This window comes from Cervus canadensis, chromosome 16 (assembly GCF_019320065.1).
Source record: "Cervus canadensis isolate Bull #8, Minnesota chromosome 16, ASM1932006v1, whole genome shotgun sequence".
NCBI lineage: Eukaryota > Metazoa > Chordata > Mammalia > Artiodactyla > Cervidae > Cervus > Cervus canadensis.
Genome location: NC_057401.1, coordinates 60,483,622 through 60,555,710, shown reverse-complemented (window position 1 = coordinate 60,555,710; position 72,089 = coordinate 60,483,622). Strand labels below are relative to the sequence as shown.

General features: G+C 46.2%; 1 protein-coding gene across 1 annotated transcript; it reads right to left on the bottom strand.

Annotated features, from left to right (window-relative positions):
• Window positions 1–41,668: 41,668 nt before the first annotated feature.
• On the bottom strand, window positions 41,669–44,338 carry LOC122454520 (WW domain-binding protein 11-like). The gene has a single exon (XM_043489072.1). It carries the CDS (start codon window positions 44,164–44,166, stop codon window positions 42,262–42,264), a length of 1,905 nt encoding a protein of 634 aa, XP_043345007.1. The 5' UTR covers window positions 44,167–44,338; the 3' UTR covers window positions 41,669–42,261.
• Window positions 44,339–72,089: the final 27,751 nt, after the last annotated feature.

The following is a 72,089-nucleotide window of genomic DNA, read 5'->3' as shown; positions in this document are numbered from 1 at the left end:
CTCCCAGTGATATCGACTTGACCGAAACCCCTTCAAACTGAACTTGACTTTCACCAAAAGGCCATGCAAAAGCAACCTCTAACAGCACCCTCTGAATTTCCCATGAAACTGTTAGATATGAGAACCGCTACAATGCTCAGCAATCCCATGAGTGCCCCCCAACCCCTTCAGAGCATGAGGTCAAGAAACTGAGAGTCCGTTCCTAGGCAGGTTGACAAGAAGTTGGAAGGTCCTGGAGGAGAGAGGGGTCTGGGGTTCTTTAGGAGGAAAGGACAAGCATTTTATTTTTTTTTTCTCTACATTCCTTAGTCCTAGTTACATAAAATTTTTTTTTTTTTCTTTAAACCAGGAACTGATGTTTTTGCAACAAACAAATCAGTTTAAACTCTGTACTAAGGATTATATAACAACAATGTATCCAGCTTGAGGACAGTTTCTCCTTCCTGAAAAGCTTCTGACTAATCCTGATATTTTTAGAATGCATATTGTGGGAGTGGGTCTAATAAGACCTTTACAACCTTGAGACATCCTTTTGACTTATTGTAACAACTAATTTAAAAAGTATCTAACTCCCTTGCTAACACTAGAGGGGGGCACTCTCCGCCCCCCTTCTGATGTCTGTGTCAGAAGCTTCCCCTGCCCCTTTCATACTTTAATAAAACTCTGCTACACAAAAGCTCTTGAGCGATCAAGCCTGGTCCCCGGTCCCGAAGCTAAATCTTCTTCGGAAATCGTGAATCTGACATCTGACATCATTCACCACAAGCTATCAAAGCTTTAAAAAAAATTTTTTTTAGGTAAACTGGCTTCTTCCTGAGATATTCAGGGCTGATCCTGCCCCGCTGTCTTCAACATGCATCAAATGTCCCCTGTGCCTGTTGATTTGCTGATGTTGGTACTATCTCCATCACTGTTGGACTTCTCTGGTGGCTCAGAAGGTAAAGAACCCACCAGCCAGGACATGTGTATTCCGATGACTGATACATATTGATGTTTGACAGAAAACAACAAAATTCTCTAAAGCAACTATCCTTCAATTAAAAAAAAAAAGAATAGATTTTTAAAAAATCAATTGGAAATATATACACAATCTAACAATTTGAGAATCATTTTAAAGAAGCTAGGTGCAAACACATTTTTGCATGATGTTACTATTTTGTGTATTATGAACCACATATTATTTTGTGTGTGATTTTAAAAATTAGCTGTATTTTTAAATAAATAATAACTTTTATTTTTGGATTTCCCAGGTGGCTCAGTGGGTAAAGAATCTGCCTGCAATGCAGGAGACACAAGAGATGAAGGTTGGATCCCTGGGTCAGGAAGATCCCCTGGAGAAAGACATGGCAACCTACTCTAGTGTTCTTGGCATGGACAAAGGAGCCTGGCAGGCTACAGTCCATAGGGTTGCAAAGAGTTGGACATGACGGAAACAACTGAGCACAACTTTTATTGTTAAAAAAAAAAAAAAGAACCCATCTGCCACTGCAGGACACCTAGTCTCGATACTGGAGAAGGAAATGGCAACCCTCTCCAGTATTCTTGCCTGGAGAATTCCATGAACAGAGGGGCATGTTGGGCTACAGTTAATGGGTCACAAGGAATCAGACATGACTGAAGCGACTAACACTCACTTTTCCGTTGCTGTGGGATTTGTGCTACCTTCACTTTGTATTGATTAACTTTTATCTAATTCTCAATGCAAGTGCCACTATGTTACTTTTTAATATTTAATCTTTTCAAATAGACAAAGTGCTTTGGAAAATATGCCTTAATGGAAGCCAGTTCCAGACTCTGTATAGTTCAGAAAGAATATAATTGAGGAAATATTTAGGGCCACACGGTAGGGAGAGCTGGAGCAGTGCTGGACCTGCTTCTGGATGCTGATGAGAAGAAAGGACCAGAGCTATAATAAATGTCCCCGCTCTGACTTAATACAGAGATTCGGGATTTAAGGATATCGATCCTGGGCTACCACCTGAGACTCAGCAGAAAATAACATCTGATAGATTAAGCTTCTGCCTCTCTACGTGGCTAAGTAGCAGGTGGCAGCTTTGGGTCAATAGCCCGTGCTCCCACTGGAAACTTAGGACAGGAGTGGCTGGAGGTCTTACGTGAGAAGCAGCAACCTTTTGTAATCCCATTCCTCATCTTCACCTGGGCTGCCACTGGTGAACTTGATCCCAGAATGATGCCATGATTCACAGTCTGTTAATACAGATTTAAAAACATAAGTCAATAGAGCACATGGTCATGTCTCTTGGGGTTGGAGCAGAGCATGATTCCTACAAAGATGGATTTTATGTTAAGAATGTTTTTTGGTGGGGGAAGAGGGAGAGAAATCACAAAATATTTGTAAAGGATTTGGCTGGAAATGCAGACAGTAGAAACATGCTTTTCTTAAGTGTGATATTAATCTGGAAAATTACCAGCATTGTGGACAATGGACTTCCAGGTAGTGCAGTGGTAAAGAATCCACCTGCCAATGGAGGAGAGGCAGGGGACTTGGGTTCACTTCCTGGGTCAGGAAGATGCCCTGGAGTAGGAAATGGCCGCCCACTCCAGTATTCTTGCCTGGAAACTTTCATAGACAGAGGAGCCTGGTAGGCTACAGTCCATGGAGTCGCAAAGAGTCAGTGACTGAGTGACTGAGCAGGCATGCACACAGATAGTAGAAACATATTTTTCTTAAGTGTGATATTAATCTGGAGAATTATCAAGGTTACAGAGAACAGAAGAGCTCAACCCACCTGCCGCCCTCCAGGTCAGGCTGGAAAAACAGTGAACAAGGCATCATGGACCGACAAAGCCACAGGGTTTCCAAAAAATAAAGTGAGGGAGTGTTCACCTCAACCCCCTCAGGCTTAGACGGCTCACTCCTGGCCATTTGCAAGACTGGAGAAATGAAAAAGCATATTAATATTTATAAACAGACATTTTTTAGTCAAAAGTCAAGAAAGTAGACTGTGAGGAGGATCCAGGACATGACTATTTTCAAAACACATGAAAGGGACCACTTTAGGTATAAACTTTACTCCCTCCACCAGACAAAACATGATGTGTTCAGGTCACCGCCCTCATCCCTGGAGTGTGAGAGTGTTAGTAGCTCAGTCGGGCCTGACTCTCTGCGACCCCGTGAACTGTAACCCTCCAGCATCTCTGGACATGGGATTCTCCAGGTAAGAATACTGGAGGGGGCAGCCATTCCCTTCTTCAAGGGACCGTCCCAACCCAGGGATCAAACCCGGGTCTCCTGCATTGCAGGTGGATTCTTTACCACCTGAGCCCCCAGGAAAGATCTCCTTGGAGCACGTTGACTCATCATTTCAGTATGGCACAGAGAGAATTTCCAACTGCTGGAATGGCACTCAGGCTGTGGGGGGACCTAAGAACAATATCCAAGATGCCCTTCTCATAATTGCTGTACATGCAAAAGTGCAAAATGGCCCTGGGGGATTATAGAAAGAACAAGAGGCCTCTATTTTTCACATGAAGTGAAAGTCGCTCTGCTGTGTCCGACTCGTTGCAACCCCATGGACCATACAGTCCGTGGAATCCTCCAGGCCAGAATACTGGAGCGGGTAGCCTTTTCCTTCTCCAGGGGATCTTCCCAACCCAGGGGTTGAACCCAGGTCTCCTGCATTGCAGGCAGATTCTATACTGTCTGAGCCCCCAGGGAATATGGAGACTCTGTATAACATGGATAACTATTGAGAACATACTGTATAGCTAAGGGAACTCCACTTAATGCCCCGTGGTATTCTAAATGGGAGGGAATCCAAAATGGAAGCAACATATGTATACCTGTGGCTGATTCACTTCACTTTGCAGCAGAAACTAACACAACATTCAGTCCAGTCACTCAGTCGTGTCTGACTCTTTTCGACCCCATGAACCGCAGCACGCCAGGCCTCCCTGTCCATCACCAACTCCCGGAGTCCACCCAGACCCATGTCCATGGAGTCGGTGATGCCAACCATCTCATCCTCTGTTGTCCCCTACTCCTCCTGCCCTCAATCTTTCCCAGCATCAGGGTCTTTTCAAATGAGTCAGCTCTTTGTATCAGGTGGCCAAAGTACTGGAGTTTCAGCTTCAACATCAGTCCTTCCAATGAACACCCAGGACTGATCTCTTTTAGGATTGACTAGTTGGATCTCCTTGCAGTCCAGGGGACTCTCCAGAGTCTTCTCCAACACCACAGTTCAAAAGCATCAATTCTTCGGCACTCAGCTTTCTTTATAGTCCAATTCTCACATCCACACATGACCACTGGAAAAACCATAGTCTTGACTAGATAGACCTTTGCTGACAAAGTAATGTTTCTGCTTTTCAACATGCTGTCTAGGTTGGTCATAACTTTCCTTCCAAGGAGTAAGCATCTTTTAATTTCATGGCTGTAGTCACCATCTGCAGTGATTTTGGAGCCCAGAAAGATAAAGTCAGCCACTGTGTCCACTGTTTCCCCATCTATTTGCCGTGAAGTGATGGGACCAGATGCCATGATCTTAGTTTTCTCAATGTTGCGCTTTAAGCCAACTTTTTCACTCTCCTCTTTCACTTTCATCAAGAGGCTCTTTAGTTCCTCTTCACTTTCTGCCATAAGGGTAGTGTCATCTGCATATCTGAGGTTATTGATATTTCTCCTGCCAATCTTGATTCCAGCTTGTGCTTCCTCCAGCCCAGCGTTTCTCATGATGTACTCTGCATACAAGTTAAATAAGCAGGGTGACAATATACAGCTTTGGCGTACTCCTTTTCCTGTTTGGAACCAGTCTGTTGCTCCATGCCCAGTTCTAACTGTTGCTTCCTGATCTGCATACAGATTTCTCAAGAGGCAGGTCAGGTGGTCTGGTATTCCCATCTCTTTAAGAATTTCCCACAATTTATTGTGATTCACACAGTCAAAGGCTTTGGCATAGTCAATAAAGCAGAAATAGATGTTTTTCGTGAATTCTCTTGCTTTTTTGATATGTTGGATGTTGGTAATTTGATCTCTGGTTACTCTGCCTTTTCTAAAACCAGCTTGAACATCTGGAAGTTCATAGTTCACGTATTGCTGAAGCCTGGTTTGGAGAATTTTAAGCATTACTTTACTAGCATGTGAGATGAGTGCAATTGTGCAGTAGTTTGAGCATTCTTTGGCATTGCCTTTCTTTGGGATTGGAATGAAAACTCACCTTTTCCAGTCCTGTGGCCACTGCTGAGTTTTCCAAATTTGCTGGCATATGGAATACAGCACTTTCACAGCATTATCTTTCAGAATTTCAAATAGCTCAACTGGAATTCTATCACCTCCCCTAGCTTTGTTTGTAGTGATGCTTCCTAAGGCCCACTTGACTTCACATTCCAGGATATCTGGCTCTAGGTGAGTGATCACGCTATCGTGATTATCTGGGTCATGAAGTACTTTTTTGTACAGACATTGCAAAGCAACTATACTCCAGTAAAATTGATTTAAGAAAATGTTTGGGCATAAAGGGAAGCCAAAATATGGGACAACAGTTGAAAACAGGTATAAGATCCAGGGGGAAGATAGAAGAGAGAAAATAATACAGTGCAACAAGAATGATTAGGGGAGAACTGATGATACGGAAGGGGTGGGGTTCACTGGAGAAGCAAAGACTTTCTTTGAGAATTCAAAGTGAAGTGGGCAAGTGAAGAGATTTGCCTTTAAAAAGAGGGTTGACAAGATGGACCAAATGCAGGTAGAGCAGTGTGGCAGGGAAATCAGAAAAGTTTGAACATAAAGCTATCAATTTTCAGTGAAGCTTGCTCTAAGAAACCTACAGGTTCATGCCCATCTCAGAGTCTGTTTCCCAGGGAACCAAACTGTCAAGAGCCACCTCGAAGCTCTAGTCAACACATCCAGGGCTCCAGCATGTGCCTGCACGTCCCCCTTAAGTTCCAGGCTCTGCATCTCTCCTCTCAGCACCCTTTCTAGAATGCGATTACATCTCAAACATAAATGTGATATTTTCCTTGTGGAACTCTGGATTTCCTCATCCCTACAACTCAGTCCTTGCCAAACTACTTCATCTCAGTGAACAGAATCACCATTTACCAGACACTGAAGCCAAAAGTCTAGAGCTAACCTGCTCCTCTCTCCCAGGGTCCCCCTCTGACCCCCTTCCAGCTCCATTGGCCCCACCTTCCAAACAGACCTCAGGGAAGCTCACTCTGCCCTCTGCCATGCTCTGTGCTTAGTCGCTCAGTCGTGTCCGACTCTTTGCGACCCCATGGACTGTAGCCCACCAGGCTCCTCTCCCTGGGATTCCCAGGCAAGAATACTGGAGTGGGTTGCCATGCTCTCTTCCAGGGCATCTTCCCAACCCAGGCATCGAACAGGTCTCCTGCGTTGCAGGCAGATTCTTTACCGTCTGAGCCACCAGGGAAGCCGACTGAGTTCCAGCTGTCTTGGATTCCCACCTAGACTCCACAGCCCCGTAACTCCCCCCTCCTGCTAGTGTTCCTACATCCTGTTCTCCGCGCAGCATCCCAACGCTAGCTGTAAAATATGGTTCCACTGCTGCAAACCACTCAGTAGCCTCCTGCTTATCCCCCCAGGTCTGAGGGTCTAAGAGAACCGGCTGCCCTTGAACTCCCGGCATCTCTCCCCATCCCCGCTTCCCTCAGCTCCAGCCACACTGGCTTGTGACTGCGCTTGAACACACTCTCTCTGCTTCTCACAGCCTCGGGGACACTGCAGGTGCTGTTTCATCTTCTGAGATGCTTTTCTGTCCAGTCTCTGCATGACCCTCTAGCTTTCTGGATCTTCGCCACCGTCCCCCGCTCCCCAGTCACTCTGCACAGAAGCTACCCTAGAGCATCCGCCTAAAACAGCCTCGGTGATCTGCCACTTGCTTCCTTGCTTCTTTCTTCGTTATAGTCATATGGTGACCATTGCAATTTTCTTTTAAATTGCTTTTTTAAAAAATTGTATTTATTTATTTTTGGCCACGTGGCACGTCAGATGTTAGTTTCCTGACCTGAGATCAAACCCATACCCTCTGCATCGGGAACACAGAGTCTTCACCACTGGACTGCCACGGAAGGTCCTGCTCACTGCTTTAAATTGTGTTGTTTCCTTCTTACCTGTCTTTCCCACCAGACCCTGAGCACCATGAGGATAGATGGGACAGATGTCTTGTCTCTGGTGTTTATTGCTGTGTCCTCTGCATCTAGAATAATTCCTAGCACTATTTTGCCCAATGCTTTGCAACCCCCAGACTAGCCCGCCAAACTCCTCTGTCCATGGGATTCTCCAGGCAAGAATATTGGGGTAGGTAGCCTTTCCCTTCTCCAGGGGATCTTCCCAACCCAGGGATTGGACCCAGCATTGCAGGCAGATTCTTTATCAGCTGAGCTACCAGGGAAAGCCCCTAGTACTAAAGAGATATTAATTAATATTTACCAAACAAATGCATGAATAAACAACAGAATAGTTCCCATATTAAAATACTTCTAGAGTAGAGGTAAGAATTTGTGAAACCCAACCTTGAAATTATCCCAGGCCATGTTGTAGAACTTGGAGCAATGAATCTGTTCCACATTTAAATGTCTGAACAGATTTGAAGTTCCCTTTTGGAAAAAAAAATAATAAAACTTACAAATGGTGACCTTGTAAACTGCAGTGGTGAAGCGTGGCGCTGCCAGATTAAAAAACAATGTCCTGTTAAATTTGAATTTCAGATAAACAGAGTTTTTTAATATAAGTATGTACCAAGTGGTATTTGGAACATACCTATACTTTAAAATCCGTTGTTTATTTGAATTTAACTGAGGATCCTTTATTTTTATTTGCTAAATATAGACACCTAGTGAAATAGCCTCCCATCAAATAAACCATCATCTGCAACCCTGACATTTGTTGTTGTGGAATGTGTGTGTGTGGGTGTGCGCCCAGTTAGTAAGTCATATCTGACTCTCTGCGACCCCATAGACTGTAGCCCGACACACTCCTCTGTCCACGGGATTTCCCAGCAAGAATACTGCAGTGGGTTGCCATTTCCTTCCCCAGGGGATCTTTCCAACCCAGGGATCAACCCCATGTCTCCTGCATTGGCAGATGATTCCTTACCACGGAGCCACCTGGGAAGCCCCTTTGATGTGGAAGACCTGTTATTTAAGTTCTTGCTCTAAACTTCAGTTGTGAAGTGTCAGGGAGGGAAATTCTATCAAAACCACACTCAGGCAACTAGTATCATGAAGAATGATTTAGAGGAAATGTTAACGATTTATTTTCCCAGGACAATTTTAGCTCTCTCTCCCTATGGAGTGAGTCACTAGAACATGTTACACACGAGAATTCCATTTACTTCAGATCCCAGCAGGATCACCTTCAAAGGATGAATCACGCATCACGTGACCCTGGGCTTCCTCCCCACCCGCTCCAGGCTGCTCTTACTGTTCCATCCTGTTCCCTGGTCCAGGAGGTGGACCACGCTGAGGGCGCCCTGTTCTCAGACGTCCTGTTGGGCCGCCAGCAAGGAGCCGGTGGGGGGAGGTCTGTGGGTGGAGGAGAGGAAGGCGCTGCTCCCCTTGGCGTTCCTCCCGGGAGGAGGCTTGTGCTGGCTGCATGTCCCCACCGAGGGACGCAGCACCCTCAAGGTGGCCCTTCGGTAGGACTCTCTGCTCTGGCTTCCGTAAGCCTGGTCTCCCGGCTCCCCTTCTTGCCTGCAGAGGGTAACAGGCCACCCAGCCATCACAGTGGCCCTGAATCTCTGCATCCCGTGGCTTCAGCCTGCCCACATCCCTTTTGAGGGATGCAGTGCAGGCAGGAAGAGGTGAGTCACCGTGAATGGGCCATCTGTGTCCCGCTGGGTTCCTGACCCGTACGCTCACCAAGGACCAGACAGACGAGGACACCTCTTTATTATCTCTGTATCTATTTACTGGGGACATCATTCATCACATTCTCCCTCAGAGTGGAATAGAGACACCACTGTTATTTTCCTGTGTGCTTCCTTTCTCTTCTTGGTCAGCCCTTAAAAGGAACTGCATCTGTTGGTCCGTCTGTATGATGGAGGAGGACAGAGGAGCAGAAACAAATGACAACATTATTATTCCTGAAGCACTTTTAAAGAGCAAAACAGTGAAACGGTTTAAAATAGCTTCGAAAGTGAACGCTGCTCCGTCGTGTCTGACTCTTTGAGATCCCATGCACTGTAGCTGCCAGGCTCCTCTGTCCATGGGATTCTCCAGGCCAGAATACTGGAGTGGGTAGCCTTTCCCTTCTCCAGGAGATCTTCCCAACCCAAAGACTGAACCCAGGTCTCCTGCATTGCAGGCAGATTCTTCACCATCTGAGCCACCAGGGAAGCCCTAAGATAGCTTCATACATGTTAGTCGCTCAGTCATGTCTTTCCCTTTGAAACCCATAGACTGTAGCCCACGGGGCATGGAATTTTCCAGGCAAGAGTACTGGAGTGGGTTGCCATTTCCTCCTCTAGGAAAATAGCTTTGAAACGTGTTAAATAGTTAAATATTAAACACTTACTTTTATAGTTTACGTGCTTTAAACATTTGGAATTACAAATAATTGTACACTGTGATATCATCTATAGTTGTATAAAACAACCTGAATCGTATTACGAGACCTCTGTTAACTGTGTTTGTTTTTACCCAAGTAGGAGAAATAAATTGGCTGACTTCCAGGGGCGCATCTCGGTGTTGACTTTATTCTGTATCTTCGGGCACTACAATTCCACTGGGAGTTGCTGCCTCTGCAAAGCATCGCTTGTTAATATCTGGTCAGTAGCCCATTCACAGACCAAGATAAATCCAGCAAATTAAAGAAAAAGATTCCGCAGTAGGCTTGTTTACCTACTGTGGGTCTTGCTGAACCAAAGTTCTAAGAAAGTTTAAACTTCCGATTTTAAAAAGTTATAAGGGTTTTACATAAGTCTCCGATATTTTGAACATATTTCCTAAATGTTATCTTATCTTGCCCCTTGTACATAAAATTTATTTATATGTACGTTTAAGTACCTTCTCTTATAAAGTGTCATTTGTTAAATTAAAAAGTGACTACAGAAAGGTAAAGTGGCTTTGTTTAAAATTAAATTCTGACTTTCACATAGGGTTACTAAAAAGGTATTAAGGTCTTAATGAGTGTATTTTTGGTCTACCATTTGATACTATTTTATAATTCACGAACTGTAGTCAAACATAACAGATATGATTTCCTTTTTTAATTTTGATTTTCTTTGAGTTTATGAAAGAAGTAAGTCTGTAAGTCATCTATTAATTTCTGGAAAATATGGTTTGAAGAAACTCCTCTGATGATTATGGATTTGTTAGTTTCTTTTTTATTTTTTCCCATCAGATTGTGCCTTATGCACATGAAAGTATTAATAAATTAGTTAGCTGCAAAAACTCAGAGATTTGTCATTCACTTGGGATAATTGACAAGCATGCAATCAAAATGCAGGTATTGGTCCCTTGTTCTGTGGAAACACCATTCTAAGGGATTGCCTTAGAGTTATTTATTCTTTATGCAGCATCATACGGAAGGTGGTTTTATCATCTCCAATTTTTACCTGAGGAAATCAAGGCAGGAAAGCTTAACTGGCTTATTCTTGATGTCATAGACAGTGAGGACCCTGAACTATCTCTTGCTGCTAACATTTAATCATTAATAACTGTCCTTGATAACTGCACCCATATAATTTTTATGTAAAACATCTTACTTGGCCATACGTTTCTCTGATGCTACAGCCAGCTCAAGTGAGAAACACTCACTTATGTAAATTAATTCTGGTACTGTCCAATACACACACACACAAGATTTGACCACAGTACTATTTTATATATATTTTGATATGTGTATCATAGCACATGCATGCATAAATATGTGTGTATGCCAATGTAGGAGATGCAAGAGATGTGAGTTCAATCCCCAGGTTGAGAAGATTCCCTGGAGAAGGAAATGGCAACCCACTCCAGTATTCTTGAGTGAGAAATCCCATGGATATTGGAGCCTGACGGGCTACAGTCCATGGGGTCACAAAGAGTCAGACACGACTGAGCAACTGAACACACATATATCAATATAAAGACCCTGGGCAGGGAGCCATGGGACATTCCTGTGACTCTCTGCCAGGACCATTATTTTTCCTAGAGGAAGGTCTGTACCCGCAAAAGGGAGAGCAGATGTGACAATGTAGGGCCGTCACAAAACATAAAAAACATGCCTCCCCAGCCACATCAGGTCTTCACGTGCCATGTAATTAAGGAACATTTGCATCTTCGTTCACATACTCTCTTTCACACCTTTGATGGGCAGGTTGTCTGCCAAGCCTCGGAAGTGGGGATGGGGAGGTGAGCATGCCAGACGCACCTGCCGGGGGGATGGAGCCTCACGCAGCAGGTGCATCAGACACGAGCCGTGCGGAAGCAGAGAGGGGGCATCTAACTTAGGGAGGGGAAGGATTTCCGAGTGGCCTCCTAAAGAGTGGAGAGCAGCTCGCGGGGGCACAGACAGGGTAAGGAGAGCCTTCCAGACCCACACGCCAGGAACTGGGCCGCCGATACCTTCCTCCTCTTGTGTTAAACAAGCCCCTTTCAACCCTCCTTCCGGCTGCGCTTCCCTCCAAGGAATACATTCTATGGAAACAATCGCAATGCCCATTAGAAGAGAGCAAGAGTCTGGAGGTGAGCTGCAGGCAGTGGAACATGCTGTCTGCGCTATAGGCTCCTGGGTTCTGATACAAAAACTAGGAACTGCACCCCATAAACATCTGCTGTGAGAAACGGATCTTTTAAAGTCTGGAGAAGTGCAATAAAAGGGAGGTTTTTCAGCAGGTTTTCAGAACTTTTAATTGCACTTTTTGAAAATAATCACTTTGGGTTCTAGGCACTATAAAATCAAGTATCACTGAAATAATTCTTATGCCCTGACATATTTATTGACCAAAAAGAGGTTAACCAGGTCAAGTTCTGTTTGCTCTTGCCAGAAATGTGTGCTATTAATAGTCACGTGTTTGCGTGTATATGGCTCACAGATGAAAAGCATATTTTGAAAGTGAATTTTACTCAAATGTAGGGCTGTTGGCTCTGAATTCCGTTTTCATCACTGAAATGTTTATATGCTGTGAGCACAGCTGTAACGTGGTCCAAACCTCTTCTCCCCCATGGAGAGCACTGGTTTTTATATCACCACTAATAGCTTGAAGATACCAGCAGAATGACATCTGTTTTCAGGCTTATATACATTCAACAAAGAGCAAGACAAAACATAATTTTCCTCTTCTTTGCAAAAGGAATTATAAAGGCGGGCAGTGCCTTTAAAATTGATCTATTTCTTGATTTTTCAACCAGGATCTTATCTATCCTTGCTCAATCTTTCCAAACATCAAAGACAAGGAAATATGATGTAAAGCTGAGTGTGAATTAACTATTCAATAAACCGTCACTTGTTTATCATACTAATTAAGGACTCACTGCAATGTGACCAGTGCTGAGCTGAAAACTACTTTCTGCTATATATGGTTCCAAGAATTAGAGCAGGTTTAAACAGAAAGACAAGGATAAGATTTCTAGGGCTAAGCATCTCCCTTACTGAGCAAAGGCAATCAGTTTTCAATTTACAACCGTTGCATCTATTCATTGATGAGTAGGCGGCCAAATCTATACCTGAAAAATTTCTGTCAATTCTCAATCAACTCTTTTGGTGCATTTAAAAGAAACAAAGCTCTGCTTCCTTAAGTAGATTTTAGAGGGAAAATACATGTAACATAAATGTTATCACCGTCAGTGGTACAGTTCGGGGGCCTGGATCCAGTACATTCATCAGGCCATGCAGTCCTCACCCCTCTATCCGTGTGCGTGTGTTTCGATGTTTGTTCGCTTCTGTCTGCACAGGCTCTTCTCTAGCTGCGGTGTGTGAGCGTCTCCCTGCGGCATCCGCTCCCGTTGCGGCGCACAGGCTCTAGGCACTCGGGCTTCAGTAGCTGTGGCATTCAGGCTCAGTTGCCCTGCAGCCTGTGAGATCTTCTCAGGTCTGGAGTAGAACCTTCGTGTCCAGCGTTGGCAGGCAGAGTCTTCACCGCTGAGCCGCCAGGGAAGCCCCACGCCTGTCTCTTAGAGTGGAACTGCTATGCCCAGTGAGAGAAGCCAGACACAAACCCCACAGACTGTATGATTCCACTTGTATGAAGCAACCAGATTAGGCAAACCTGCCGATAGAGAAAGCAGAGCCGCTTGGGGCCTGGGGTAGGTACCCAGTGGTGACTGATTGATGGGGATGGGGTTTCTCTTTGGGGTATTAAAATTTTCTGAAATGAGGCTTCCCTCATGGTCCACTCAGGGTCACTCTCCCGGGTGTCACCGAGAAAAGTGCCTAGTGGTCTTGGAGGCCCCGTGACTGAGTCATGTCATGTCGTCATTTTCTTTCACCAGCCCATCCAAGACCTCCCAGGCGCATTTGCGAGATCTAGTATATCTCTGGAACCGGAGACACAGCACCTGTGGGCAGGAGCTAACAGACAGGAGGACAAGCGAAGTCACCATCCTCTGCCTGCCCTGGGACTTAGGGCAGGCGGTAGAAGGTATCTCCTTCATCTACAAGCCGAGGGAATTAGAACAGGTGATTGCAAGTGCCTCATGGCGTTGAAACTCTCAGACAAAAAGAAAAAAAGTTTCCAGCTCAAATCTCTATGAATATCTCTTGAGTAAGTGTGAGTTAGAAATTTCTAAGTGAGAGACAGACCTCCTTCAGAAACCCCTGCTGGATTGAAATCGAATTTGTTTTAGCACCAAGTGGGCATCTTGCAAGAGAGGAGAGTCTTGAGGGCATGAGCGTGGCCCCTCGGCAGCTTGCGTGGATGGAGCGTGAGAAGTATGGAGCACATTGTGTGATGGACTTGGACAGGCCTTGGCCAGTGGACTGGGAAGGCATCCTTTGTCTTACAGAAGCGGTGATGCTGACTGAGGGCCAAGAAGGTGGCGGGCAAAAGGGACATTCTCAGGGGATGTGAGAATTTGCTGGGGATGTGTTGGGGACCACTGAGGTTGGGAGCAAGGCAAAGGTGAAGATGGTGTGTCTCCTCTAACGAGCTCTGGTCTTATCAGCGAGACTGACAGAACGTACAGTGGCTGTCACCGATGGTTACGCACTTTGTGCTCCAGACCACCACACTCAGATGCTGGTGCACAAACACACACACACACATGCACATACACACACGTACACGTGCGCGCACACACACATGCACGCTCACACACGTGCACACAGGCACACACACACACATGTACGCGCACACACACACACCCCTTCCAGCCAACATTAGCACCCTCCACCGACAATCATCACAAATCTGAAGCCGTGGTTACCTGCTGACCGCTTACAACTGCACAAAATAGCCGTGACTTAAATATCAGAATCCAACGAAAATCCACAGTAAAAGATTAAATACAAACCTGTATTATCTAAGAAATAGAAAAAAGAGGAACTCCTCAGATAACTTACAACATTCTAAAGCAGGCTGAAATAACAAAGGTATCTTGATTTGGGAAAAGGAGGAAAGAGAATTCATGTCTGCTCCGTGGTCTCATGGTCCTCCTGGCGGCCCGGGAAGGAGTGCTGCCCACAGAGCCCTCGGGGTCTGGCCGGAGGGGGCGAGGCCACTGAAGTCATGTCCACTCGGGTGGGAGTCCAGGCTCCATGCTGCCCTGAAGCTCAGGGGGCCCCTGGACAGACGTCACGGGAGAGAGCACCACGTGCTCAGAGTTCTCTGCAGGATTGGCGGGGCAGAGACAGAAAGCACATCTGAGCGCATTGGCTGAGCCCACGATGCCTGAGCTGGGTGAAGTAGAAACTGTAAACCCGCAGGTGGCCCCCAGACCCAACCCACCCCCAAGCCCACCCTTCCCAGGAGACTCAGGGGTGTCCTTCACCCTCTGCCAGGATGCTCGGCACCCCGATGGGGTCTGAACACCCACCCCCCCACAAGAGTGAGGTCTGCAACTCAACACACAGCTGGGGAGACGCGCAGCTAGGGACACACACGCTCGGGGCGAAACAAAACAGGATGAAAGAAAGGTGTGCGGCCCGGAGGCCCGTGTCAGTGGCCACAGGGCTCTAGAGCTCCCCCGGGAGAGAGACCAGTGCTCCCGCTGGCCTCTAAGCCACTGCACACCCGAGCGCAGCTCGGAAGCCCGGCCTGCGCCTTGGTGACGCCCGGCAGGCCCCCTGCCCCGCTGAGGAGTCCCGAGGCTCCCCAGGTTGGCAAACAGGCAGATTCCTGCTCTCCTGGTGCTGTGTGGGTCCACCTCCCACTCTGTCCACAGAAGGGCTCGGCGCGCGCAAGACCAAACGGAAGATCACATTCCCCTGTCCCAGTTCCTCTTTGTGTCACAGGCAGTTGTTCGCAACCGGCTTCTCTCTTTCACACACACACACACCCCCCAAGGAGTTGTATACACCCCCCTTCACACACACACACATCCCTTCTCTCTCACACACACATGCACACACCCCTTCTCTCTCACACCACACACACACACACACATGCACACACCCCTTCTCTTTCACACCATACACACACACACACACATGCACACACACCCCAAGGAGTTGTATACACCCCCCTTCACACACACACACACCCCTTCTCTCTCACACACACCCCTTCTCTCTCTCACACACACACACACACACACTCACGCCCTTCTCTCTCACACATACATGCACACACACCCCTTTTCTCTCTCTCTCTCTCACACACACACACACACATGCACACACCCCTTCTCTCTCTCTCTCTCTCACACACACACACACACACACACCCCTACACCCAGGGCTGCACTCATCAGGCAGGCAGAGCTGCAGATAAAGGTCAGGTTTATTACAGCTGAGACAGAAAGAAACTCATTCCGCCTGCTACACTGTTCCATCTTCTCACCCGGATGCAAACACCGCTTAAACAGGCCCTGGTCCTGCCGCCCTCTCTTCCTGCAGGAGACCTGCGGATTTAAGAGTGGAGGAGGAGTGGGGGGAGGAGGAGGAGGAGGGACTCCTGGTGCCAAGAAAGCGCTTCTTCTACCCTGCTTAAGCGCAAACCTCTCCGGAGGCGGGCAGGTGGCGTCTCCCAGCTGGGACTGCTCATGAGAACCAAGAACCAAGATGGACATAGTTTATCACTGAAGTTTTGTGTTGATTAATTTTGTTATTGTTTCTCCTAATTATAAGATAAATATGTCTATTTTTAAAGATCTTGCAAAGCTCAGAAACATTACAAGAAAGCAAAAAGCACTCTGCACTCACATGATAGATTATTTTAAGGGAGCACAGGGCTCCCCTCAAATCTATGTTCACAGGAATATCTTATGTAAGGTTTAGAAAAAGCTGTATCAAATGCCTAACCTCAAGGATTTGCAAGGCAGCCCTTGCCTGTTAGGTATACTCTTTGCATGAACACACAGAGATGTCATTTACTAAACAGTCTTGCTGCAGTGTCTTTCTGAAAGCATGTTTCAGAAAGAAATACCCTTTCAGTGAAGTACCCTTCCACAGCTTTCGGAAAGGATATTTACTCAGGAAGCACCATGTGCCTGGGTGTTCTGCTAGGTCAGCAGTGAGCATTTGCATATTTGCCAATAAATCTGGTCCCTTCCAGTTCAACATTGTGCTCTATAATTACTGGCTCCCGCATGCTTTATCAGCACCCAGTCAGCCATATCTGTTTGCGTGAGGTCTGCATCCCAGAGAGCCCATGTTGGCCAGGGGATGAAAAAAGGAATTGGAGAGAAATCAGATCTGAATGAAAGAGGCCAGTGGAGAAAACATTTCAAATGTTTTCCAGTATTAAAAAAATATGTTGAGGGCTTGAAATCACGCATTAAAAGCTGGATAAAGAGGCAAACATTTATCAATCCTTATTTAGGGAACAGAATCAAGGGGAGGGTGTGTCTGGGAGAGGAGACGTGGAGGAGAGGTGGGTGATGACTTCAAATTCTGGCGGAGATGAATGTGATCACGGGGGTGATTCTGTGAAGCTGGCTAGAGCGGGAGTGTGTGGATGGGGGGCAGGTGTGTGGCAGAGTCACTGTGAGCTGTACCTGAGGGGTAGGTGGGACTTCAGATAACTTTCCCAGAACCACCGGGAGTTGAGGCTGGAGCTCACGACACAGATCGGGACGATAAGGACAGGTTTGGGAGTCATAGTGGGTCCATTCTCAGCAGGGGGTGAGACCAGCCCTGCGGCAGAGTCTATTGGGCCTGGAAAACCTCAGCTTGCAGAGTCAGACAGGGCAATAGTGCATCCCAGGGAGGGACATTCCAGAACACGGGGAGAACACTGCCTGCCACTAGGGTTACTCACCCCTGATGAGAAAAGGCAGAAAACCCCCCTGGCTTCCACCGAATGTTTCCGTCATGATAGGAAGTCCTCCCAATAGTCCCTTCAGGGGTGTGTTGGGGACTGTGGTCAGAAGCCAGAAGCAGTTAGTTGAAAAAGGGACAAAGAAACTCTATTCTCATTAACTCCTCCAGGTGGTTAAGCCCAGATGAGAAGATATGGAAAAGCTCAAAAGGCAGAGAAAAAGCCAGGATCCAGGGGAGACTTTTTTTTTTTCATGGAAGGATAAACACATCTTCTAAGCTGAGAGGGAAGTGACTTGTGGAAAGGTGTGAATTTGGAACACGGCACCCGAGGGGGATTTAGAGCCCCCAAATCTAGAGTGAGATCTTAGTGTGTGACAGGTCATTGGTGAAACACTGGCTTCTTGGCCATGTAACTCCTCTCAAGAAGCTTTAATTTAATAAAAGTTAGGGGGGAGAGGTTTTCATTTATGCCAATGAAAATCTTTTCATTGGTCCTGGAAAGGTACATGGGTTTCTGAAGTTTTCTTCTCTATCTCTTACTCTTTCTAAATCTATTGATGGAAAAACAGATGGAAATATAAATATATACGGGAGGGATAAACAGATCAAGAGATGGATTGGTGGATAGATAGGCGTTAGATTGACAGAGGGTGAACAGGTCAAGCCTTCTTGGAAGTAACGAATTGACAAGTTGCTGGCAAACAAATCAGTGTACTTGAGTCCTTAGAGAGTCTGTATCTTTGGATTGCTTTCAGCGGAATGTAGCTGGTTGACTAGGATTGCTGACAGAAAACAAACCTAGAAGCTGGGCATATCTGGGGCAAGGCTCTTTGAAAAATGACACAGAAGTTAAATAACCATCTCAGTGTAAAGTGGATGTCTCATAACTAAATGCACCCTTTCAGCCTGGAAATGTGGATCCATATCCTATTTAAGGGCTTTATACACGTTAATCATGGAACGATGCAAACCAAACGGGGTCCCCTTTTTCTGCTCAGCCTGTGTCCTGCGCTCCCGTGTAGCTGGGAAATTAGGTAACACTGCTGACTCCTAGGAGTTGAGTTTCAAACCCAACCCTTTGTGTTATCTCAAGTCATCAAGAAATAACAATTACCACAAGTACTTAGCTTATATTAAATTCTCACACAATCAATACTATAAAACAGGCTAAGCCCTAAAACAAAAACATGACCCAATATTATCCTTGTAAAATTTTAAAAAGGCATTTCAAATACTGCGCTCTGAACGTTTTAAGTAACAGGTGTGGTACAGTTAAATGTCCCCATGGAGCATCTTGTGCCATTTTCTCTGTAAAAATATACATTCAACAAGGTCTGGTAATTTGCTGTTGTTTAGTCGCTAAGTCATGTCTGACTCTTTGAGACCCCATGGACCATAGGCCGCCAGGCACCTCTGTCCAGGGGATTCTCCAGGCAAGAATACTGGAGTGGGTTGCCCTTTCCTACTCCAGGGGATCTTCCCTACCTAGGGATCGAACCTGCGTCTCCTGCATTGGTTCAGTTCAGTTCAGTTCAGCTCAGATACTCAATCGCTTAGTCATGTCTGACTCTGTGATTCCACGGACTGCAGCATGCCAGGATTCCCTGTTCATCACCAATTCCCGGAGCTTACTCAAACTCAATTCTCGAGTCAGTGATGCCATCCAACCGTCTCATCCTCTGTTAGCTCCTTCTCCTCCTGTCTTCAATCTGTCCCAGCATCAGGGTCTTTTCAAATGAGTCAGTTTTTCACATGAGGTGGCCAAAGGATTGGAGTTTCAGCTTCAGCATCAGTCCTTCCAATGTTCAGGACTGATTTCCTTTAGAACTGACTAGCTTGATTTCCTTGCAGTTCAAGGGACTCTCAAGAGTCTTCTCCAGCACCACAGTTCAGAAACGTCAGTTCTTCAGTGCTCAGCTTTTTTTATGGTCCAAATCTCACATCCATACATGACCACTGGAAAAACCAAAGCCTTGACTAGACGGACCTTTGTTGGCAAAGTAATGTCTCTGCTTTTTAATATGCTGTCTAGGCTTATCATAGGTTTTTTTTTTTTTTCCTTTCAAGGAGCAAGCGTCTTTTAATTTCATGAATGCACTTATCATCTTCAGTGATTTTGGAGCCCCCCAAAATAATCAGTTACTGTTTCCATTGTTTCCCCTTCTATTTGCCATGAAGTGATGGGATCAGATGTCATGATCTTAATTTTCTGAATGTTGAGATTTAAGCCAGCTTTTTCACTCTCCTCTTTCACCTTCATCAAGAGGCTCTTTAGTGCCTCTTTGCTTTCTGCCATAAGGGTGGTGTCATCTGCATATCTGAGGTTATTGATATTTCTCCCTGCAACGTCAATTCCAGCTTGTACTTCATCCAGTCCAGCATTTGCCATGATATATTCTGCAAAGAAGTGAAATAAGTAAGATGACAGTATACAGCCTTGATATACTCCTTTCCCAATTTGGAACCAGTCTGTTGTTCCATGTCCAGTTCTAACTGTTGCTTCTTGACCTGCATACAATTTCTCAGGAGGCAGGTAAGGTGGTCTGGTATTCCCATCTCTTGAAGAATTTTCCACAGTTTGTTGTGATTCAGACAGTCAAAGCCTTTAGCATAGTCAATGAAGCAGAAGTAGATTTTTGGGGGGGAATTCTCTTGCTTTTTCTATGATCCTGCGTTGGTAAGTGGATTCTTTATCACTGAACGAACAGGGAAGCCCTGACATATTAACAGTGGTGCCTAAAGGACAGAAAATGTTGGTGTCTTCATGAAATACATTGAGATATATTTCATTTCATCTGATTGTTATAAGGCTAGGTTCAGGTTTTAATTGAAAGATGGTCTTGCTAATAAAGCATCTTTTTCTACTTCAGAATGATTAACATTTACGTTAAGCTAATACAAATGACACTGTGGGATGCAGATGTAGGAGAAGTGGTGATAAAGATGCAATTAGCCAGGGTCTCCTGTGCACAGAAAGCAGAAACCAAGATTAGAGAGGAAATGTCACTCCTCTGCTCACGGGCCTCACGCCTCAAAGGCTGCTGCTCTGGAGCCGATGCACCAGATGTCTGTCCGAACACGGGACCCCAAATGAGCCCATGCAAATTTGGGAGAAGAGAAACTTGTAGTGATTTTTTGGGCTCCAAAATCACTGCAGATGGTGACTATAGCCATGAAATTAAAAGACACTTTCTCCTTGAAGAAAAGTTATGACCAACCTAGACAGCATATTAAAAAGCAGAGACATTACTTTGCCAACAAAGGTCCGTCTAGTCAAGGCTTTGGTTTTTCCAGTGGTCATGTATGGATGTGAGAGTTGGACTATAAAGAAAGCCGAGGATCGAAGAACTGATGCTTTTGAACTGTGGTGTTGGAGAAGACTCTTGAGGGTCCCTTGAACTGCAGGGAGATCCAACCAGTCAGTCCTAAAGGAAACCAGTCTTGAATATTCATTGGAAGGACTGAAGCTGAAACTCCAATACTTTGGCCACCTGATGAAAAGAACTGACTCATTTGAAAAGACCCTGATGCTGGGAAATATTGAAGGCAGGAGGAGAAGGGGGATGACAGAGGATGAGATGGTTGGATGGCATCACCAACTCAATGGACATGAGTTTGAGTAAACTCCGGGAGTTGGTGATAGGGAAGCCTGGCGTGCTGCGATCCATGGGGTCACAAAGAGTCCGACATGACTGAGTGACTGAACTGAACTGAACTGAAACTCGTAGCGGGGGGACCATCAAGGACATGTTCCAGATGAAGTCAGTCCTACAGAGTCAGTCCTACAGAGGCTGTGGGAGGGGCTTATCCGTACCTCTCTGTGACCTCCCAGACAGGTTCTGGTCCAAGTAAGCTGTGATGCAGAGATAAAGCCAGCCCTTTAACCTCCGTGTCCCGCATGATTCAGTCTGGCTGTCTGCAGTCTGGCTGTCATGGTGGGAATCCTGAGCCCTAGAGAGTGGGTCTCTGTCCTTCAGCAGATTGTAGGTGATGACTCAGCAGTTTTCTCAGGTCCGCATGGGAGACGCTCTGCTCATATCCTGCTGCACCTGTGGTTCCCTGTGGGGTCTCTGCAGGATGGACCACGTGACAGAGCCACAGAGACACGGGGCCCAGGGGAGTTAGGGTAAGTTCTGAGAGAGGCCTTTGTTCTTTCTTCCATCCCATGGTCCAGCTTTAAACCCTCAGAAGAGGAACATGAGCTAATGCATTTGTAGGAGTGTAAGAAGCCTTGTGGGCTTCCCAGGTGTGGTAAAGAACCAGCCTGCCAAAGCAGGAGGCTCAAGAGATGCGAGTTCGATCCCTGAGTCGGGAAGATCCCCCGGAGGAGGGCCTGGCAACCCACTCCAGTATTCTTGCCAAGAGGCTCCCATGGACAGAGGACCCTGGCGGGCTACCAGCCACGGGGTCGCAAAGAGTCAGACACGCCTGAAGCCACTTCGCGCGCAGGCACAACAAGGCTTGTAGTAGCGCACTGGCAGTGAGGGGCTTGATGTCGGCCGGCATCAGCGCTCAGCTGTTTCCCATCGCTGACAAATATAGATTCCAGCAAATCTCATTTCACTGTGTTAGCTGACAGTCCAAATCACACAATTTGGCAATCTGTGAGGGCTTCTCAAGCCATCAGTTTGAATTAGCCAAGCTCTTCATAAGGTTTATGCTAATTTAAGATTTGGGGAAGATGAAAAAGAGCCTAAGTTTGTTGACAACTGTGAGAGGAAAAATTATTCTGACACGTGTTAAAAATGGCTAGGAAGACTTAATCTGAGGCTATTGCAATGAGGGGATACCAACTAAAAATTGTCATCCCCCATCTGGTTCTATAAGAACAAAGCCACTGGTCACAGCAGGCCCTGACCATTAACACACCATGAAAGGACTCCAGAGTGGAGATCGGGAATGAGGCCCTCTGTGCTCCGGGAAACTGGAAAGACAGGCCTTCAGATAGCTAGATACTTTCAGGAGACTTTATGAGCCCAAGTTCTTGCATCTTCTCATACCGAAAAAAAAAAACACTAAGATCACCAAAGGAGACATCTGTTTCTTGTGACTATCTGCAGTTCCGTTCAGTCGCTCAGTCATGTCCAACTCTTTGCAACCCCGTGGACTGCAGCATGCCAGGCTTCCCTGTCCATCACCAACTCCCAGAGTTTACTCAAACTCACGTCCTTTGAGTCAGTGATGTCATCCAACCATCTCATCCTCTGTCGTCCCGTTCTCCTCCTGCCCTCAATCTTTCCCAGCATCAGGGTCTTTTCCAGTGAGTCCGTTCTTCACATCAGGCGGCCAAAGTATTGGAGTTTCAGTTTCAACATCAGTCCTTCCAATGAACACCCAGGACTGATCTTCTTTAGGATGGACTGTTTGCAACCTTCTGCCAAAATGCGTGCTTCACTCCTTGTACACCCTTCACTAAAACCACAGGTTCACAGAGGTCCCTAAGAAAGGGTGTGCCCGGGTTTGGTCTGCTTATGGTCCCTCTAAGTCTATTGCCAGAGATTTTGAAACCACGGGGCTTTAATGTTTTACAATTTTTGTAGCCTATGAACTTCTGCCTCCTTGTAGCTGTGTCTGTCTGGAGCTACATCGTCACTGCAGACCTACCTCAGTTGTCACCTGCTTCAGTCTTCTTGTTGGTGACCTGCTCACAGTCCTGCAGCTGATAGTCAGTCTTAGACCAATGCTCCAAACACTCCATCCACTGCTATGCATCATTCTGGCTAGTTTTTGTTTATAACTGTCCTGGGCTGCAAGAGAAGCTGTATTAGAAACTGTGAAGATGGTGTTTGGCTTTTGCTTCCCCTGACAATTTCATGACAATACTTAAAATTTTTGTTCATTTTGGTAGTGAATCTCACTGATAATAAAAATACCTAGAAATCAATTGGTTGATATTAATATACCTGTGCGTGGATGCTCAGTTGTGTCCAAATACTTTGCCAGCCCCATGGACTGTAGCCTGCCAAGCTCCTCTGTCCATATGATTTCCCAGGCAAGAATACTAAAGTGGGTTACCATTGACTCCTCCAGGGCATCCTCCCGACCCAGGGATCAAACCCACATCTCCTGCATTGGCAGGCAAATTTTTTTACCACTAGTGCCACCTGGGAAGCCTCATTAGCACCATTTTAATATGCTATAAAAATCTTCTGCAGTTCATACACAATTATTTTAAATACATGATTTGTAACATTCTTTGACCAACTACTTGAATAAACTTGAGTGTTTCTGCTCTCCTAATGAAAAAGGATGTCATGAAAATGCTTGCCTCTGCATCCTCTGGGAATACTTCATAAAACCCCATGCAGTGAAGACGGAGGAGTGGACGTCCGTCTGTGGCACATGCCATGGGGGAGGGGGCTCCTGGCATCCAGGCAGACACGTGGTGCCCCAAGGAAGTGAGGGGCCTGGCCTGGGCTCCCGCAGCTCTCCACCTGAATCCACAGAAGAGTCAGTGCAAATGGAATCAGATCCTTGAGGCTGAGAAATAGTTCTCCAGACAAATTGCCTGTGAGCACACCTGGCAGGTTAAGTTATGTCAATACTCGGTACTGCTTCTGAATATTTCAGGTTACGATGTGGATTGAAAACACAGCTTTAAATACCAAGCTTTAGACCTTCCTGTTTTGAGAGTGAAATGCTCTCATCATTTTTTAAAAAGTAGTGTGGTCTTTTTGTTGCTGTTTTTAAGAAGAATTGCAGGGGACTTCCCCGGCAGTCCAGTGGTGAAGACTTCACCTTTCAATACAAGGAGTGTATCGATCCCTGGTCAGCGAGTTAAGATCCCACATGCCTCAGGGCCAAAAAAAACAAAGCTTAAAAAAGAATATTGTAACAAATTCAAGGCTTTAAAATCATTTTTAAAAAGATGAATTGCAGGATCCCTTAGTTGGGGTGATGTAATTGTCTCCTAACTATTGCTGAGGAAGAGCATGAAGGTTCTGGGTGAAAACGTTCTGGGTGAAAAATCAGATATTACTAATATCTGATGTAGGAACCTCAGCCAGAGAGAACCACACTTGTTCAAATATCAAGGATCTGTACAGCCCAATGTTAGCAATCTTTGATGAAATAACCTAGTGTGTGCTGGGCCCTTTACACAGTGATTCCACTTAACCATTGTAACAGATGCATAAGATCATTATTAGTAACCATATTTCACTTAAGAAGAAAATATGCATTATGGAAGTTCATTTGCCCACTGATCTCCTAGGAAAGACATTGTCCTGATTAGACCTAACCCCAGATGATCTGAGAAGTTCAGAGTCTGATCTTCTGCCCAAACATTTCATTGTCTCACCTCTGCACATAAGACAAACATCTTCTCAAGGGATTGTTCTGCTAGAGGACCCTAAGAAAGGATGTGTCCCAAGTTTGGTCATGCAAGCAATTCAACATTGCTGAGCACCTGTTCTGATCTCAGGACATTTTCACACCAGCTTTAAAGTCTAAGGTTCAAAACACAAATGGATACAGGACAATAATGGTTCAGTTATGTAAGAGAGGTGTGAAGCCCTGTGGGAATTCACAGAAGGGAGATTAGTGTCTAAAAGGACAAGGGGGCTGCTGGAGGCTGTAGGAGACCCTCTTCATGAAGGGACAATCAGAGGCAAAGTGTACTCTTAAAAAGTACTCTTGTTTAAAAAGAGATACTAAGCAGTCCAGTCTTCAGACAGACCTCTCATTAAAAATTTCAAAATAAAAAGAAATCAAAACTATATAGACTATCAATTCATAGTCCGACCTTAGTGGATAAATGGCAATTTTCTCTTGTGATTTCCACATTCTCATAGTTACAATATATCTTCAGACATTGGTATTACAATATTCAGTGACAAAATCATTTACCCTAAGGAAACAGTAACTCACAGGAAAGCTTCAAGGCATCGTTTATTAGCTCTCCTAGCGTTACACAGAGTGCACCTGCTCTTTTTCTCTTATCTCAGGTACAAGATGTTATTGTCTCTAAATGTGAGGTGTGTTCTGAGAGCTTGTAGATAACAGAGCAAGACAAGAAGCCACTCAGGCACCCCAGCCCCACCCTGCGGTCAGGCACCCACCCCTGTGTCAGTTACTCATTGCTGCATGACAACCATCCCCAAACCAAGGCTTTAGAACAAGATATCTATCTTCGCTCCCATGTCTGTGGGTCTTCAAGGGTTCTGTGAATCTCCAGTGGGCTGGGTGTGGATGGCACTGCTTCCCACACCAGACCTGTGGTCCAGGTCCACCCACACATCTTCCTCGGGAGTCAAGGCTGAAAGCCCAGCAGTCACCATGGGAACAAGTTTTCATGGCAACAGCAGAGACCTGAGATGCTGAGAGGACATCTGTGAGACCTCCTGTGATGAGAAATGGAACTCCGTCACTTCTACGGATATACCGTCAGGTGAAGCAAACCCCGTGGCCAAGTCCAACATGAAGGGGCAGGGAAATGCACGCCGTCTGTGAAAAGGGCAGGAGTGTGTGGATGCACAGACGGCTGAGGAGCTGGGCACACACTACAGTCTACTGGAGCCTTTATGACATAGCTCTGACCTCACTGGTTTGTGATTTTCTGATTGCGCATGGTAAGCTTTATGGTTTGCTTTATTTACCACCTTTATTTACTTGTTATAAAGGATGTCTCTTAGTACATAAACGCACCCTTACTATATGGCTTAAAATGCTAAAATTATATACCATTAAGACTAAGAGTTAACTTCTTTGATGAGGCTTTGTAAATCCTAGAACTATAGTTATTGGTCAGATTTATTCTATTGCACTTACCAGTGCATCTCTCCAGTGAGACATGAAGAGGCATCTAACCCACCACTACTATGTTTTTTCTTTAATACTTTCAATAATAAGGGTACCTTCTTTCTCTGAGATTATGAAATGTGTCAATCTTCACACCTCGCCTGGAAGTGATACCATCACAGGGCCAGGATTCCATGGGCCATAGAGCAGGTACCAGCCAGCATTCCTGGGAAGTCTTCCCTGGCATCTTTCCACGCCTGAGGAAGAGTCCCAGTTCTGTACTTGTAGGCTTGTCGTAACTAATGAGATAGGGTTTCTGACATGTCCATAATCAAACTCATGTTCCACTGGAAAGGATAAAGAACTCTTATTGACCCTATGTAAATAATTACATGATCAGGAAAAGTAAACATGATTTGTAAAAGTCGCTTAGTTGTGTCTGACTCTTTGTGACCCCATGGACTGTACAGTCCATGGGATTCTCCAGCCCAGAATACTGGAGTGGGTAGCAGTTCCCTTCTCCATGGGATCTTCCCAACCCAGAAATCAAACCCAGGTCTCCCACATTGCAGGCAGATTCTCTACCAGCTGAGCCACAGGGGAAGCCCAAGAATACTGGAGTGGGTAACCTATCCCTTCTCCAGCAGATCTTCCCTTACCCAGGAATCGAACCAGGGTCTCCTGCATTGCAGGTGGATTATTTACTAACTGAGCGATCAGGGAAGCCTAAACACGATTTAGTAAAATTGATCACCTTAGAGTTAACCACTGGCATCATTTTTTGAAAAGGTCTGTAGACACAGACAATTAACATATATAAATATTTTCTATTAGAATCATTATACTTAAGTGTGCAAGCCATTTATTAGCATATATCTTATATATAAGAACTTTCATAAAGTTTTTTTTTTCTTTTTTCTCAAGTCTGAGGGATTAGTTGAAACACGATGTTATTTAAAGAATGTGTCATTTCACTCTGTATGACTACGGGCTCTTAAATTGCACGTTACAAATAAATGAAGAAGAGACAAGATAGCTTTTCATGTGCTCATTAAAAACATTTAATCATGATTAAATCCATTCTTGAGTCCGCTGCATGCTGCATCCTCTGTAAATTCTTTCTGATGACTTAATGTTGAGCAGATGACTTTCACAAAGTCATCTGTTTGGGCAATGAGACCTGGGAGCTGTCGCTCAGTCCAGGATGGGACACCTGTCCTGGTGTTCCTTGGGACACTGCCAGCTTTCACGGAGATTTCTGAGTCCTTGAGCAGGATCCCTGTAGTGGGAATGGCCAGGAGCACCTCAGAGTTTAGTCATTTATTGCAGCTTTTGTATGTTTCCCAGAAGATCCCAGGGCTACTTGTCACATACAGTCAGGCCTCGAGGCGAGTGTTAAGGGAAATGAGAAAACACCTTCGGACAGGGCTCAGGGCGGAGAATCGGCTCTGGTAAGCTGACCACAGCAGCCATATCGAGTGGGGGCGAGCAGGGCCTCTTCAGAAGGGCGTGAGTAATCGAGTGAGAAGATTAAAGCCAAGGCTAATCTCAGCTGGTGGACCTATGCAGGTCTTGAGGACGCTGCCACAGACCCCAGAATATTTTCATTTATCCTGTCAGGCCAGCAGGCTGATCGCTCACAAGAGACAAGTGTATGTGAGCATCCAAACTCAAGTGGGTGACGTTTTATTTCTTCTGAATAACCCAGAGAGCAGGTTTCACTCTGTATTGTCCCTGCTGTCTTAGGGCTGGTTCGGTAAACAGTGGAGCTCCAACAACGAGTGGGGCTAATTAAAACCCAAGCATGGGGTGCTGCGGCTGCGTGCATGTGCAGTCACTCAGTCGTGGCCAACTCTGAGACCCCTGTGCACGGTAGCCCGCCAGGCTCCTCCATCCATGGGATTCTCAGGCAAGAATCCTGGAGTGGGTTACCATTTCCTTCTCCAAGGGTTCTTCCTGTCCAGGGATAGAACTGGGGTTGCCAAAAAATACCACTGAGGCGATTTCCCTGAGGTTACTGCCTGCTGGCTGGGAAGAGAAGCGTGCCTGTCTCAGATGGCACAGCATCAAAGGTGCTGGGCAGGTAAAGCTAGAGACCCAGACGTCACCAAGTCAGTCAGTTCAGCCGCTCAGTCCTGTCTGACTCTTTGTGACCCCATGGACTGCAGCATGCCAGGCATCCCTGTCCATCACCATCTCCCAGAGTTTACTCAAACTCATGTCCATTGAGTCAAGGATGCCATCCACCCATCTCAACCTCTGTCATCCCCTTCTCCTCCTGCCCTCAGTCTTTCTCAGCATCAGGGTCTTTTCCAGTGAGTCAGTTCTTCACATCAGGTGACCAATGTGTTGGAGTTTCAGCTTCAGCATCAGCCCTTCCAATGTATATCAGGACTGATCTCCTTTAGGACAGACTGGTTGGATGTCCTTGCTGTTCAAGGGACCCTCAAAAGTCTTCTCTAGCACCACAGTTCAAAAGCATCAATTCTTTGGTGTTCAGCTTTCTTTATAGTCCAACTCTCACATCCATACATGACTACTGAAAAAAACAAAGCTTTGACTAGACAGACCTTTGTTGGCAAAGTAACGTCTCTGCCTTTCAATAAGCTGTCTAGGTTGGTCATAAGTTTTCTTCCAAGGACCTCACTAAGAGGGCCCCTGTTTCAGTTACTTAGCATACAGAACAGATTCTATTGTCTTCCCAAATCTATAATGGTTTAAATCAATCAGGCTACCAATCAGAAGCTTGTCTTATTTTTGCAAGCAAATTAGATGATGATGAGATTCTTGTGCTCAGTCTTGTCTGACTCTTTGCAACCCCATGGACTGTAGCCCACCAAACTCCTCCATTTATGCAATTTCCCAGGCAAGAACCCTGGAGTGGGTTGTCATTTCCTTCTCCAGGGGAGCTTCCCAACCTAGGGATCAAACTCAGGTCTGTTGCATCTCCAGCATTGGCGGGTAGATTCTTTACCACTAGCACTCCCTTGGAAGCCCAAACAAATTAGGCATACTGCTAAATCTAACACCCTATCCTACCACCAAAATGAACTTCTCTATGTAGATATTCCACCCATCTCCATAGTTTAAAGTGGAGATGAGAACAAGTGATTTTGTAACCTATATAATAAAACAGAGTATTTGGGCCCCAGTACATTTTTGTCTTGATGTTTGAGATGTCAGGATATTTTCTGATGAAGTCAATCAAATAATTTGAAATCCCTGTGCATTCTTGTGCTGTTCAGATATCTAAATCTGAAGACTCAATTTATCTGGAAAATGTCATGTAGTTGGAGCAAAGAAGAGTGATGGTAGCTTTGAGCAAATTCAGTTTAATTCAATCAATATCCTCAACTGAAAAGGAAAGGTTCAGTGTTTAAGTTAACCTCCATAGTCTTGATGGATGATGCTCCTGAGCCCTAAACAGGAGGAATCCATGCCATTTATAAATGGTAGTCTCCACAACATAAATAATTGCTGTTTATACTCTGGGGTATCCAGGGATATCTGAAGACTGATTTGCCATGTTATCTTATACAGGCTAATATGGCAGCAATATTAACTATAAACATATTGCAAATCTACTAACTCATAGATGACTTTTACTCCCAGATCTGCCCTGTATCTTTGTGGATCCCAGAAGATGCTGTCCTATTCCTTTCACTCCAAAATAATACTGTCACTTACATCTTAGAAGCAAAACAGTAGCAGAAAAGAATCTCTGCATCAAGTCAGTCAGTGTACGAATACAATAATGTCTCCAAGAACCACAAAGCCGGCTGGGATAGCCAATGATATTTTATTTATAAGCCTGTCACTTTCCATATCAAAAAAGCCTGATGAATGGACCACTTAGATGTCCACTGTATTTGAGGGGCTACAGAGGCCTGGGGCGCTCATGCGTGAAGCTCTCCATGTTAACATTAACGAATTCTGTTGAGTTCGTGTTTGCCATTGGATCTGGGTCTAAGTCTACATACACATGAAGAAGTTTTCCTGTTTCCTACAATGGGAGTTGACACTACTGGACTTCTGTGTAGGTTATTCCTCCCGCAAACATCGAGCTGGTCTGGTTGTACATCTGGAGAATATAAAATAGGGCATCCTACTCACTCTTCCATCACACTTTTATGTGGTTAAAAATTCCACTTAGAACATTAAATCACAAAGCTTTAAATGCATGTTCCTCTTCGTGATTTCAAGTCCTTCAGATTAGTGTTAATCCTGGCATTAACTTTGTGAAAGAGACCATGGAAGGGAACACCTGTGACCCGTGTCTCCATCGCAGTGGGAACTAGCGTGTTGCAAAGAGGCTGAAATATGTGAAAGGGTCACTGCCTGAGCTCAGCAAGGCACCTGGAGAGAACAGAGTGTTCTAGTTCTACTCAGGCGGAAGCTGGGAGGGGAAGGCAGCCCCAGGAGAGGAAAGCTACCCCAGGGGCAGCCTGGCAGCCCTTGTGAAGTCAAGTGCACAAGCTCACCACCCCAGCCCCCGCCCCAGCCCTGGTACCTCTGAGGGTCTGGATGTAAAACAACTTCCCACTTGAAGCTCAGACTGTTGCCCAATTTGAGTAGTTTATGACAGAGGGGGTCTACCTGGGTTCGAGTCCTTCCTCCACTGACCTGCTTGTGGCCCCCAGCAAGTACTTGCCCTGACCTTTCTGCTGTGTGTCAAGTGACTAAGTGGGGGCTTTGTTCTAGAAGCCGAGCATTTGGGGCAGGTCTGGGCACACAGCAGCTTTCAGAATGTTGTCCGTTCTCCTCATCCTTCTTGAATTGCTCCTGGAGCCTTCAGAGGGCCCTGCATCAGAAGCATCTTCACCTTTTCCATTATCAGGGTCCTAGTGACCCTGGGTTTGTCCCAGGCACAGGCTGCACACGAGCCGTGGTCCTGTTCACTGCTGTCTTGTGTCTCAGCTTCACGTAAATGGGAACTAAATCACTGAAACTGGCCAAGTGACAGCAAAGATGGGATTAAAACTTCCTTTCAACTAGCAACCTCCCTTGTGGGTCTCCCTGGGGACACTTTCCAAATTGATGAAGACGCCTCACTGTCTTTGGGATAACTTTGAGAAGTAACAGGAGTCTCGTCAGACATCAATTTATCATCTGTCAATCTTTCACACTGGAGACTAGCGTCTCAGGTTTGTTACTTTGCTGTTCACTCACTGAGTCAAATCTGACTCTTTGCAACCCCGTGGACTGCAGCATGCCAGGCTTCCCTGTCCTCTGTCTCCTGGAGTTTGCTCAGATTCATGTCCATTGAGTCAGTGTTGCCATCTAACCATCTCATCCTCTGTTGTCCCTTTCTCTTTTTGCCTTTAATCTTTCCTAGTATCAGGACCTTTTCCACTGAGTCAGGTCTTTGCATCAGGTGGCCAAAGTATTAGAGCTTCAGCTTCAGCACAAGTACTTCCAGTGAATATTGATTTAGGGTTGATTGAATTGAATTTTAAATTCAATTGAATATTGAATATTGAATAAAGGGTTGATTTCCTTTGGGATTGACTGGTTTGATCTTCTTGCAGTCCAAGGAACTCTCAATTTCTCAGGTAGCTAACTCATTATAGCAGTGATATTTATCATAATTCAAAGTGATGTTTACCAGCCTCATCCCTAAATTGGGAGGACGTCTTTCTTTTTGCAGTATATATACTGACTGTCCATATTCCTGAGTAATGAAATACTAAGTAACTATGTTTCAGTATGTTAAATTAAAACTAAGTTTCTTGGTAAATTTAATAATGGTTAAAATCTACAAGAGGCAACAATTCCCAGGGATCACCCTTTTCATGTTTCTAAGACAGGTACTTTTGGGTATTAACAGTTGCTGCACCTAGTAGTAGGGAAGACGGTGCCCCTTTATGATCATTTAATCCCCCTCCTTCTTCCAATCACAGATGGAAATTAGGAGCCAATAACTTAAATGACTTGTCCAAGATTACTGGGTTTGGGTCTCATTTTAATATATTTAGGGCTTCCCTGTTAGCTCAGATGGTAAAGCGTCTGCCTACAATGCGGGAGACCCTGGTTCGATCCCTGGGTTGGGAAGATTCCCTGGAGAAGGAAATAGCAACCCACTCCAGTATTCTTTCCTGGAAAATCCCATGGACTGAGGATCCTGGTAGGCTACAGTCCATGGGTCGCAAAGAGTTGGACACAACTGACCGACTTCACTTCACTTCACTTCAATATATTTTAAAATGTGTATGCAAATGTTTACCTAAACAGAAATCTGACAATGAATGAGTCTAGATGAGATCATTATCTTTCAAAAAATGACCTCAAAAGAGTCATCTAAGTTTGTAAATGAATGACTCCAACTGGGATAACAAGAAGTCTGTCTTTTGTGTCAAGATGATATGTTATATGTTTAGACCCTGTTGCTGCTTTTCAGATTGTAGCTCAAGAACAGCTGATCCTAGGTCTTCTGGGCATTCAGTGGAAAATGAGTAATGAAGGTCAAAGAGAGCTGTTGATTTTCAACAAAGTCCTCAAGGAGCCACATAGACATAAGGAAATATGAAAGGTTCTATCTTCTCAGCAGGGCAATTAAATAATCTTACGTGTGCACATGGTTTTTCCAGGAGTCATACAGATTTGAGAGTTGGATCATAAAGAAGGCTGAGTGCCGAAGAATTGATGCTGGAAAAGACTCTTGAGAGTCTTTTGGACTGCAAGAAGATTAAAACAGTCCATCCTAAAGGATATCAACCCTGAACATTCATTGGAAGGACTGATGCTGAAGCTGAAGCTCCGATCCTTTGGCCACCTGATGTGAAGGGCCAACTCGTTGGAAAAGACCCTGATGCTAGGAAAGACTGAGGGCAGGAGGAGAAGGGGATGACAGAGGATGAGATGGTTGGATGGCATCATTGACTCCATGAGTCTGAGCAAACTCTGGGAGATGGTGAAGGACAGGGAAGCCTGGCGTGCTGCAGTCCATCGGGTCGCAAAGAGTTGGACAGTTGAACGGCAACTGAACTGAACTGTACCTGTGGCCTGGCCACCTTCGTAAGAAACTCACCATCCCAGCGGGTCCCAGCCCCCAGTCACGCCTGTGACTTCTCTTTGTTAGAGCACAACTGGGTCAGAAGCAGCAAGTCAGAGGTGACAAAGCTGGAGCCAGAGACCAGAACCAGCCTCTGAGCTCCTAGGAGCGGCAAGCTGTGTCATCGGATTCCCCATGACTGTGCGTCTGTGCATACACATGCGTGTACTTGCTGGAGAGAGACAGGCACGAAATAATCGAGCAAGTGACTTGAAATTCACAAGCACATCCAGGCACACAGGGAAATACAATTTACTGCAGAATCATACTTGAAAGTCAGTCATTCAAAGTGTAAGTGAGTCGGCAAACATTTTTTTATGTATCGTATTTTTTTCTTCCATGTGCCAAGCATGCTACCCACTACCCACAGTCTTTCACTAATACCCAGTGTAGGAACTCTGTGAAAGAAGGCAGCTGCAACTGAAACGAGTAGGGTGGAGCCCTACCCATCAGATGCCCTTCTTGCCTCTTCCCCCAGGCCTCTCCCCAGCCCAGCCCTGACCTCAGAGGCAGTCGCAGTGGACGTTTGGGTACAAACACAGACATCTCACGTTGGTTGAACCTATGAGGGGTTAATTTTATGTGTCAGCTAGGCTAGGCTCTGATGCCCTATTACTTTGTTCAGACACTAGTCCAGAGGTTGCTATGAAGGTATTTTTTATATGTGATTATTGTTTAAATCAGGAGACACCCGCCCCCCTCTAACCCTGTTCTTTAGACAAACCTCTGCAGACTAATGTCTCAAAATAACCACCCTACAGGGGTCTGCATGACAAGTTCTTTTACAGAACAGAGATGGAAGGGGGTGATGAAACAAAGTAACAAGGTCATTAATCTTGCAAATATCTCCAAGAATCGGCAAGCCTCACTCAGGGGATGTGTTAATTTCTTCCTTCCTGCCATCCACAGGTGGACAGGGTTCTGAGCAGAGGCAGTTTAGTTTAACAGTCAGGCAGACGGGCAGGATTCACTAAGGCTGGCCACTGTGAATGATGATAACAGCAAAAGCAATGGAGAGCAAGTCAAAGACAACAGTTCCATCATGGGGGTCAGAATTGGCTCTTCCCTGCAACACCACACTGCTGGACATGCTTGCTTTGTGATGGCCACACGGCTACAGGACCCACACCCAAGGAGAGATATGATGTGTCACCAGACACAGACCCGAAAGTGGAGAAGGGGCCCTAAAACCTCGGTCCTAAGGGCACAGTCAGCAGGGAGGGAAGCCTTTCATGGTTCATCAAGAGGGGGTGACAGGTTTAATGTCGTCCCTGCTCTGCCAGTTCCAGTCCCCTTTGCACTCCCCTGGCTGGGGCATCCTTGTTTTGTGCAGCCATTTATGAAGTAACACACACAGGTGCAAGGTCACAACACGCACAGGTGCAAGGTCAAGGCCCTGCGTCATCAGAGCTGGCTTCCCAAGAGCTCAGGAAATGAAAGCCTGGCCAGCACTCACAGCCCCTGTATCTCAGTGATGCCAAAGCACATGGGACCCGGACAGGCTGGGAGTGACTCGGGTCACTCAGGTCCCGAAGGGGCCACACCCCATCGGGAAGCTGTGTTCACCCGGGGCAGGCTGCAGCATCCACTCTCTGCCACTGTGGATGGACCAGCCAGACTGTCAGGTGGGGACAGACCCACAGGATGAGGAACATGGGCTGGTAGGACAGGTGCTGAGCAAGGTAACAAGACCCAGGCAGCTCCTTGGAGGCAGAGTCCAACGGGGCAAGGGGCACCCTGAATGTCCTGAGTGTTCAGTTCAGCTCAGCTCAGTCTCTCAGTCGTGTCCGACTCTTTGCAACCCCATGGACTGCAGCACGCCAGGCCTCCCTGTCCATCACCAACTCCTGGAGATTTGCTCAAACTCATGTCTGTTGAGTTGGTGATGCCATCCCACCATCTCATCCTCTGTCACCCCTTTCTCCTCTGGCCTTCAATCTTTCCCAGCATCAGAGTCTTTTCTAATGAGTCGGTTCTTCACACCAGGTGGACAAAGTATTGGAGTTTCAGTTTCAGCATCAGTCCTTCCAATGAATATTCAGGACTTATCTCCTTCAGGATGGACTGGTTGGATCTCCTTGCAGTCCAAGGGATTCTCGAGAGTCTTCTCCAACACCACAGTTCAAAAGCACAGTTCTTAGGCACTCAGCTCTCTTTATGGTCCAACTCTCACATCCATACATGACTACTGCAAAAACCACAGCTTTGACTAGATGGGCCTGAGCATTAGCACATGGGAAAGAGACTCAGCCACCAGGCCAGGGGCTGCGCTGAGAGGACACACACATCAAGGATGGGAGCTATGCAGCCACTCATCCGGATTCCTCCGGTCTTGGGGACATTGCCCAGGGAGAGGTGTGTGCTGCCAGCTGAGAACAGTGGACAAGCCTGTGATGCCCGACACCCTCTGACTCTCTTCTCCACCATCTGGGTGACTGGAAGACCCAAGGACATTGTCCATGTTTTCTAGAAACCTACAACTGGACCACACCCCACACATCACACCCTGATGACCTGAGAAGCCTGTGACCTTTCACTGTGGGCAAGACCCCGCCAGCCCAGAACCCACTCCTGTGTTTTTTTCAATTAATCTTTTAATTCATTTTATGTTTGTTTTATATTCCTTTGTATCCCTATCTACTGATGGGGGTAGATTTATTATATATTTTCAGGTTATTTATTTGTATATTTTCAGATTTTTTTCCCACTGTAGGTTATTACAAGATAATGAATATAAAATTCCCTCTCAGCCATATCTGACTCTTTGCAACCCTGTGGACTGTAGCCCACCAGGCTTCTCTGTCCTTAGGATTTCCCAGGCAAAAGTACTGGAGTGACTTGTCATTTCCATAGTTCCTTCTGCTATACAGTAAATCCTGGCTGCTGATCTCTTTTACCCATAATAGTTTATATTCTTAATGCCTGTGAATACACTGGTCGCTTCTTTAATAACGCTCTCTTCCCACACTTCTAGGGTGTAGATGTCAAAATAAAACCCACAGACATTGGTCTGAGCAACGGAACTTTTGAGGAAAGGCCTCAGTGCCCTCCTTGGAGCGGCTGTGGTGGATTTCAGGGGCGTGATTTTCTGGTTCCAGAATTAACTCCAGACAATACCTCCCAGAAGGAAATACAACATAGTCTATGGGATATTTTATTTGGCTACATTGATTGTGTTGCCTTCAAATTTGCATAAAAATTAGGGGGCATTTAAAACCCATTCACAGTCAACAAACTTTGAAATAACACTTCAGTCTTAGCAAAGTGCTTAAGAAAGCAGCACACAGATGGAAGTGTATCTGCAGAGCCCAAATCTTAAGGCAATTTATCTGGTTACTTCCAGGAAGGGAGGTGGGTTTTCCATTTTATTCCATCTGGAAGAAATCTAAAGCATTTCCTTTTCTAACCCCATGTCAATGAGTAGACTCTGATGCTGGGAAAGATTGAAGGCGGGAGGAGAAGGGGGTGACAGAGGATGAGATGGTGGGATGGCATCACCGACTCAATGGACATGAGTTTGAGTAAGCTCTGGGAGTTGGTGATGGACAGGGAGGCCTGGCGTGCTGCAGTCCATGGGGTCACAGAGAGTTGGACATGACTGAGCAACTGAACTGAACTGAACTGAGATCCCAAATCTCTACCCTGACATCCTCTTCTGCCTTTGGCTGAAGATGGTATTTAAAGTGGAGGCCTCCAGCATATTGGTGAGTTACCCAGTTCCCCTGGGTCTCCCCCATCTATTTGTATTATTAAACTTGTGTTTGATTTCCTCCCTTTAAAGGATCTCATGTCAATTTCACTCTTAGATGAGTCAGCTAACACCAGAAGGGCAGAGCAAAGTGTCTTCCTCTTCACCAAAAGAAAAGAGTCCGTGAGATGAGAGGGTTACCTTTCAAACAGGTTTAAACTAAAACTTCTTTTTCTTATTAATTTAGATAATTGTGAAAGATTTTTAGAACATCTGCTATTGAGCAGATACACTTCCAAATTTAAAAGTGGCTGGCAAAAAAAAAAGGGGGGGCGGCGGGATGATCTGTGAGAAATGTGCAGCAAATACGCAACCCAAACACCACCTACCTAACCTCGCCCCGCAGTCTGGGTACCACCGACCTGAAGTGCCTGCCTGACACCTGGATGGCCTCAGAAAGCTTCCAGTACAGCCGGCCTCACTGGGAGCTTCAGGAGATTCAGTCCCAGGACATCTTCTACCCAAGAGGTAATTCAGGACGATTACTGTTAGATTTCTTCCAGAAATGACGCTTCCTAAGAGCTCGGGAAACACCCTCGCTGGGCCAGGAGCAGACAGTGGGACGCCACGGGCCCTGACCCCTCGGTGCTGGAGAGTTTCCCCACTACCTGCTCGGTCCCTCAGCCGTGTCAGGCTCCGCGTGACCCCATGGACCACAGCCCACCAGCCTCCTCCGTCCACGGGATTCTCCAGGGGAGAATACTGGAGTGCGTTGCCATGTCCTCCTCCAGGGGCTCTTCCCGACCCAGGGATCCAACTCTTATCTCCTGTTCTGGCAAGCGGGTTCTTTACCACTGACACCACCTGGGAAGCCCCTCCCCACCATACGTGGTACCCATATTCTTTGCCAACATCTCTGGGGATGAGTCTATTTCAGGAACAGGCCCTTTGTTAGATCTTTAGGTAGTGAGGGAAAAGTAACAGCAGAGACTTCCTGAATCTTCCATTTCTTAAAAATAACCAGCCTAAAATAAGCCTCATGCCAAAGAGACTCATTTGGGGGGGCAATTGGCGGGGGGCAGACTTTGCTTGCCTACAGTTGTCAGCCTGCTCATGAACTAGAGACTCCAATTACTGGAAATGTATTTTTTTTAAACATCATCAGAAATACTTATTAGTCTCTAAACTCTAATTTTATTTTAAACGTGTAGACAAACAATGTGAAAAGGAAAAAAATGCTGGCTTTGGTTTTGAAAAATAATGTCCAGTCTGCCATCATCTGGGCTACTCAACAGTAAATAATTGAAAGGCAAAGAGAAAACCATCTAGAACAGCTGTCTTCCACGCTCCACGGTCGCTGGTGAATAAAACCAATTAAGCTTCACCCTCATTCTCAGGCTGGATACTCTAAAAAAAAAAAATCCCACTTGGTCTTCTCAATGTTCATTGAACTTCCCTGGCTCAGTTCCCTTGCTCACGCTGTTCTGGTTGTTTGGAGCCTCTCTTTCCCTCTTGCTTAAGCCACACACATTATTCAAGACCCAGTTCAGCTGTCTTCTTGGGGAGACTGTCCCTGGCACGAGCTCTGCTCTGCCCTGCCCCCTCCCCATAGACCTCTGGTTGGCTCCTCACTGAACTCCTGGCTGCCTGGCATCTGATTTCACGATTGGAAAACATCTTGCAGACTCTAACAAATGAGCCATGTGAAATTTCAGAAAGTCTCATGTGCTTTTTTTTTTTTTGGAGTTAAATAGTAAACACCTTTGCTGCTAGGGTAAGACACATTTATATTGTTTACTCCACTAGAATATGGTTTCTTAAAGGAAGACTTGCCTTATTCATCTTCTTTTCCTCCTCCTTCTACCCAATACTTCTCCTTGAATGTAATGAGTGTTCAGTAGTTGTTGACTTTTTCTTTTTTAAGACTTTAAGTCACATTGCTCACAGTTTTCTTTTTAATGTAAGGTATTCTTTTCTGCCAGGTTCAGTGGTAAAGAATCTGCCTGTCAAGCAGGAGACTCGGATTCGATCCTGGGGTCGGGAAGATCCCCTGGAGAAGGAAATGGTTACCCACTCTGGTATCCTTGCCTAGAGAATTCCATGGACAGAGGTGCATGATGGGCTACAGTCCGCTGGGTAGCAAAGAGTCGACACGACTGGGCAACTAAACATCAGCAGAACGTTCTTTTCTGCCAGCCCGTCTTCTGCAGGCAGAATGGTGCCTCCAACCCCCTGCAAAGACGCCCAACCCCGACCTCTGCGATCTGCGAGCCTGTCACCTAATGGCAAGGGGACTTGGTAGTTGTGACTGGGGCCACCGACCTTGAGATGGGACGATTATCCTGGGTTATCCCAGAGAGCTCCGCCAAATCGCATCTTGAGTTCTTAAAATCAGAGAACACTTCCTGGCTCTGGTAGGACATGGATATGGTGACAGAAGAAGGTTGGAGAGACGTAACCTGAGGATTCACCCCATCACTGCTGATTCTGAAGATGGAGGAGGGGACCAGGAAGGAAGGGATGCCTGCAGCGTCCAGAAGCTGGAAAAGACAGGGATGGATCCCCCTGTGTCAGTCTCCCAAGGCCGTCGTCACAAATAACCACAAACAAGGGTGGCTTAAAATCATAGCAAATTTCTGGCTCCCAGTTCTGGAGGCTGGGAGCCTGCATGCAAGGTGTTGCAGGCCATGCTGTAGGGAAGGGCCCTTCCGTGCCTTCTCCAGCTTTTCGTGGTTGCTCACAATCCCTGATATCCCTCAGCATCCAGATGCATCCCTCCCGCCTCTCTGCCTCCTTCCTCACATGATGCTCTCCTGTGTCTTTATTAGTCTAATTCTCATGTGAGGTCATCAAATATTGCATTACGGCCCACGCTAATCCAGTGTGGGGTTTCCCCAGGGGCTCGGGGTAAAGAATCCACCTGTAATTCAGGACACAGTGCAAGAGATGTGGGATTCGATCCCTGGGTTGGGAAGATCCCCTGGAGGAAGGCATGGCAACCCACTTCAGTATTCTTGCCTGGAGAATACAATGGACAGAGGAGCCTGGTGGGCTACTGTCCTAGGGTCGCAAAGAGTCAGACACGACTGAGACGACAACATAAGATCCAGTATGACCTCATCTTCCTTTTTATTTTATTGGAGTATAGTTGAGAGCTGGACCATAAAGAAGGCACAATGCCAAAGAATTGATGGCTTCAAACTGTGGTGTTGGAGAAGATTCCTGAAACCCCCTTGGACAGCAATGAGATCAAACCAGCCAATCTTAAGGGAAACCAACCCTGAATATTCACTGGAAGAATTGATGCTGAAGCTCCAGTATGTTGGTCATCTGATGAGAACAGACAACTCATTGGAAAAGTCCCTGATGCTGGGAAAGATCAAGGGCAGGAGGAGAAGAGGGCATCAGAGGATGAGATGGCTGGATGGCATCACCAATGCAATGAACATGAACTTGGGCAAACTCCAGGAGATGGTGCGAGGTGGGAGGCCTGGTGTGCTGCAGTCCATGGAGTTGCAGAGTCAGGCACGACTGGACCGCTGAACAATAACTGCATAGTTACTGATTTACGATGTTGTGTGAGTTTCAGGCGTCCAGCACAACGATTCAGCTACACATGCCTGCAGCTGCCTTTGCTCAATCCTGTCCAACTCTTTGCAACCACACGGACTACAGCCGGCCAGGTTCCCCTGTCCATAGGACTTGCCAGGGGATTTTCTCAACCCAGGGATCGAACCCATGTCTCTTATGTCTCCTGCATTGGTAGGCAGATTCTTTACCACTGAGCCACCCGGGAAGCCCTGATTCAGTTATACATGTATAAATGCATTCTTTTTTAGATGCTTTTCTCATATATGGAGAAGAAAATGGCAACCCACTCCAGGACTCTTGCCTGGAAAATCCCATGGATGAAGGAGCCTGGCAGGCTACAGTCCACAGGGTCACAAAGAGTCGGACATGACTGAGAGGCTTCACTTCCACTTTTTCACTTTCTCATATAGGTCATCACAGAATACTGAGGAGAGGTTCCTGTGTTATACAGTAGATCTTTGTTGATTATCTGTCTTATATATAGTTGTGTGTATATGTTCATCCCAGGCTTCTGATTTATTCCACCCTCCCACTTCCCCCATTGGTAACCATAAGTTGGCTTTCGATATCTATAGGTCTGTTTCTGTTTCCTTATAAGTTCATTTGTTTCTTTTCTCTTTTAGAAAAAGCAGACTCCACATATAAGTGATATCATATTACAGTTGTCTTTCTCTGTCTGACTTACTTCACTGAGTATGATAATCTCTAGGACCACTTGTGAAAGTTGCTCAGTCATATCTGACTCTTTGCAACCCCATGGACTAGTCCACAGGATTCCTTAGGCCAGAATACTGGAGTGGGCAGCCTTTCCCTTCTCCAAGGGATCTTCCAAACCCAGGGATTGAACCCAGGTCCCCCACATTGCAGGTGGATTCTTTACTAGCTGAGCCACAGCGGAAGCCCCTAGGATCACTTACGTTGCTGCAAATGGCATCGTTTCATTCCTTTTTATGGCTAAGTAATATTCCATTGTACGTATGTACCACATCTTCTTTATCCATCCCTCTGTTGACATTTAGGTTGCTTCCATGCCCTGACTGTTCTAAACAGTGCTGCAATGAACAATGGTGTTCATGTATCCTTTCGGATCGTGTTCTTCTCTGGATATAGGCCCAGAAAGTAGGATTGCAGGTCATATGGAGGCTCTATTTTTAGTTTTTTAAGGAACCTCCATACTGTCCTCCATAGTGGCTGTAATCATTTACATTCCCACCAACAATGTAGGAGGGTTCCCTTCTCACCACACTGTCTCCCGCATTTATTGTTTGTAGAATTTTTTTTTTTTTTTTTGGTGTAGAACATTTATTTATTTATTCCATGGAACACTCAAAGTTTAGATCAGTGGGAATTTTAATCAATCAAAGAATTGTACATTTTCTTCCCACATATATCGCTTTGTATTAGGAAATGACATTGTGATCCATTTCACTACAATATTACAAAATATTTACAAGAAAATATTAAAAATAACTCAAACATGAAAGGCAAGATGGGGGTGAAATAAACTGGTTTTTCCAGAAATCTCTACTCCAGTGCCCACAGCACACAAGAGAGCCAAAACAAAGTTCCCCTTGATCACAAGTTTCCAAGGAATTGGAGTAGGGGAAGAAACCAGATGAAAATGGTGGTATGAAGGGGGATGGATGTTATTAGCAGCACTGCTTCAATAACCAATTTATTTTGCATGAAACACCCTCTCTTTTATATGCAGTAAATTCTGAACAAGGCTAAACTTTAGGATATTCCTTGAACTGAAATTAAAAATACCCTGACAGTGAAAGCAACTCTTTCACCTAAGCTGAGTAAGAGCCTCTTTCTCCATGAACCACTGATGTGAACAGAAGCCTGATCTAGCATCCAAAGCTGTCACAGCAGCCCTTCCATCTCTTTCATGAAAGCCTCATAGACATCGTCCTTAGTCTGCACCGACACGGGAACAGATGGGCCAGATTTGGGCGCTGTTTTGGCAAGAGGCACAGCAGAATCATCCTCTGACTTTCTCTGGGGAGCAGCAGCAGCCCCTTTATTCTCCCGACGCACCCGCAGTGCGGTGGGCACAAATCGTGTGATCTCTGCCTTGGGATTAGTGATCTGTGGCTTGGCACTGACGGTTGCCGTAGCTTTCTTCTCGATGGTGGCTGCGCTTGTGTCATCCGCCTTGGGTCGTTGGATCAAGTTGGGGGGAGCACTTAGAACCCCCGGGTTGGGTAAGGGAGCTGGTGGGAAGAGCCCAGGTGGGGCAGGTCCAAGAGGAGGCACCAGAGGTGGGTGCATCATGCCAGGACGGGGTGGAGGGATACCTGGAGGTGCTGGGGGAGGTAGCCGTGGTGGGGGTCCCCGAGGAGGAGGGCCAGGAGGCAGACCCGGAGGTGGGCCTGGAGGAGGGCCAGGGGGCCGACCTGGTGGCGGGCCTGGAGGTAAAAGTCGGGGTAGAGGCCCTCGGAGCCCTGGCATTCCAGGTGGTCTCAGGAACGGAGGAGCTCCTGGAGGTGGTCCAGGAGGAAGGCCTGTAGGTGGTCCAGGTGGCCGTAAAGGTGGAGCAGGTGGCGGTCCAAGCGGAGGTGGTCCTGGCACGGGGGGTGCTTGTATCTGGGATGGAGGAACAGACTGTGGAGGGGCTTGCTGCTGGGAAGCTGCAGACGTGCCATCAGAGAGAGACTCCTCTTTGTGCTGCTTCTGTGACTGCTTCTCTGCTTCGGAATCATCTGACTCTTCATCGTCGTCCTCTGAAAACTCCTCGACTTCTCGGCCCTCCTCGGGGATTTCCTGCCCTGCCATTCGAAGCATCATGGCTTGGAGAGGAGTCAGCTCCTTCATGTTTTTCTTCTTCTTCTTTCTAGATTTTCCAGGCATATCTGCAAACCGTACACTTAGACCTGATTTTTTTCCTTCATTGTTTTCTCTCTCAGTGTCATCACGGTGTACAAATTCATCCCCTTCACTTTCTCCATCGGATCTGTCACTGTCGTCATGCTTATCCTGGTCCATGTCTTCAGGACAGCCATCATCTTCACTGGTGCTAGAAACATCATCGTCGTGACCCCGCTGAGCAAGTTCAGGACTATATAACATGTCTTCATCTCGCCTACGAGCGGGAAGATCTAGGGCAAAGCCCACTTTGCGGCCATACATTTGTAAGACTTGAGGAGGAGGTGGGCCCGGAGGAGGACCTGGAGGTTTCCTGCCAGGGGGCAAACGTGGAACGCCATGTCCAAGAAGAGGAAGTATAGAAACTGCCCGAGTTGGAGGTCCATAGGCTGAGGTCTTCTTAAGGATGGAGGGTGGCTGGGCCCCAGGAAGTGGAATGTCCTGGATCAAGATGTTGGAAGGAGCATGCGGCATATCTGGCAGAGGAATACTCTCCACTTCCACATGCTGGGCATTCTTGACAGCATCAAAATATTGACTAAGTTGAGCCCTCTTCTGTCCATATTCTACTTCTAGCTTTCTCAATTCTTTGTAAATATCTGGATTCTCTTTCTCATAGAGTCGTAGAATACGTTCAAATGTTTCACGTAGCTTTTTACGCTTGTCTTTCAGCACTTTCTCATTTAACTGTGGCTGCTGCACTGGGTTAAACTCCATTTCATCCAATTTTTCCATGTCCCGGATAATTTGTTTGGGATCCTTCATCTTTAAAACTGCAGCTCGTACCATCATGCGCTGTTTTTTGTTCTTCTTTAATTCTCTTTTCCGAGCTTCTTTTCTGGCTTGGTCTGTAGGGTTCATAAATTTTCCACTTTTGGTGGATGACGTGGATCTCTGCCCCATGTTGACAAGTTGTTTGATTTACTTGCTTATTTAAAAAATAAAACCTAAAACGCTTCTGCTGGGCTCCTGGGGCTGTGAGAAGCGGGGAGGGGATGATTCTCAGCCCGTTTGACTTCGTAGGGGCCTTCACCTCGGCCTTTTGGTCAGCCACCCAACCACCGCCATCTTGAAACCTCGCCTGTAGAATGTTTTTTGATGGTCATTCTGACAGGTACAGTATGACCTCATCTTAGTTTCACTGATGGCATCTGTAAAGACTCTCTTTCCAAAAAAAGGTCACCCTCTGAGACTCCAGATAGACATGCATTTGGGGGTACACCACTCCAGCCAGACCCCCTTAGAATCTTCAGAGGGAGCACAACCCCTTGATTTTTGTCCAGTGAGGACCGTCTTACACTTGAACTTCCAGAGCTGTACAGTCATACATCTGCATCGTCTGAGTCACTCCATCTGGGTAATCTGTTCTAGCAGCCGCAGGAAGCTGTGGCTGGTCCAGGATGGAGTCACTGAGTTTGCGTTCTTGTCGACCGCACACGTTCTATTTGTCCTGGGCTCTCTCCATTCATGAAGACAACATATTCTGAAATATGACAGAATAACGTAATTCACTGCCGACGATCCATAATAAATTCCAGTGAGGGGCACAATGAAATTTTGTCAAGTCCCCTGTGCTTCTCGTTGTCGGGAAAGTACAAATGGCTGTGTTATCACATACAATGCTTTGCCTGAGACCATAAAACTGGACCGAAACCTTTAGCATCCTCAGAGGACCTTGGACCTGATATACCGCGCGTGACTCCGACGGCCCCACGCGCTCACCCTGCCTCGTTAGAACCTGTCCGATCACAGCAGCAAACCCGGAGGTTTTTCTTTGCTCACAGCTAAATCTGAGAAATTGAGATGATACCTGCAGACACCTTCATGCTCTCGCACACACGGCCATGTGACTATCGGAGTAGCATAGCAGAGGCTATTACCTGCCAGGAATAGACACACATTCTGCACCCCTTGAAAAGCAACATTCATGCACTCACAAACACTGCTTTGAAGATACTATTTAATCCCGCCCATTCTTTTTCCATCCAGGCTGTTCCTTCATCTTAGTTCAACAAAGACATTTTTTAAAAAATGTTTTATTTTGCACAGGGGTATACCGATTAACAAACAATGCTGTGATAGTTTCAGGTGAACTGCAGAGGGACTCAATCATACACATGTGTCCATTCTCCCCGAAACTCCCCTCCCATCCAGGCTGCCACGTAACATTGAGCAGAGTCGTGTAGGTCCTTGACGCTGACCCATTCTAAATACAGCAGTGTGCACATGTCTGTCCCCAACTCCCTAACGGTCCCTACCCCCATCCTTCCCCTGGCAACCACCTTTGTTCTCTTAAGTCTGTGAGTCTCTTTCTGGTTTCTAAGTAAGCTCACTTGTATTTCTTTTTAGGTCAAGGAAATTTTTTTTTTTAACAAAATAAAGCAGGCAGCAGCAGGAAGGGATGGTGGGCACCAGCAAGGCAGGTGGGGGGTATGGGAGGTGGGGGTTGGACTCTGAGGTTGACAGAAATGATCACACTGTCAGGAGTGCTGTTCCGCTGGCTGCACCCCCAAAACTGCCTGGGAACATATGGGACCGGGGTCCTTACGAGACAATCAAGTCCCATAAATTAGTCTAGTATGCTAGTCACTCAATCATGTCTGACTCTTTGGGACCCCATGGACTGCAACCCACCAGGCTCCTCTATCCATGGAATTCTCCAGGCAAGAACACTGGAGTGGATTGCCATTTCCTTCTCTAAGAACTATTGAAAGGATTAAATTAGTCTAAATGTTTGTCTAGTAACATGTCACAAGGATGATGCTGGGTCCTTCATTTTTATCCTTCAATTTAGAATTTTCATCTCATGTTATTTGATTGAAATTTGAATATTATGATATAGAATTATAGCATGTTCTTTCAATACAAAATGTTTATACTTTTAAACACAACACCTTTCAAAAATCAGGGGAAATAAATTAGGAGGAATTTGGAAGGCATTACGCTGTTTGGGGGTTTCCCTGGTGGCTCAGACGGTTAAGAATCTGCCTGCAATGCAGGAGACCTCGGTTCGATCCCTGGGTTGGGAAGATCCCCCAGAGGAGGGAACGGCTACCCACTTCAGTATTCTTGCCTGGAGAATTCCATGGACAGAGGAGGTTGTGTTCTGCCCGTAGTCCGAATCCCCAATCGGGAAAGAGGACTCCTCGAGACAATGCAACTTGCAATAGGGGAATTTATTACTGACTCAAGCCAGGGCCTCCCGCCCTCACCAAGGGTGTGAGGACAAAAAGGCCCCGAGCCCCAGTTCTCTCGGGTATTTATTGGGTACAATTATTCAAATGTAAGCAGTGGGTAGGTGGCACAAGCGGATTGGTTACACAGTTGCAAGGCAATTTTTATTGGCCCAATCCTTCGTGGGCTTTCAGCTTTCCCCTGATAGGTTCCCCCTTTCCCGCTAGGCACATGATGGTTGGCTGGCTCCAGGTGGCCTGATAATTATGTTACCCCAGGAAACCAGGCCTACTCCTAATCTAGGCTGCCTGTCATGGCATTCGCCCCACAGTTGGAGGGCTACAGTTCATGGGGTCCCAAAGAGTCAGACATGCCTTAGTGACTCACACACAGACACATACGCTGTTTGGAAGGTATGCTTCTGTTAGGAGCTGAGTCCATTTTTGCCTCAATTTTGACATTATATATATGACATATGCATGATCATATATGTGTCTGTGTGTGTTTGTGTTTCTGTAAAGAGATGGCAGCATACTGTATTTTCTGACACGTATCACAGAAAATGGCATTGGATAAATTCCCCATTGCTGTGTGTCTGTTCGGGTTCAATGGATTTCTATATTAAGCCCTGAAATGAGATCAGAACTCTTACCAAATTAGCAAATGCAGAGCAGTGGATAAATTTCATCTTTGACATGGTCTCTTGGGAGACTTCTAGGCATTTTTATGTGAAATGAGGAGAGAGATAATCTCCAGAGTGAACCCAATTTGCCTTTGTGTCCCCACCAAAGCATGCAGTAATATTCATTCACTGTAGATTAACGGTCCGGTGGGTTTTATTGTACAGAAAGAAAGGAGACAAATCGTGGGCAGTATCTCAGGGCTCTGGGTGAGCTCAGTCGGAATCCCCACAGCCATCTGCAGCTATTTCACGAGTGCTCGGGGTGCCCAACCTACTGAGAGAAGGAGACAGTCCTGGTGTTCACTGCGCATCCCACAGGTCCCTGCCCTGGAAAGCTTACTGGGCAAGATGGTTGTAATACTAAAGTCTAGTGCCAATAGCAATGCACGTTCATATCAATGCCTCAAGGCTGTGAGTGCAGACACAGGTGACAAACACGAACGTCCCCTCCTTGCCTGTCCCAAAGCAGGTGAGACTGGCTAAGACTCACAGGGGGCCCGCGGCTGCTCACCCTACCATCTCCTACTGTCCAGAGTGACAGGGTTATCAGGGGTGCCACTGCTGGTTTTTAATGTGCTCTCTGTGGGCGTGTAGTTAACTCACAACATGGTGTTGGTCCCAGGCACACAGCGAAGTGGTCCAGTTACACACTGAGTTTTTCACACACACACACACACATATATATATAATGTTCTTTTTTGGTTGTTTTCCATTACAGTTTATTGCAAAGTGTTGAGTAGAGTGCCCTGTGCTATACAGTGGTCTTTGTTGGTTATCTATTTTATATACGTGCCACCTGCTCAGTGGTGTCCAAATCTTTGGGACCCCATGCACTGTAGATCTCCAGGCTCCTCTGTCCATGGGATTCTCCAGGCAAGAATACTAGAGTGGGTTGTCATGCCCTCCTCCAGGGGATCTTCCGCATCCAGGGATTAAAAGGCGTTCTCCTGCATTGCAGACGGATTCTTAACCAGCTGAGCTACCAGGGAAGCCCCATTACTTTAAAACATATGCTAAATTATCAGGTATATTTTAAACCAAAATGGATTTTCATTTGCTTTTAGAAGCAGCTGTCTGATCAGGGTGAAGATGGATCCATTAGCCTGGCTGGCGGCTGTGGAAAGTGGCTAGGAGACATCTTTAAAATGATGATGGCTGACATGAATCTCAGGCCTTGTCTCAGGAGGCTTACAGCACAGTCCAGGTATTGATCTTATCAATGTTCATAAAAACCCTGGGGAAGGAGGAAGAAAACAAACCAACCTTTCTTTTCTGATTAAGACACAAGACAATTAAAGCTGGGACTCAATAGCTGGGGCTGTTTCCCCCACCCAGGCTTCTCCAGTTGTGGGGGGGGTGGGGTGGGTTGGGATTCATCCTCTGGGCTGAGGGCAGCAGGGCTCCCGCTAAGTCCTGGTGGGTCATGAATATTCATGAGATCCAGACCCTCACCCATCAGCAGAGCTCAGCCCTTTTATGCTGCTGCAGCTTCCAGGCTTTATATTCAACTTTGATATTATTCAGTCCTCTGAGGTTTTTTTTTTTTTTTTAATTTAAGGTAACACTGTTTATAGAAGAACCCTAGCTCTTAAATAATTTGTGGATGGCAATGTGAAATTAAAAGGCTCTGAATTTATGCTCACAGAGTGGAAGGCATCTGCTCCCTGGAAAACAAAGGGCTATAAATATCAATATTAGACAAGAATTCCAGTCTCTCCTCCCCCACGCGGGCATTTCAGACTCGGGGATTTAATGATCAGCAGTCCAATTAGTCCTCTACCCGAGGAATATGGCGGCTTGATTATTTCCAAGCCTTTAATGTCTAATTATTTACAGAACATTTAGCTGAGGGCAGAGAGACCATGAAAGAAGCTCCTGACCTTCAGGCTCTTTGTGAAGTACACTTTCTGGCGGGGGAGCCTGAACAGACCTGCTCCCGGGAAATCGCGGTGGTTTTCCTTTCAAATCACCGCCCAGCATCAAACTTAATTATCTCCCAGCCGTGGTACGGGGGAGATGCTGAGATGGAGTCCCATGGATTGTTAGCATGCTATTCCGATTTTTCATAATGACCGTTTCTCAGCCTTTACTTACGTTGTTGCCGGCAAGTAGCCATTAAAGGACACAAAGAAAGCAGTCTATTTTAAGTTTGGGAGCTAATGTTTGCCAGACCCGACTATTTTCAGCTAAGTAGATGCGGCTCTCTGTGTGTGGGAGGTAATGGTGCCCGGGAACAGACAGACACATAGTTTCTCTACATTCTCCAAGTTACCTCCAAATTGAGACCTAGAAGTGTGAGCAGGAGAGCAGGGAAACTGGAGAGACCGGCACAGCTATGACCGTGGATATTGTTAACAGCTTTATTGAGTTATCATCTGCATACCACACAGGTTCCTCACGTCAAGTGTGTGATTCAGTGGTTTTCAATATATCCACAGACATGTATAACCGTTATCACAGCCAATTTTAAAACATTTCCATCATCTCTTAGAGAAAATAAACGTGTGTGTAATGTGTGTTAGCCACTCAGTCACGACCAACTGTTTGTGACCCCTGAACTGGGCAGCAAGGAGATCCAACCAGTCCATCCTAAAGGAAATCAGTCCTGAATGTTCATTGGAAGGACTGTTGCTGAAGCTGAAACTCCAATACTTTGGCCACCTGATGTGAAGAGCTGACTCACTGGAAAAGACCCTGATGCTGGGAAAGATTGAAAGCGGGAAGAGAAGAGGATGACAGAGGATGTGATGGTTGGATGGCATCACCGACTCGATGGACATGAGTTTGAGTAAACTCCAGGAGTTGGTGATGGACTGGGAGGCCTGGCGTGCTGCAGTCCATGGGGTCACAAAGAGTCAGACACGACTGAGCGACTGAACTGAACTGAACTGTAGCCTGCCAGTCTCCTCTGTCCCTGGGATTCTCCAGGCGAGAATACTGGAGTGGGTAGCCATTTGCTTCTCCAAAGCATCTTCCCGATCCAGGGCTCAAACCTGGGTGGGTCTCCCGCATTGCAGGCAGATTCTTCACTGTCTGAGCCACCAGGGCTTCCCTGAAGAAGCCACACCCTGTAGTTATCATCCAACCCCCTCCCCTCCCCCCCCATCCTTTTCCCATCTGCTTTCTGTATGTATCGATTTGCCTATGTGGACCTTTCACGTAAAATGAATCATGTAGTATAAATGCATTCTTCTGTGACTGGCCTCTTGCACCTAGCAGACTGTATTGAAGATTCACCCCCATTGTATCACATATCAGAGCTTCATTCATTTTTAATAGCTGAATAATATTGCATTGTTTGAATAGACCACATTTTATCTATCCATCTGGCCACTGATGAACACTTGGGTTGTTTCCACCTTTTGGGTGGAATAATGTTGCTGTAAATATTAGCGCACAAGTGTCTGCGGGCTATGCCTTTCCATTTCTCCTGGGTATAGGACCAGGCTTGCTGGGTCGCATATGATGAGTTGCTTGCCGAACTGCCAGACCGTTTTCCAGAGCGGCTCACAGTTTGCATTCCCACCAAGAGGGTACTAGAGCTCCAAGGTTTCACTCAGATTCATATGATCTTTCATGCTTATACTCTGCACCCCCATCCCCAACAACCCCATTCTCTCTGAGTGGGAGTAGGGCCACCAGGCACCAGCTGTCTTTGCCCTTCCCCTCATCAGACCTCCCGGTACAGACCTGGCAGAAGCACTTGGTAAGTCTGCCCCATTGCTGGCCAGCAGGGGCACTCTCATTGGTCACGTGACAGGGTGGACCAGGTGATTTCTCCATTCCAGGTAAACGGCTCCTCCTGGTCCCGTGTGCATCACCTGGACTTGCTGGGTCAACCTCATTTCATTCCTCTGACGTGCAGTGGACACAGGTGAGCAGAACTTCCTTCTCATCTCTGTAGAGCCACTTCTGTCTGTGTCACAGGAGCTGTGGATTCCTCTCCCTCAGCCTTAATGACCTCGTTTACAACCGTGCTGGAAAAAAATGTCACAGTGTATCACAATGATGAAACAAGGTAACAAGGTAAACAAGCCCCCTTCCTTCCTGCTCTCCGTTCTTCCTTCCTGCAGGATGAATGTGAGGTCGTGGAACCTGATCGACTTATTCAGCACTCTCAGGGAAAAAAGAAAGGCCAGGACTCACCCTTTGATGCTTGATTTAAAATTCTAATGATCATTTACAAAAATCATTTTATGTTGGAGTGTACTTGATTAACAATGTAGTGTTAGTTGCATGTGGACAGCAGAGTGATTCAGTTATGCATATACATAAATATATGCTCTTTCAAATTCTTTTCTTGCTAAGTTATTAAAGAAAATGTATTGAGCAGAGTTCCCTGTGCTATACAGTAGGTCCTTGTTGGTGATCTGTATTAAATATCGCACATGTCCATCCCTGTCTTTTTGGATGCATCAGAGTTGGGCTTGGATGGTGTTTTTATTGGTTCCTAGTTAATCACTTGGTGGTTTCTGACTCTTTGCGACCCCATGGACTGTAGCCAACCAGACTCTTCTGTTGATGGGATTCTCCAGGCAAGAACACTGGAGTGGGTTGCCATTTCCTTCTCCAGAGGATCTTCCTGACCCAGGGATGGAACCCTCATTGCCTGCGTTGCAGGTGGATTATTTCCTGTCTGAGTCACCAGGGAAAGCCCATTTTTTGTTTTTGTTTTTGTTTTTTTTTTGGTTGGAAACACTAAATATGAGAAAAATCCCAGGATGGCTAATTAAATTTATTCATTAAGTTCTCTTCTTAAATACTGACTTTCTTTCTTTGTAGGGTTAAAATGCTGGAGTGTTAGTTGTTTTTATGATAATTAGAGTCAAATTTACAAACCTCCGGCATCCACTGATCTAAACAGCAGGGATCAGGAAATACTTCCCCTATAGGGCCAGATAGTAAATAGTTTCATTTTGGTGGGCCCTACAGGCTGTGTTGCACTGACTTCTTTCTGCTGTTGTAAGTGATGGGAGACATGGAAAGTGGTTAAGCAACAGACGTGGTCAGACTGTGCCCACACCTGGCCCTTAGGGGCATCACAGGGAGTGGCTAGCCGGGGTAGACACACTTCTCTGTCTGCAGAAGATGCAGGCAGGACAGCAGGGCTGGGATGACGTCTCTGTCTTCCCTTCTGCCTAAAGAGTCAGTGCTGACAGTTTTCTCAAAGCCCAGGTCAGATGCTGAATGTCAAAGGTGGCGGGTGGTGTCACACAATGAGGATGGTGGTCAGTCAGTGAATGGCTAGAGTTAACCCCAGAGGGGTTCACGTGGCCAGTATATTGTAGGCGGAGCTGTGGTCCCGCCAGGATGAGCCGCAGCAGGTGGCTCGAGTGGAACAGGGGCTCCCAGGCAAGCAAGGAAGCCAGCCATCCCAGGTGCAGTCTGGGAGGCGAGAGAAACGGGAGAGGAAGAGGCCCCAGGTAAGGATGCGAGCAGCGCTTTGCCATGGAAGGCCAGGCTGGAGCCCAGGTAGAAAGCCTTCAGGGGCGTCCTCACCACCTGGAGTGGAACCTAACTCCAGGAAGGACTCAGTCACAAGGACAGCGGGACCCGGGCTGGAGGGACACAGTCTTGGGAAGCTGGGTAGAATTATGTGATCCTTACTGGGCCACGTTTAACTTAGGACACATTCCTTTTGTTTCCACTCGCATGAACGACTTTATCCATTTTTTTAAAAGCTAAGTCATTTTTAACATTTCCATACAATCAAAAGGACACACATGCCCTAAAATGTGTCACGTAGGTAACAGATGAGAACCCGCTCTGCAGCACAGGGAGATCTGCTCAGTGCTCGGTGGTGACCTCAGTGGGAAGGGATCTGAAAGCGCGGGGACACGTGTGTGCGTTTGGCTGATCCACTTTGCCGTACAGCAGAAATTAACGCACCATTGTAAAGCAGCGACACTCCTATAAAAGTAACTTGAAAAAAGAAAAATTGATAAATACTTTATTCTAAAGGGAGTCTGTGGCTTAAAGATAAATGTCCCCTAGATTACAAAAACCTGAACACACAGGGAACCTAGAAAATTTAATATTCAGCTTAGCAATGCGTGTACGGCCGCATTCCAGATGCTTAAGGGTGACGTAAGGTCTTTGCCTGTCACTCATGCCTCATAGATGTGCCTCACGTGATGTGATGTCTCCATTTCTCACCTGGGCCCCAAGCCGTGTGCTTCCGTTACAGTGACTCTGCACCATGTTGGTGATGCCCTCGAATATGGAATCGTTCCACAAGCTCATAGGAAGGTAAGGTGATGGCACAGTCTTCTCACTAGTCTTGCAGGCTGAGTGATTTTCTAAGGATCTGGTTAGAGTTTGGTCTTGTGACTCTTTGTATTATTAACAGAGCCAATGTTTTCTGGGCACTTCCTGTTTCCAGACCTCTGCGTGTTGGACCTCCTGGCAGAAGAAGAATGGGAGTTACGGCAACAACATCCTTTCAGCTCGGTTGGTCTGGGGATTGCATCTTGAAGGGAAAGTGTTTGAACACACTGGGATCTAAGGACACAAGTTTGGAGCCTTGGTGTATTAGTCATCCGAGCTGTGTAACAAGTCACCCCCAAACTTAGAGGCTTCAACAGGTCCTTCCTCAGTTTCCCTGGGTCAGGCATCCAGGACTGGCTTAGCTCAGGGTGGCCCTGGGCTGAGGGTCTTTTCTGTGAATTGCTTACATTCTATGGACTGGGGCTGTAGTCATCCCAGGATTCAGCTTCTCATTTTCGACAGACCTCGGTCCCCTGCTGGCTGTGGGTCACACACTTGAGCTCCTAACTACGTGGCCTCTCCCTGGGGCTGCTCCCACTGTGGCAGCTGGCTTTCCCCAGAGCAGGCAACCTTAGGGAGAGGGAAAGAGCCAGGATGCCAGTCCACATCATTTTATAACCTAACTGGGGAGTGACGTCACCGCTTCTGCCATCTGCTGCCGCCCACACGGACTGAGCCTTGTTGCATGTGGGAGAGGACTCACAGAGTGTGAAAGCAAAGAGACAGGTCTCGTCTGGGCCATCCTGGAGGCTGGGGGCCACTCCCGGGATAATGTCAGAGTTAACCCACCTCCAGAGGAACCAGGAATCAAATTGCCAACATCCGCTGGATCATGGGAAAAGCAAGAGAGTTCCAGAAAGTCATCTTTTTCTGCTTTATTGACTATGCCAAGGCCTTTGACCGTGTGGATCACAATAAACTGTGGAAAATTCTTAAAGAGATGGGAATACCAGACCACCTGACCTGCCTCTTGAGAAACCTGTATGCAGGTCAGGAAGCAACAGTTAGACCTGGACATGGAACAACAGACTGGTTCCAAATAGGAAAAGGAGTACGTCAAGGCTGTATATTGTCATCCTGCTTATTTAACCTATACGCAGAATACATCATGAGAAACGCTGGACTGGAGGAAGCGCAAGCTGCAGTCAAGATTGCTGGGAGAAATATCAATAACCTCAGATATGCAGATGATACCACCCTTATGGCAGAAGGTGAAGAGGAACTAAAAAGCCTCTTGATGAAAGTGAAAGAGGAGAGTGAAAAACTTGGCTTAAAGGTCAACGTTCAGATAACTAAGATCATGGCATCTGGCATCCCACCACTTCATGGGAAACAGATAGGGAGACAGTGGAACAGTGTCAGACTTTGTTTCTTGAGCTCCAAAATCACTGTAGATGGTGATTGCAGCGATGAAATTAAAAGACGCTTACTCCTTGGAAGGAAAGTTATGACCAACCTAGGTAGCATATTAAAAAGCTGAGATATTACTTTGCCAACAAAGGTCTGTCTAGTCAAGGCTACGGTTTTTCCAGTGGTCATGTATGGATGTGAGATTTGGACTGTGAAGAAAGCTGAGTGCAGAAGAATTGATACTTTTGAACTGTGGTATTGGAGAAGACTCTTGAGAGTCCCTTGGTCTGCAAGGAGATCCAAACAGTCCATCCTAAAGGAAATCAGCCTTGAATATTCATTGGAAGGACTGATGCTGAGGCTTAAACTCCAATACTTCGGCCACCTCATGCGAAGGGTTGACTCATTGGAAAAGACCCTGATGCTGGGAGGGATTGGGGGCAGGAGGAGAAGGGGACGACAGAGGAAGAGATGGCTGAATGGCATCACTGCCTCAATGGACATGGGTTTGGATGGACTCCAGGAGTTGGTGATGGACAGGGAGGCCTGGCATGCTGTGATTCATGGGGTCATAAAGAGTCGGACATGACTGAGCAACTGAACTGAACTGAACCCACCTCCAGACAGTTTCCAGGGCCAGCTGCAGGAACAGGTCTTGATGCTTGAGGACAGGAGGAGGAGGGGTCCATGTCTCTGGGAGCAGGGCAACCTCCCTGCTGCGGGCCGTCCCTAAGGCTGAGCTGAAGGGCAGCATGTCATCCTCTGCTCCCCGTGGCGGGCAGAGCTAACACACACACACACACACACACACACACACCCCAGCCTCAGTGTACAATGAAGGCAATCATTCTCTGCAGTGAGAAAACACGCACAGGTGTGTGGACTGTGTGTGATGAGGGAGGGAAAGAACCTGTTAGGAAAACTCTAAGGCATTGGTTGGGCTTCCCCGGTGGCTCAGCAGTAAAGAATCTGCAGGCAATCTAGGAGACGCAAGAGAGGTGGGTTCCATCCCTGGGTTGGGGAGATCCCCTGAAGGAAGTCACGGTAACCCACTCCAGTATTCTTGCCCAGAGAATCCCATGAAGAGAGGAGCCTGGCAGGCTACTGTCCATAGAGCTGCAAAAATTCAGACACAACTGAAGCGATTGAGCATGCACACAAAGACTGGTTACAGAAAGAAAAAATAACAATAACTGTCAGTACAGACAATGTGACATAATAGATACTAGAGAAAAAAAAATAAACGCTACTTTCAAAAGTTCACCTGGAGCACAAAAGCTGGTGTTCCTCTGCACCAGACAGATTCCCTGGCTTTTTGATAATGGAAGTCTGGGCAATCGCAGCCCTTAAACCCACAGATGGTTTCTGGGGAACAGATCAGATGAGAGTTTCTTACGATAGGTGTGAGCTTCTCATAGCAGGCATGTGTGAATTATCTCCCACCAAACACAGTGGCCACTTCCCTCAGCCTGATGCCTCATCCCCCTCTGAAATTGCCGTAGGGGGACGAGATGGAGAGAGACAGGCTCTGTCCAGGGAGACATTGGGGTGAGCTCCTCCGGAGGGCCACCCCACTGCATCTCTGCTCCCAGAGCAGCCACACACATTGGCGTCACTTTCACTAGCGTGTCCCTACAGACGATGCCCAGTAGGAGAGGTCAGAATGACGGCAGGCGTGGACACCAGGAGAAGATCACAGGATCATGGAGGGAGGTCTAAGAAGATCTCAGCAAGTATCACAGCCACTGCTAACAGATCCTTCTCGATGAAAGAGTCTCCTAGGAGTGAGACTCGGGGAGAGTATCAAGTGGTGTGAAGATCAAAGTTGATGTCACGTCATCTCTAGGCAAATTACTTATTCCCCAGTGCGTGCGATTCAAAGTTCTGAAATGCTCCCCACGTTAGAAATCTGCTCAATGTAATGTGATATCTGGACTTCCCCAGTGGCTCAGCAGTGAAGAACCCACTTGCCAAAAGAGGAGACGTGGTTTTGATCCCTGGGTTGGAAATATCCCCTGGAGGAGGGAATGGCAACCCCCTCCAGTATTCTTGCCTGGAGAATCCCATGGACAGAGGGGCCTAGTGGGCTACAGTCCATGGGGTCAGAAAGAGTCAGACACGACTTAGCGACTGAGCATGCATGCGCTCAGTTCAGTCACTCAGTTGTGTCCGACTCTTTGAGACCCCGTGGACTGCAGCACGCCAGGCTTCCTTGTCCATCACCAACTCCTGGAGTTTACTCAAACTCATGTCCATCGAATTGGTGATACCCTCCACTCATCTCATCCTCTGTCAACCCCTTCTCCTCCCGCCTTTAGTCTTTCCCAGCATCAGGGTCTTTTCCAATGAGTCAGTCCTTCCCATGAGGTGGCCAAAGTATTGCAGTTTCAGCTTCAGCATCAGTCCTTCCAATGAATATTCAGGACTGATTTCCTTTAGGATGGACTGATTGGATCTCCTTGCAGTCCAAGGGACTCTCAAGAGTCTTCTCCAATGCCACAGTTCAGAAACATCAATTTTTCGGTGCTCAGCTTTCTTCATAGTCCAACTCTCACACCCATACTTGACTACTGGAAAAACCATAGCTTTGACTAGAGGAACCTTTGTTGGCAAAGTAATGTCTCTGCCTTTTAATATGCTGTCTAGGTTGGTCATAGCTTTTCTTCCAAGGAGCAAGTGTCTTTTAATTTCATGGCTGCAGTCACCATTTGCAGTGATTTTGGAGCCCCCGAAAATAAAATCTCTCACTGTTTCCATTGTTTCCCCATCTATTTGCCATGAAGTCATGAAATAATGGGACCAGATGCCATGATATTAGTTTTCTAAAAATTGAGTTTTAAATGAACCTTTTCATTCTCCTCTTTCACCTTAATCAAGAGACTCTTTAGTTCTTCTTTGCTTTCTGCCATAAGGGTGGTGTCATCTGCATATCTTAGTTTATTGATATTTCTCCTGGCAATCTTGATACATTCAACCTGATATCTATTTCCTTGTCTGATTTCATCAAAAGTATCCATTCTCAGGTGAAGCAGTAACCCACATTCAACTATTAGTCATTCAAATCTGCTATCAGTTCCTCTAAGCGAGCACATAAAAAAATGATGACCACCAGTGGAGAAGTAAATGGGATGGAAATCTTTGGGTGGGCTTTGGGAGAAAGCAGTGTCGGTGGGAAATGAAGTAGCTCTAGAGATCTGGGACAAGATGGGGATCCAACAATAAGTAGAAGAAGCCCTTCATAAAAAAGAGCAAATTTCAAATGCAATCTGGGTGTTTCCTTGTCCAAAATCATGAGGCACTCCATTAACATCGGATTGTATAAAGCCAAGGATCCCAAATTTGGGTGCATTTTCTAATAACCTGGAGGGTCCTTTAACAATTGCAGTAATCTACCCCTGTAGATGATCACATAGTAGGTTTTGGGGTAGTATGTGCACTGTTAACAGATACTGTGGGTGTTTGAAGCATGGAGTCCAAAGATCCCATGTAGAGCTATATAATTTAAAAAGCAAAATATGTGAATGAGTTTGATGGGACATTGTGGTCAAAGGTTCTAGACAAAAAAAAAAAGGTGAAGAAAAAGCACTATGATGATGCAGTGAATTATTGAATTTGAGAAGTCTCAAATAGTTATCATACCTTGGAGCAAATCCAGAGCAAGTTGTTTAAAAACTCAGGGACATTTCTGCATAATTCACCAAGGCGCCCTGAGCTGCCCGCCTTGTCTCATGCATCACTTTAGCTGTGGGAACTTGCTCTCCATGCACACATGCGCTGAATAAAATGCTCGCCTACACAAGTGAGCAGTTCCTATTTCTTTGGAATTAGAAGCATACTTAATGCTTACCATTTTACAAAAGCCTCAGTGCGCAGTCGTGAAGTCCTGTTGACATTAGTTCTGGATGCACTCATGCTCTCTACCAGTGATAATTGTTAATTGTCCAGGAGAGGAAAGTCCCAAAGACTATTTCAGGAAGAATCCTGATGGAATGAGTGACTTCAATAATCAGCTTCCCTCTGTTATCAGTAAAAGTAAAGAATAGTGCAGAGCGCAAGAAAGTGAAAAACAGCCTCGCTGGCAGCTGAATCATGACGTTCTCAAGAGAACATAAATCATGTTCCAAGAATATAGTGCCCGGATAAGGCCATTCCAAGGCCACGTGGGAAACAAGACAGAGACAGATGGCACTCCTGTGCCACCAGACCAAGGCACATCCCCTCTCCCAATCTGAGTGAGGCTTACCAGTGAAAACTTGAACCTCTTTCCTTCTGGAAGAGCTTACGACACCCAATCGCCAAATTAGCCCCACTTTTTGACAACAGCCCACCCAGAACTCGGCCACTTTCATAAACTTCCTGAGGATCATCCATCATGAGTCCAGTCCTACAAGAGCCCTCCCAGCTCCCTCTTCCTGGGATATTCAGACATCTCCACAAACTAACTTTGCACTGCAGGTGTATAGCTGGTGGCATTTGCCCTGAAGACTTCAGCAAGGGGAGACCTCACTGAGGTTTGATCACGATCCTGGCTGCCACCGCTGAGCCCTCCGCTCAGTGACCCAACACACATGAGACCTTCCGAATTTCCAAGGAGTCAAGGCTGCCTTGCTTCCAGTGATAAGTGTCAAACGAACGAGTGCCACTGCTTCACTGAGTCCCTCAGTCTGGGATTTATTTTGGTTCCTAGGACTTTTCAGTCAGAATCAGACTGTGTCACTATTGTTGTTCAGTTGGTCAGTTGTGTCTGACTCTTTGCAACCCCATGGACTGCAGCATGCCAGGCTTCCCTGCCCCTCAGCATCTCCTGGAGCTTGCTCAAACTCATGTCCACTGAGTCAGTGATGCCATCAAAACATCTCATCCTCTGTTGCCCCCTTCTCCTCCTGCCCCCAATCCGTCCCAGCATCAGGGTCTTTTCCAATGAGTCATCTCTTCCCATGAGGTGGCCAAAGTATTGGAGTTTCAGCTTCAGCATCAGTCCTTCCAATGAACACCCAGGACTGATCTCCTTTAGGATGGACTGGTTGGATCTCCTTGCAGTCCAAGGGACTCTCAAGAGTCTTCTCCAACACCACAGTTCAAAAGCATCAGTCCTTCAGCACTCAGCCTTCTTTATGGTCCAAATCTCAGGTTGTGTTACGCTTTGGGAAAATGTGGCTTCTAACACGGGGCTCTCCGGCGCCCTGTCCCTGATTGCTGTTTGTCTGTAAGAGGAAACCTGTAGGGCAAGGGCTGGCCTGGCCCCAGCATTCCCGTCTCTCGTGCCAGCCCCAGGTAGAGCGGCCCAGCCTCAGACCAGGAACTTGGGAAAGTATACCAACGTGGTTTGCCTTTTTGAAACTTTGTGAGAGCCTTCCTCTGTCTTGTCTCCGTGTACTAAGAATGGATTCGTTTAGTTCTGTGTGCCTGAAGTTGGAGCTGTAGAGCCCTCCGTTTGGACACATTTAGAGTCCAAACTCTAAATGCATCATCTGTACTGAAAGGTGTCACATGGGGGCCCTTTCAGTGAGTCTACATCCATTCAGGCCAGATAAGTGATTTCTTTCAAGAGCTTATGCTTCTTGAAAAATTAACTATTTAATACATCTCTCTAAATGGCCTCTTTCATGAAACACAAGCTGGAATGACCAAGTGGCCATCTTGGGGAATATCGACCCAAACAAGACTGAGAGAAAACTAGAACAGAACTTAGAGGCAAAATCTCAAGTATCCTGTGGACTAAATTCTTTAATTCATGTAAGGAACCCTCCAGATGCAAATTGAACTCTAGAATTGCCCAAAAAAAAGATTAAGAGAAGGCCAATAAAATGTCAAAAACTTACAACTGCCCCGCCTTCCTATTTATATACCTAATTTCCCTCCCCATCTCTTCATTCCCCTGAGCCATCTGTAGGATCCTGAAATTGAAACCACCTTGTCAACCAGATTCCAAACACCTCCTGGTTCATGAACCGTGTACCATGTCTGTTTCCAGTCCTGTCTGTTGCTGTCTTCACTGGCTTCAGTCATGTCCGAATCCTGGTGACCCCATGGATGGTAGCCCACCAGGCTCCTCTGTCCGTGGGATTCTCCAGGCAAGAAGGAAGCACGACCTGGGTGCATTGCTAGGGACTTCCCAAATCCAAGGATCCTACGGAGAAACAGAGGCCCCAAGACTCAAACTTGTCTTGGATACCTAGTCTTTCCTGACCTCTATCAATGAGACCACTTGTTGGTGGGGCCAGAAAATGCAAGTCCTTACCTTAAAGTAGCTAACAAGCTTGACCCTGAAAGGAATTTAAAAATTAGTGAACCAGAAAAGTTTAAAAAAAAAACAAACCATGTTGACAAAAGCAAGTGACCCTGATGTTTTGGATGAGTTAGAGTCCCTGAGAAGAGTGTTTCAGGTAGGAGAGTATTGGAGGTCAGGGAGTTGTGGAGATGCGTTCGGGTGCCTCTGTGTCCATGGCAACAGTCAATAGGAAAGTTGCAGCAACCACAGCCAGGAAGAGAAATGTAATCAAGGATCAGATCTCTCAAGAAAGAAGGTGTGAATACAACTGTGAGTGCATCCAGAATGGTTGGGGGAGCCAGGAGTTGACATGTTTCAGTCATGCCTTGAGACAACCCACAACGGTGCAGCAGAGATTGTAATGTGTCCCATAAACCCTCTCTTTTATGTATTATTTTCTTTTAAGTCTGTTAACATATGCATTCCTATGTGCATGCTCAGTTGTATCCAACTCTTTGTGATCCCGTGGACTATAGCCCACTAGACTTCTCTGTCCATGAAATTTTCCAGGCAAAAATACTGGAGTGGGTTGCCATTTCCTCCTCCAGAGGATCTGCCCAACACAGGTTCAAACCTGTGTCTCCTGTGTCTCCTGCATTGGCAGGAAGTTTCTTTACCACTAGTGCCACCTGGGAAGCCCCTGCTAACATATACTGAACATAAAACTTACCGTTGTGGCCATTCTAAGTGTATAGTTCAGATGTGTGGAGCTCATCCACACTGCCCTGCAGCCATCACCACCATCCCTCTGCAGAAGTCTTTTCATATTTCCAACTGAAACGTCATTAGACAACGAGCCCCCAACACGCCTCCCAGTCCCTGATGACCACCATCGTAGTTGCTGTCTCTGTGTGTTCTGAGTAGCCTAGGGACTTCATGTGAGTGGATCATACAGTATTTGTCTTTTGTGAGTAGTTTATTTCATTTAGTACAATGTCCCCAAGGTTCACCTGGGTTGTAGCCTGTGTTGCATATCCCTCATTTCTAAGATTGAATAATGGCCCATTGTACAGGGGGACTGCATTTTGTTTACGGATCCATCCATCTATAGCTACTTGGGTTGCTTTCCCTTTTAGCTATTATGAGCAAGGCATCCATGAACATGGGATATCTCTTTGAGATCCTACCTTTAATTATTTGGGGTATTTACCCCAAAGTGGAATACCTGGATCCTTTTATGTTTTTTCAATGTCATTAGCCGGATATCACCTGAAGGGGAAGACAGAGTGGGTTTGGTGTGATCACAGTTAGATCTGGGCGGTACTGGGGTCAGTGTGGCTCTGGGAACCTCCTGGCATCCTGGGCCCCACACAGACTTGTTCCCGAACAAATAGCCTGCCTGTGCTCAAGCCCTAACCTCAGGTTCTGCTTTAGGAAAGCCCCAAGGAAGAAGGCAGTCAAACTCTCCACCTGTTCGTATGAGTTGGTAAGAATTGCCAAAGTTATCTCTATATCAAGAGCCAAAAAACCACCTTTGATCTCAGTTTGTGGATTTACTAACCTTCCAGAATTTAGAGCTTCTGAGGTTTTTTCAATAGAGGTCTGAGAGATTATTACACAGAAGACATTGTGCTTTCGTTACCATTGTGTTGATAAGGAAAGGTAACAGAAAAATGCAAAGAAATCTAACAAATGAAAGACACTCATGTACACTTATTACCAACCAAAGAAAAGTAGATAGTACAATATTTAATGTTAATGGTGACCAGGTTTTACAGCTGTTTCTGAATTCATGATGCAGATGTAACCTTGAGATTTGCTTAAATTATAAATTTATAAAATGTACAGAGTCATTAGGGTATTTCTTGTTAGGTTGTAAATGCTTACCAGTTGATATTTCACACCTAATTAGCTTGATTTTGTCAGAGTTTGTAGAAACCTCCAAGCAGTCACACATGCTAGAAATCATATTTATGATGTGCATTTACATTTTGAAATGAAAAGGTCATATGATTAAAATGGTGGATCTTAATAAGCTCTGCTTAATTTCATATTTTATCATCTTTTGAAATATCCCGGGAGTGAACACCAAGGAATGTCTTAATGTTTATAATTGCAATGATTTACATTTTAAATTATAGTGATTCACTTCATTTTAAGACAACTTATTTGTCAAAATGTATGTGTTGAAACCCTGACCCCCAAGACTGTCTGTGTTTGGAGACAGGATATTTAGGGAGATAATTAAGGTTAAATAAGGGCAAAGGCATGCATGCTAAGTCACTTCAGTCATGTCTGACTCTGTGAAACCCCATGGACTGTATCCCACCAGGCTCCTCTGTCCCTGGGATTCTCCAGGCAAGAATACTGGAGTGGGTTGCCATGCTCTCCTCCAGGGGATCTTCCCAACCCAGGCATTGAACCTACTTGTCTTATGTCTCCTGCATTGGCAGGCGGATTCTAGCACCCCCTGGGAAGCCCCAAGGGCGTGAGAGTAGGGTCTTAGTCTGTGAGGGCCAGTGTCCTTGTAAGAAGAAAAAGAGACACCGTGGGTCTCTCTTCATGCACGCGGGGAAGCCGTGAGGACACAGTAAGAAGAGATGCCTGCAAGCCAAGGAGGACGTTCCCCCCTGGGCACCAGCGCTCCTGCCACCTTGGTCTCAGACCTCCCGTCTGCAGAGCCAGGAGAAAATGAATGGCTGTTGATCAGCCTCTCATGGCGGCCTGAACCAGCAGGACAGCGCCACTCTTGGGATGTGTGCTCCTGGGCACGGGCAGTGTCGCCCAAGTCCGGACACCCCCAAGCACTAGGACAGCGCTGTCCATGCAGCCGACGTTGGTGAAGCTGTGTTTACTGCGTCCAGACCTGTTCAAGAAGTGTTTGTGGAGCCTGCAGAGGTGTGAGCTCCACATCTTGGAGATGACCCATCAGGGACCTCACTTTCTGGCTCCCAGGGAGCTTGAGTGTGTGACTTATGTTTTCTCAACATGCCCACCACACGAGCCAGGGCAGGGACCAGAGAACAACAACAACAACAAAAAAAAAGAATCCACTTATTCTCTGGTAGCATTTCTCCTCAATGTTCAGGTTTTGAAATGATATTGATCACGTTAATGTTTCCATCAGTGGAGCTCCTGTGACCGTCAGGCTGACCCAGTCGATCCTGGGCGCTGTCAGAGACGCTCCTCTGGAGGCACAGTCCCTCCATCGCATCATTCCACGGTTCTCCTCGCTTCTCGGACAGCCCCTGGTGTGTGTACCCGAGCCCCAGACAGGGATCTGGGCATGAACGGTGGTGTATTCTCTCTCTGCCCCATGCTGCCTCTGACCTCCTCTCTCCAGCACCCTCAGAGGGTGCCTGCTCCCTCTGACCTCCTATCCCACACTTATTACCACACCACCCAGCCTTCTCCTCCTAGAGGAGCAGGGAGGACATGGGAAGGATCCGTGACCCTGAAGGAGCATCCCTCGTGAGCCCAAAGAGTGCAAAGACAGCCAGGTACGTGGCCCCATGGGCGGCCTCCATCCCTGAGACAGAAAGGAGACCCCAGTGTGCACATCCTGAGACCACCCCTGCCTTCACCCCACATCTGCCCCAGCGCCCATCGAGTGTCATCTCGTCACACTCTGGGACATGGAGGAAGCTGAGTTCTCCTGCTAACTGCTGTGTTTTCATGACACCCTTTGTTGTTTTTGTCGAGTTGCTAAGTCCTGTCCGACTCTTTGCAACCCCGTGGACTGCAGCCTGCCAGGCTCCACGGTCCATGAGATTTTCCAGGCAAGAGTACTGGAGTGGGTTGCCGTGTCCTCCTCCAGGGGATCTTCCTGATCAGGGAATTGAACCCGTGTCTGCTGTGTGGTCAGGCGGGTTCTTTACTGGCTGAGCCACCATGGAAACCCTCATGACAACCTAGGAGACGGGTTTCTCAGCTCTCAGAAGCTGGGCTAAACATCAAGACTTATCTCCTAAGGAAGTAATCAGGGCAAAACCGAATATGTGACCTTCTGGCCACCTTAAACGGAGAGACGTCTAGAAGTGAATCTACTGAATTTACTGAAGTCTAGAAGTGAACTTACTGACACTTTCAGGAGGTTAAAGCAGAGGAAGATGGGTGTGTACGCAGACCACAGTAGCAGAATCATTGCTCCAGCCTCTTCCCCAGGAATAACTGAGTTTCCTCAGGACCAGTGAAGTCAAGAACGAAACAAAACCAAAGACGCTAAGATGGGGAAGGGGGAGGAAAGAGTCATTTCACAGCAGAAATGATGAAATTTTAAAAATCTACTTAAAATAAAAGTTAACTGCAGCTGCTTTCCCCTGGCATAATTCTCCTTCCTGTGGAATAAAGCATACTAAATGATCTCTTTGGCTTCCCATGCCAAACTGAAGAGTGTGATCTGGAAGGCGGAATTAAAGGCCAGTCTGTAGAGTTTCCACCAGCAGCCGGGGATCAGTGAGGGGGGGAGTGTGAAAACGAAGAGGGAAGGATTCCTAGGGGCTGCTGAGACTGTGGAGTCTGAAGCCACTCAAGAGACGCTGTCAAGGAGAGGAATTGTTCCTGCCTGGGGAGCCGATGCATTTTTAAGGAGGCAGTGGCCGAAACCGTTTCCATTCCAGCTCATAAGTAAAATTGTTTTCTTCCCAGAATCTTCCTCGACCAGCCACACGTTGCCTGGAAGACTTTGCACACATGTTTATGTGCACGATGCCTCGGGGCAGCGACAGAACAGGGAGCTTGTCCAGCGCAGGACCGCACTTGGGCCCAAGAGAAAGCAGAAGCGTCAGGAGCATGAAGACTGGAGAGAACGGTCACCAGCACAGCTCGTGGACTCACTCGGCAAGAGACGGAGAGAAGGCGGCGAGGACTCCCAGGGGGACCGCGCTCCTCCCCGTGGCTGCTGCAGCGGGTCACCGCGGGCTTACATGCACCTTTGTCACCTCAGGGCTTCCCCTGTAGCTCAGTCGGTAAAGAATCTGCCTGCAATGCACGGGACCCGGGTTTGATCCCTGGGTCAGGAAGATCCCCTGTAGAAGGAAATGGCAACCCACTCCAGTACTCTTGCCTGGAGAATTCCCACGGACAGAGGAGCCTGGCGGGCTACAGTCCATGGGGTCGCAAGAGTCAGACACGGCTTAGCGACTAAAGCACAACCACTGTTACCTTGGGACTCCGGAGGTCAGGAGTCTCACTGGGCTAAAACCTGGGTATCAGCAGAGCGTGTACCTTCCGGGGGCGCAGGGGAAGGAATCCACTCCTCGCCGTTTCCGGCTTCTCAGAGATGCCCCCGTTAGCTGGCTTCGTGCACCTTCAATCTGACTCCTGCTTTCACCCTCACATCCCCTTCTCTCTCTCCCAGACCCCCTAGCTTCCAGTTATTACTGCCTGGATCCACTCCCATACTCCAGAATCCTGTCCCCATCTCAAGAGCTTCAACACGATCATGTTGGCAAAGTCCTGTTCTGTGCTTATAAATTAACCTGTTCGTAGGTTCCGTGGGTTAGAAAATGGGCATCTTTGGGGGCCACTGTACTGCCAAACACAAGGACCTTCTGAAGTCCTGGAGATGGGAGCCTCGAATAAAGACTGATTTAACTTATCTGAGTTACAAGATGTGCAGCATTAAACTGCTGTTCTTGGCATTTGGTGGGGGTTGGGGATGGTCCAAAGAGCATCTGATGGGAATGGGGCATCTTTCTGCCTCTGTGTGCCATCCCAGAGTTTCTGGAGCCTGCCCACACCTGAGAGCATGTTGTCCTCTTCGAATAATACTTTGAGGCAGGCACGCAAAGATGAGAAGCACCATCACTCCTGTTACAAACAAGCCCACGGGTAATAAATTTTTAAAAATACTTTGATAGAAATGCTCTATAAAATTAAAAGGAATTTAAGAAGGGCAAATCCATTCTTTTATTTGTCTGTATCTTTTATTCTTTGTCTATGTGCATATTCTATCTCTATGTGTTCAGAATATCTTGTTTTGTTTGTTGTTTAGTCACTAATTCATGCCCAACTCTTTTGCGAGCCCATGGACGGTAGCCCGCCAGACTCCACTGTCCATGGGGTTTCCCAGACAAGAATATTGGAGTGGGTTGCTATGCCCTCCTCCAGGGGATCTTCCCAAGCCAGGGATCGATCCCAAGCCTCCTGCACTGGCAGGCTTGTTCTCTGCCACTGAGCCACCAGGGAAGCCTTTATTCATTCCGTTAAAATCTTGTCCTATACAGCTCTCTGCAGGATTTCCCATCAGTGTTGGTCGTATGTAAGTGTCCTTCTGAACTCCTTCTCATTCGCGTCTTGGTTTGCAAACTTACACACAGTGTTCTCTGCTCCTCTCTTTTCTCATGTAATAGTGTTTTGCGAAAATTCCATGGGGTCAATGCAGAACTTTGTATGGACCATGTAATGTCTCTTGTACATTTGTTTATTTCTTTTTTATATATATTTCACTTTGTTAAAAGTTTCTGTCTTTCCGTTTAACAATGTTTGCCGTTCCTTCTCAGAGCATTTTATAATCATCACTTTAAAGCTTTTGACAGATATTTCCGACATTTGTGCCAACCTGACATTGCATGGACTAAATGCTTGTTCCCACATAGCTGAGGTTTTCCTGGTTCTTTATAAGCTGAATAATTTTGGACTGTATCTTGGGCACTTTGAATATTTTATAAGACTTTGAGGTCTTATATAAAGCTTATGAAGAATGCTGATATTTCCTATTGTTAAAAACTGAGTAAAGAACACAATTTAGGTGATACAAAAAAACAAAAAACTTTAACCCTTCATGAAGCAGAGTTTCCATTCAGAGAACTACAAAAATGGGGAGGAAGGCAGGGATCTTTTGCAGGATAAAGAATAAGGAACAAGGAAATAAGTGTAGTACCCAGAGATGGCTCGGTTTTTGGGGACGGGCTCAATAACCTCAGATATGCAGATGACACGACCCTTATGGCAGAAACTGGAGAAGAATGAAAGAGCCTCTTGATGAAAGTGAAAGAGGAGAGTGAAAAAGCTGGCTTAAAACTCAAAATTCAGAAAATTAAGATCATGGCATCCAGTCCCATCACTTCATGGCAAAGAGATGGGGAAACAGTGGAAACAGTGACAGACTTTATTTTGGGGGGCTCCAAAATCATTGCAGGTGGTAACTGCAGTCATGAAATTAAAAGATGCTTGCTCCTTGGAAGAAAAACTATGACCAATCTAGACAGCATATTAAAAAGCAGAGACATTACCTTACAGACAAAGGTCTGCATAGTCAAAGCTATGGTTTTTCCAGTAGTCATGTATGGATGTGAGAGTTGGACCATAAAGAAATCTGAGCACTGAGGAATTGATACTTTGGAACTGTGGTGTTAGAGAAGACTCTTGAGAGTCCCTTGGACTGAAAGAAGATCCAACGAGTCCATTCTAAAGGAAATCAGCCCGGAATATTCATTGGAAGGACTGATGCTGAAGCTGAAACTGCAATACTTTGGCCACCTGAAGAACTTACTCACTGGAAAAGACCCTGATGCTGGCAAAGATTGAGGGCAGGTGGAGAAGGGGATGATAGAGGATGAGATGGTTGGATGGCATCACCGACTCAATGGACATGAGTTTGAGCAAGCTCTGGGAGTTGGTGATGGACAGGGAAGCCTGGTGTGCTGCAGGCTATGGGGTCACAAAGAGTCGGACACGACTGAGTGACTGAACTGAACTGAACTGAAAGCATGTACTGTGTTTCTAGTCAAGTGGAGCATTTACATAAACGCAAAACTTATCCACATTTCAGTTCTCCTGATGTGGCACCAAGGCAGGAGTGGCTCCATCTTGGGCTTAGAAACTTATTTCAGTACTGTTTTAGTAGGTGATGGTTGGGTCTAGGCTGTGAGTCACACCCAGGCTTCTGTAGGCTGTGGTTTGAACAGCCATTCCACTTTCAAATCCTGAGCAGCACTGGAATGATCCGAGCCATGTGTGCGATGCTGAGCCTAGAACCGAGGCAGAGGTCTGTCCCTCAGTCTAGTTTTAAATTCTTCGTCTGCTGCTGTAGGTGAGATCCGTGCTAAGGCACTTTGAGGCTGAGCCCCGGAATTGTTTAACACTGTGTGGGGGTGCTTTTCCAGGCTCTTCTCCCTCCACACTCTTTTCAGTACTCTTCAGGTCCCTAAGGTTCCCCTTTTTGATCCCTGAAAACCTAGGGTTTATTTATCCTTCTCTCCTGTGCACTTCCCCAAACTGTGCCCACAATTAAGGCCAAGTGATGTGAGTACATAAACACATGAAAAAAAAGATACTCACCCCATTTTCTTAAGGCCAGAGCTCCTCCGATGAAAGAGGAAGCTTCCTTCCTTTCCAGGTTAGGCTACTTTACCAGCTGTTGTTACTCACGAGACAACTTTGCTGCCCCTTGAGCCTGAACTAGGGAGTTTCTTCTGGAGTTTCTTGCTCCATCCAATGCCCGTGTCTAAGTTTCAGACCGTGAGAAATGGTCCAGTGCATCAGTTTGGTGGAAGTCTGCATTCTGGTCTTCTTCCCCAATCCACCCGGTAGTATGAATTTGCTAGAATTCCCAAATAGCTGAGGCCAGCATTCCATCTGGGTCTTAGAGATGAATTCAGTGGGGGTTGGGGGGTGCCAGGTGAAGTGTGATTACTCCATCCTACCTGGAACTCGATCCCTAACTCATGTGCTCAGCTTGCCTACTTCACACCTTGTAATTCAAGCGCTCCCCCTCCTCTACGTGGACATGAACTTGACAGGGTTTCCACGTGCACTGCTCCATGTGTTTCTCACACGAGGCTCAGCTCATATTATTCCACAGCTTTCACAAAGATGGAAATTCAAAGAGCCTAGAGCCACATAGCTGGCATGCCTCAGAAGAGACTCAAATGTGCTCCTTCAAATTCCAGGTATAGCCATTTTAGTGCCTCTCCTTGAATTCTTTATAAGCAACACAATCCTCTGGGACACATCTTCTTATGGGACCGTGACTCTTCTCTTGGGGCAAAAAAATCACAATTTCCACATAACCCAGAATTTTCTTTCACTAGACTTGAATGTTAATGATGATGATGATTTAAGAGTTTGAACTAGGTAAAGTCCAAAAAATAATTATTTGTGGAAAATATGTGTATCTACCCTCCTATAAAAATCCCTTATCAATATGTCCATTAGGACAAAAGTATAACTACTGTCATACCTAATTCCCAGATCTTGATATTTATGTATTTATTCTTCATATAGCCCGCATAGCTTACCCTTGGGGAACTTTATAATGAAGACTATCAAGATCTCAGATTGGGTTTATCAAACTGTATTTCTCTAGTAGAAAATACCATTTCATTTCCTTGGAGTCTGACGAATAAGTAAAAACTGAGATCTTTTTCTTTTATAGAAAAAAAATATATTACTGCCAGTGGAAGGCTAATAGTAATTTTTAAATTTCTAAAACAGAATACAGAAATTAATCAATACGTATTTTCCAATTTTTGTAAATGTGTCAACCTTCCTAAATATCTTCTTTTCAAATTGAGAAGTAGAGATTTTATATATACATATATATTCTTTTTTAGTGAAATTGAAAATGGAAATTTCAGTTGCTTAAAACTCTGGAAATGAAAACTCACTCACCAGAATTCCCCTGATGAAACTCGCTGGAGGCATTTGCTGTCTCTGAATTTTAATAACCCTCTTTTTAAAACAGCTTTCTTTTCTATCACCCACATTGAATGTGAGCATTTGTTTTCAAGCTCTCCTTTTGCCTCTGCGTAATAAGAATAATAAATATGGCATCTCTGTCTTGCAGCCCGAGGCTTAGAGAAGTATGCCCCAGAAAGCCTTCCACATCCTTTGATAAACACTCCCAGAGGGCTTCCTGCATGCCTTGGAAGCTGCCACGGGTAGTCTTTGCATTTTTTCCTTTCTAAAAGGATGAAACTGAAAAATGTATTACAGAAGGAAAAGAAGAAGATTTGGCATGCGATTCCTTAATGGAATATCAGCTTTGGCACCGGAGGGAAGAAAGCTATAAAAGGGATTCAGGAGAATCTTTGTTTTAAATAAAGATGTGTGTTCTCAAAAAGTAAGGAAGGAGAAATGATCCAACCCTTCCACCTCTGCTTCGAGAAAAGAGCCATGTATCACCACCATGTCAGGGATGCACAGATGGTCCTTTGGGAGGGTGGGGGGCAGTGACCTGCCTTCCTTCCCCTCTCTGCCTCCTCATCTCCTGGGTGAATCCTCACTCCCATCCCTTCCAAAGAACCTCTTGGCAAGAGTGAGTCAGAGGCATTATGGGGCAGGGCTGCTCGTGTGAATAGATTTCTCGATGGTTATGTCCTCCGTTGTAAGGTCCTCGTCTGCTTACCAGAGGACACGGTTGTCATGACAAAATAAAATATACACGACAGCGACGTGGCTTGGCTGACGTCCAGCAGATGCTCACGGTTCCTCTTGCATTTGTACCTTAATCCAAGGAAATCCAAACAAGAAAAAAATGTCCCTGTGTGCCAAACCACGTCGTCTCCAAAGTCCCTTCTGATTTTTAACATTTTATGAATTAAGAAGACTATTAGGAGTGACATTTAATGCAAATTATTAATTATAACACGTATGTTGAGTTAGTTGCTCAGTCATGTCGGACTCTTTCCGACTCTGTGGACCCATCAGAGCCCTCCAGGCTCCTCTGTCCATGGACTCCTCCAGGCAAGAGTACTGGAGGGGGTTGCCGTTCCCTTCTCCAGGGGATCTTCCTGACCCAGGGATCGAACTCTTGTCTTCTACATCTACTGCACTGGCAGGTGAATTCTCTACCACCGGCACCACCTGCAAAGCCCCAATATATATTTTATATTAAATATAACATATACTAGTGATATCAAATTTACCAGATTCCTCTAGCATGTTTCATATATAATATACGCCACATTAATACATATATAAGGGAAGCCCTGGTGGCTCAGATGGTAAAGAATCTGCCTGCAATGCAGGAGACCCAGGATTGATCTCTGGGTCGGGAAGAGCCCCTGGAGAAGTGAATGGCAACCCACTCCAGTATTCTTGCCTTGAGAAGCCCACGGACAGAGAAACCTGGCAAGCTGCAGTCCGTGGGGGATGCAAAGAGTCAGACACAACTGAGAGACTACACTTTCACTTTCA

Coding starts and splice junctions, on each gene's coding strand:
- LOC122454520 (XM_043489072.1), bottom strand. CDS start 44,166: ATGGGGCAGAGATCCACGTCATCCACCAAAAGTGGAAAATTTATGAAC.